Genomic DNA, 72,089 nt, shown 5'->3' on the forward strand with positions numbered 1-72,089 from the left:
CCAGTATAATAAAGCTTACCTGAACTCCCATCCAACCTCAATCCAGTGAAGTAACTGGGTTCAACGCGCCCCTGCGTCAGAAGCAGGATGGAGAGTTCGTCCTTTCAGACCCTAAGGTGAGACTTCACGGGGAATCGTGGAAGGGTATCGTGGAGGGTTGAAAGAGAGTGGGAGGCTTGAGCATAACTCAGTAGGTAATACTCCCTTTTCACGCACAGGGGTATATTCCTACGAGCCGGAGAAGCCAGAGTAGAGGGCCCTTCCTGTCCATCTTCTGAGTCCTGCACTTCACCACTGAAGAAGCATCAGCACTCAAAGCCAGACCTGCGCCTCCGTGGGAACCAGGTGAGCGTTACAGAACGCGAAGCCTACCCACAATTTCCCACCCGGGCGCTATGGAGACTTCCGAGACTGACCAGCTGGCTCAGCTTTTGGGGGAATTACGGGCAGAGGTGCACTCAGCCCGCCAGGAGACTAACGCTCTCAAAAGAGAACTGATCTTATCTAAGGAAAGAACTGATGACCTAGCCAAAAGGTTATTACAGGCCCAGGCAGGGCACACTCCTTTACCTAATTCTGGAGACATTTCCACATCAATGGGTTTGAGTAACCCGGTACAAATTAATCTACCTGGACACATGCCTTTGGCCCCGCCTGAACGTTTTGCGGGGGATCCCAAGAAATATGCCGTCTTTATGAACCAATGTCGTTTACACTTTCTATGCAGACCCGGAGCCTTCCCTAACGACCAGACCAAGGTAGCCTTTATACTATCTTACCTCAGTGGCAGTGCTGCCGATTGGTCTATTCCATTAGTAAATCAGGATGATCCCATTCTCCAGAATTTTCAGGGCTTCCAGGCCAGCATGGAAAGATTGTTTGCTCGACACTCTCAAAGACAGGCCCTTGATAACAAACTGCTATCCTTACGACAAGGTAATCAGGATCTTCTGTCCTACATAGCCACCTTTAACAGACTGGTTGTGGAAACTGGATGGCCAGAAAGCAAAAGGATCACATTGTTTCATCGAGGCCTGTGCGGAGAGCTTAAGGATGTTCTAGCTCAGATAGTAAACCCACCCCAGGTCTGCGCAGACTACATTGACTTGGTGGTTCAACTTGATCACAGACTTCAAAATAGAAAAGCAGATCGGTTCAAGTATGAAAACCGAGCACCGATCAAAACCCACGCTACCTTCAAGAGTACCGACGTATCTGAACCCATGCAAATCGGTGGTGTTAAAGGACCATTAACGCAGAAAGAACGAGAGAGAAGGCGGCAAATGCAACTTTGTCTGTATTGCGGGACTTCCGGTCACTTTCTTCGAAATTGTCCAGTTAAACCACTTAAGAAGGTGGTTGGAGCTACTGATAACGAATTAGTGACACCTGATTCGGGAAACGACCTAGCTCGGCAAGCGTAGGGGTCCGCTTGCCGAGCTTGAAAATGAACTCTTTGACCTCGCATTTCGTCATGCCAATGGTGCTCGTGGACCCAAAACAGCCTCAGCAGTTACATGCTATAAAAGCATACATCGACAGTGGAGCTATTGGAAATTACATAGACCGTGAATTGGCTTCCAGGATTAAGCTTCCTCTCCGCCCGAAAGTAACCCAAGATGTCATTGCTACAGTAGATGGAACCGAAATAGCCTCAGGGCCTGTAACGCATTCCACTGTTGAAGTGACACTGGTGGGTCAGGATGGACATTGGGAAGCAATTGTGTTTGATGTGATCAAGGCCCCACAATTTCAAGTAATTCTTGGAATTCCTTGATTAGAAACAAATAATCCCAGAATTGACAGGCGAGCAAAGAAGATAGGTTTTCCTGATTGTGAACCAACTTGTTATCCAAGAAATCCAGCTATGGGTCTAGCCACAGCAACTTCCACCCCTGTACAGCTACCGTCTGAATACCAAGAATTCCAAGACGTTTTTCAGAAAGAACAGGCTAACACTTTACCTCCCCATCGGTCTTATGATTGCCAGATCGATCTGGTACCCAATGCTCAACTACCTTGTAGTAGGATTTATGCTCTTACGGAACCTGAGAACCTGCATTTGCGTCAGTATTTAGATCAGTACCTAGCCAATGGTTTTATTCGCCCGTCCAAGTCTCCTGTCTCTTCAGCTCTGTTCTTTGTGCCAAAAAAAGAGGGCGACCTTAGAACGTGTATAGACTATCATGCCCTAAATCAAATAACGATTAAGAATCGTTATCCTCTGCTCTTGATCCCTGAACTTATCGACCAGGTGAAAGACGCTTGTGTGTACACCAAGTTAGATCTCCGAGGAGCTTATCACCTGGTGTGCATAAAAGAAGGCGACGAATGGAAGACTGCATTCCGCACCAAATTTGGGCTCTTCGAATATCAGGTGATGCCCTTCGGTTTGTGCAATGCACCTGCCGCCTTTCAGTACTTTATGAATGATGTTCTTCGGGAACTTATCGATGTCTGTGTCATTGTTTACATTGACAACATCCTCGTGTACTCTTCTTCAGAATCCGATCACAGAAAACATGTTAGGGCAGTTCTTGAGAAACTGCGCCAGCACAGACTATTTGCAAAACTCGAAAAATGCGTTTTTCATACCACAGAAGTTTAGTTTCTCGGATTCATCCTGACACCTCAAGGAGTCCGAATGGACTCGCGAAAGGTGGACGCCATCCTCAAATGGCAATCTCCAAGCTCGGTGAAGGGAGTTCAGAGCATGCTCGGCTTTGCCAATTTCTATCGAAGATTCATCCCGGAATTTTCCCGAACAGTCCAACCCATCACCGCTCTCCTAAAGAAAAACAAACGCTTCGAATGGACTCTTGAGGCCGAACAAGCCTTCCAGGACCTGAAAACCAAATTCACCTCTGCACCTGTATTGAAACACCCGCACCCAGATCTCCCGTACATAGTGGAAACCGATGCTTCCAGTTCGGCCATGGGAGCTGTCCTGTCACAAAGAGACCCAAAAACTAACCAACTACACCCAGTGGCCTTTTGGTCCAGAAAATGTTCTCCTCCTGAAATCAACTACGCAATTACCGATAAAGAGTTACTGGCCATCAAATCTGCTTTCAAGGCTTGGCGTCACTACCTTCTCGGGGCAAGACACACTATCACCGTAATTACGGACCACAGAAACTTACAGTATTTAAAGACGGCCAAAGCTCAATCTTCACGACAACTCCGATGGGTTTTATTCTTTGCGGAATTTGATTTTGTAATTACCTATCGCCCTGGCTGCAAGAATGGAAAAGCAGACGCCTTATCCCGGATTGGCATGGAAGAACCTAATTCGAGCTTAGAACCTGTGCCCATCATACCTGAGCAAAGAATCTTAGGCTTAACTTCATTGCAATCTATTGAGGATATCCAAACGCAAGTAAAACAACTTCTAGACTCTTCAACCTTATTGGAATGGAGTCAAAAGGGTCCTCATTACACCGTTAAGGATGACTTACCCTACTTCCAGGAGCGGTTGTTTCTGCCAAGTAAAGAATTGCAAGAACTTGTTATTGCCCATCATCATGAATCTTTAATGGAAGGACACCCTGGTATCGCTAAAACGGAGGAAAAAATCAAACGCTACTTCTGGTGGCCTTCTTGGCGAAAAGACATAGTCTTTTGTACTGTCTTGTGGAATTTGCGCCCAAAACAAGGCTCAAAAGAAAAGGCCAGCCGGCCTACTTCAACCCTTGGATATTCCACGGCACCATGGCACACCCTGTCAATGGACTTTATAACAGATCTGCCTCCTTGTGCTGGTTACAACACAATCCTTGTAATTGTGGACCTATTCTCCAAAATGGCCCACTTTATCCCTTTAAAGGGTTTGCCTTCAGCTTCCACCTTGGCCAAGGAACTCCTGGAGAATATAGTTTGCATACATGGTTTCCCTTCCATTTTAGTCTCGGATCGTGGAAGTCAATTTATCTCACATTTTTGGAAGAAGTGTTGCCAACTAGCACAAATAGATGTGCGGTTATCCACCAGCCACCACCCCCAGACCGACAGACAAACCGAGAGAACCAATCAGACTCTCGAGCAATATCTTCGGTGCATGTTACACCAATCCGAGTTAAATTGGAAAGACATCCTTTGGATCGCAGAATATGCATACAACAATTCAGTGCATTCTGGAACCGGACAAACCCCCTTTTATACTTTGTATGGTCACCATCCTCGGACCTCTGACCTAGATCCACCTCTGACCCTGGAAATGCCCGCAGTAAATCATCTGCATTCCACAATAACCCGAGCCTTCAAAGAAGCTGCAACTCATTTACAGCAAGCCAAGAAAAAGTATAAAGAAAACGCTGATTTGCACCGAAGTAAAACTCCTCCTTACCAAGTAGGAGACCAGGTATGGCTAGCAACTAAACATTTACCCCTCAAGGGCCCGCGAACCTTCAATCCCAGATTCATAGGACCTTATCCCATCAAAGCTATAATCAACCCAGTGGCCTTTAAACTGGATCTACCGTCCAACATGCGTATTCATCCAGTTTTTCATGCATCACTTTTGAAGCCAGTACAACCAGGAACCCGATTGTCCAAGCCTCCAGTTCAAATTGAAGGGGAATTAGAATTCGAAGTTAAAGACATTTTAGACTCCAAGGTGGTAAAGTCGAAACTCTTCTATCTTGTTGACTGGAAGGGATATGGACCTCAGGAGAGATCGTGGGAGCCTAGTAACCATGTCCACGCACCTCGATTAGTACCAAGGTTTCACCGGAGATTTCCGAACAAGCCCAAACCCCCGGAGGGAAGAACCTTGGGAGGGGCCTTGAGGGGGGGTACTGTCATGATGCCTACCTCCAAGGAGCCAGGTCCGACCCAGCAACCCCAGAAGCAGGCATCATTTCCCCCAGGGGAGTGCCAGCGGGCCCAAGCTGGGGCCCTTTGGACGCAGTCCTGGCGCCTTAGTCGCCAGGCTCATGTTGGACCTCTGTCCTGGCGCCTTAGGCACCAGGCTCATAAAGCTAGACATGTGTTCAAGTGTTTTAATGTGCACTTACCTGATGCAGACCATGCTGCCACATCCAGGCCCTCTTGAGGCCTGAATAGGAACTACTTTACCTGTGGGCCTACTTTCCACCCGGGTGTGGTCGGGGAAGGATACATACCTGATCGGAGGAAGGATACACACTTGGAACTTCTTCCAAAGCTATTTAAACCACACCCGATCAGCAACTCACGCTTCGCGTTGTTCTGCTCCTCGTTGTTCTGCTCCTCGCAGCTGGACGCTCACCGTGTCAGCTCCTGCATCTGGACTTCAGCCACGCCTGTCAGCATCCTGGGTCACCTGCAAAGGGAGACAAGAGACCCAACAGCTAATCTGAACCACAGAGACATCACCGACGATCCTGAAAGGGAAGACATCATTTTTAAAAGCATTTCGTTACGATCGCTGCAGCGCTGCATTTCACTCACCTTTCCTGGGTTCCTCTATCTTCAGCAGCGATCATCCGGATACACAGCCACTTCCCAGAGCCTAGAGAAAAAGACAAGAATAAGAGGTGAGAGAAGGAAGGGAATAGGAAAAGCTCAGTTTCCTTCTAAGACTTACCTGCTGGGTCATTCCCATTTCATTTCGGGTCTTGCTGCTTCCAAGCATTTTCTGGACCCCGGCCCCTATGGGGAAAAAAGACAAAGACATTAGATGAGCAAATGCAAAAACATTACCTGAGCGCTCATCTAGGACTTTCCAGATCTTTACTGGAACTGCACGTTTCACTTCGGGTCGGCGCCATATCTCCGGCATTCCGAACCCCGGCCCCTATGGGGAAAAGATATCAACATTAGCGCTTTGTTGCAAGAAGTCTCCAAAGGAATCTTCATTCATCACCTGAAAAAAGACAATGAACATTATTATTTAAAGCTTGAACTTTTGAACTTGCAACAGAACTTTTACAGCGCCTTACCAGTATAATCAAGCTTACCTGAACTCCCATCCAACCTCAATCCAGTGAAGTAACTGGGTTCAACGCGCCCCTGCATCAGAAGCAGGATGGAGAGTTCGTCCTTTCAGACCCTAAGGTGAGACTTCACGGGGAATCGTGGAAGGGTATCGTGGAGGGTTGGAAGAGAGTGGGAGGCTTGAGCATAACTCAGTCAGTAGGTAATACTCCCTTTTCACGCACAGGGGTATATTCCTACGAGCCGGAGAAGCCAGAGTAGAGGGCCCTTCCTGTCCATCTTCTGAGTCCTGCGCTTCACCATTGAAGAAGCATCAGCACTCTAAGCCAGACCTGCGCCTCCGTGGGAACCAGGTGAGCGTTACAGTTATATATATATCATTATATTATTCACAGGCCTCAACGTTTGCATTTGCCACTGGGCATTGGCAATTGATTATTGGCTTGGAACTATTATTAGACATATACTTAAGTTAGTGGGGAGTCCAACCTTCAATATGGGAAGTAGAACATAGTTTAATGCAGGGAAAACCCCTCTACTGTTCCACAAGTCTTCACTGTGGTCCTGATCAGGCAAACTTCCTCTGACCTCTCCCACTTGGAGTGGGAAGCCATGTAGTTTTACAACTGGGTGGCAGAGGAAGCTGGTTGCCCCTGGCAGAGAGAGCATGTCTGTGAAAGACACACTGCACTACGTTTTTGGCCACACCTCTCCCAGGTTCTACTCAATATATGTAATTGTGGGAAGCCAATGAGCAGAGGAGGCTGCTCAGCACTATTCCCTCGGCATTAGGTGCACATTTGGGCCGAGCTGGAAAGGTATAGATCTTTCACCCCATTGGCTGGCAAAGTAAGATGACTACTCCCTGATCGGCTACACATAATTCCAGGGCAAGTGCTAGGATGAGATCAGAGGCACCACTGGCACAGCAGGTGGCAGATACCATCTATCCTACAGGAGGGCCTGTAGAATAGTGCGTATCCTATTCCCAACTGAGTAGTCAATTGGGTTTCCCTCAGGGCAGAGTGGGAATCCTTTGCAATCTTTGGTGGGAGCCCAGAAGTGTATCACAGTACTTAAGGCTCCATGCGTTAACCTAGCCTGGGCCTCCATGTAGTTACCTCAGAGAGAGCATGGTAACAGAAGGTCTTGGGACAGAGAATCCCATACAACTGTGTCTTGTTGCATTGTGCTTGGTGAGGAGAGCTTGACCTAGTGAGTGAAGAGAGAAGCACGTGCTATGTTTGGAAGTCCTGTTTTGACACAAGTGGGTGCGCACAAACCAAGATGGCAGTGACTTGCTGAGCTCCACCTAGTAACAGGCTCGAATTGGCCTATAAGGCAATGCTGGAGGTTCCATCCTGTGGTTCTAGGATGGCCCAGTTTAATTGACAGAGTGGACCTCTTTTTTGCCCATAGTGGACCAGTTTCATAAGTTACTACAGTAGTTTTAACCAATGGCACTTATCCATGTTTTCAAATGCATTATTTGCAACATATTTTAACAACCCCTTAGGTAGTACTCAAACATTTGGTTCTTGTGAATTGGAAGGTGTGATTGTGCGCCACTTTTTCATTGCTGTCTGGACCAATTTTATACCCCAGCCCGACACTGCCTAGTGCCCAGCTGTTTAGGCCCTGTCTGATAGGAATCCTTTGCCCCGATGAAGCATCCTGTATAGTAGAGGCAGTGGTGACATGAAGGTCTGGTGAATATGAAGATCCACGCTCAGGGAGTGAGAGGTTTCGTAGCATGAGACTAGCGTGGCCTTGGTTCTGGCCGTAGATAGCCAGGGGTGGACTGGGAACCAAAAGAGGCCCTGGAAATGATTTTCAAAGTGGCCCATATTAAATATTTCCACAAAGGCCATCACCTTTAGATCACTGTACTTTTCACAAAGGAGGACTATCCATTTGCATATCAAACTTTGTCCCGCCCACAAGGGCAGTCCAGCACCGAAATGCCAGGCAACCCTCCTTTGAACAAGAGTACCAACAGCAATCCCATACACGTGTTTCAGCCTTGTTGGGACTCATCAGTGAGGTGGAGCTGTGCCTCTCTGAGCACAGTGAGCAAGGGGTCCACGTCTGGGTTCCCCCAGGTAATTTAGGGTGACCAAACCCAAGTTCCTTACAAAAATGCAAAAAAGGTAGCGGGCACCCCTCTCTCAATAGAACATAGTCCTCATAGACTCTGTACTCTTCCCTTTCTCTTCCCCTCCCATTAATGGTGGCACCCGCTGGAATTTACTCTGGTCATCCTCCCTTTCCTCCAGGATCCTCATTAATATCAGAATGGCACTGTCATGGCCCAGGGCTCACTGCCCAACCTCCTCCTTCTTGATAGCCATCTCCTGTCTCTCACCAACTCCCCCCCTCTCCTGTCTCTCCTCTTTCTGTCCTCCCTCTGACTCCTCTGCTATCTCCGACGGATGTACCACACTCCAGTACCCCTCCTCGAAAGACGTTAAAAATTGGCAACCTGCTTTGTTTAGCTACTCTCAACTATCATTCTGCCGTCAAAAATTCCTCTGGCATCTTCCACATCCTTGAGGACCGCAACCTAGATGTACTCGCTTTCACCAAGACTTGGTTCACGGACAGCTCTGTCACAAGTTTTGACACTCTCCTACCTCAGTTTTACAAGATACTCTCTAAACCCAGGCTTAACCGGCCTGGGGGGTAGAGTGGCCCTCGTTTTCCCTCAGTGGGTCCCTGCTACCATCATACCCACTAAGTCCTATTCGTTATTCCAATCCCTTGTCTGCAGGCTTGCTATCTCCCCTGGCCTCTCTGACAGTGACCACCATCTACAGGCCCCCTGGCCAGGTCTCTCTCTGAATGGGCTGACCTCACCTCTTCTCTCGTGTCCCCATCCTCCAAGCTTCTCCTCCTTGGAGATTTCAAATTTCACCTAGACCTTCTGCAACCTCTGTGACTCTCCCCCCCCCCCTCTCCATTCTTCCCTCTTGTCTGACGCATTCTGCTGGATACACCTAGGATGATATTATCTCTTCAGACTTCCCCATCTCCAACCCTCTTGTTACTCCCCTCTCCTGGTCCGAACATGCCCTCCTCTCCTCTCACCATGACCTCCTTGGTCCTCCTGCTAAGCCTTCACCCAAACTGCCAACCGCCTCCTCCTTCATTCGAACGATGAAGCAAGTGTCAGCTGCCGCTTTTGCCATCACCTTCATTCCACCTCCTACTCCCTCCATTGGCTCACTCTGACACAGCCCTCTCTAACCTTCAACTCTCTATCTCAAACACTCTGGATATCCTTGCCCCTGCCATGAGGAACCGCTTTAAGCCTACGTCCAAGTGTAACTCTTGGCATGATTCTGATCTAGCTGCTCTGAAACGCTAGTGCAGAGCTGCTGAGCGGAAGTGGCAGGCTTCGAGCACATCCTCTGACAAACTGGCTTGCTGCCTGCTCCAAAGGCAATACAGACTTGCCATCTGCTCTAAGAAAAGGGCCTAAATCCAAGACTGCATCTCTGCGGCCACTAACGACACGGCTGAACTTTTCATAATCTGCAAGGAACTCGCCAACCCTGCCGCAGCCTCCACTTCTCCTCTGCCCTGCCAGGCACTCTTCACTTCTCTAGCCTCTCACTTCATCTCCCAAACCCAGGACATCCTCTCCTCACTCACCTCTACTCCACATCCTTCTCCCTCCCTTTCTTCCAGGCCTCCCTTAGTCCCACTCTCCCCATCCCTTCAATTCCCCTCTTTTTCTCCCATAACACCTGATGAGGTTTCTAGACACATCTGCTTTATCCAACCAGGTGCTCCCCTGCTCCTCCAGAGCTACCAAGGACAACATTGTTTCCCTTGCTCCAGCCTTGGCTGATTTCTGCAATGACTCCTTTGCCACTGGATCCTTCCCCTCACCCCTCAAGCACTCCCTTGTGCACCCTCTCCTCAAAAACCCATCTGCTGATCCTTCCTATCCTGCACACTGCGGCCCTATTTCCACTACACCTTTTTTGGGGGCAAACACTCAGAGAAGCTGGCCATCGCCCAGCTTGTCCACCACACCGAATTGGTTGGTTTCCTCCACGACCACCAGTCTGGCTTTAAAGCTGCCAGAGGTATGGAAACTGCTCTCCTGAACACCTGTGAAAACTTGCTCACCAATCTCGATTCAAGCTCTCCTTCTGTTCTCATCCTTCTTGACCTCTCCTCTACCTTTGATATGGTCAACCATGCCAGCCTGATAAAATGGCTCAAACACCCTTGGCATCATGGACCTGGCTCTGACAGGTTGTCCTGCTTTCTCTCTGACCGACCCTCCTAGGTTCAACTTGGCCCTTTCTTCTCCTCCACCTAACTCTCCACCTATGGTGTCCCTGAGGACTCCATCCTCTTGCCCTGGCTCTTCAATATCTACCTGGCGCCCCCTAGCCCACCTGCTCTCCTCATTCTCAAACTAATTTCCAGTGTTATGCTGACGACACACAGCTTTCTTTCAAGCTACACTCCTCTACCTCATCTTCTTCCTCTCTCATTCCTGACTGCATATCTGCTATCCAGGCATAGTGCACTACTAACAATCTCTGCCTTCAGGCCAGTAAGACAGAGATCCTTCTCATTTGGACACATGCTCTTTCCTTCCCACACTCTGGCCACCCTTCTTGGATCCCCTCCCTTCACCCTTGTGTGAAGCAAAAAACCTTGGCGTCATCTTCGACTCCTCCCTCTCCTTCTCTCCTCACAACATAGTCCTGGCCAAGAAGACCCAGTTTCAGCTGCACCTGCTCAGAGGCATTCTCCCCTTCCTTACCTTCCCCCAGAATCACAATGTCTCCAGAGCTCTGATTCTCTCCAGGCTGGACTAATGCAACAGCCTTTTCCTCAATCTGCCCAACTCTTCCTTTCGCTCCCTCAACTAATTCAGAGTAGGACTGCAAGACTTCTCCTTGGCCTCAAGCCTAGGGACCAAATCTCACCAGCCCTTAAATATCTCCACTGTTTCCCGCAAGTATCAAATTCAAGAGAGACTCTGCATCATTGACAAAGCTTTCCAGGGCCTGAGACCACACTATATCCAACACTCTCTCCCTAAATGGATCCCCACTAGAGCCCTTTGCTCATCTACCTCTAACTCTGCAAATCAGATGCTTTTCCAAGCAGAAAGTGGTAGGTAGATCTTTCTTCCGCAGGTGCCTCCCTCTGGAATGACCTCCCTGCCCCCTCAGACTTGAACCAGATCTCTTTAAGTTATGGCAGCTCCTCAAGACCGTCCATTCATCTTCGTCCTTCCCCCTCCCACTCCCCTGCTAATGTCCCCTCTGCCCGAGACTGTGGCCTTGTTCCTTCAGAGTCTTACAGTGTACCAGGCCCTCCCCTGCCCAGTCTACCTCTGCGCCCCCCCAACCCTCATCCTGCACTTGCCCTCACAGGCCCCCCTACACTTAGCTGTTGCCTTCCAGCACCTTAATTTGCAATTAGTTGTGGACCCCCTTCACTATCTTATCCCCTTGGCCCTGCCCACCCGGCCTCCCTAGCACTTTTTTTCCCCATGGGCCTTTCCACCCAACTCCTGAACTTCCCTGCCTCCCTTCCCCCATGCACTTCTCGCTACTGCACTTGGACAATCTGAATGTCACAAGGCCTATAAGGATGGTTACTTTCCTCCTTCCTGGAAGTGGGTTTGGGGGGGGAGAGGGGGTGAAAGTAAGAGGGGGGAAGCGAGGAAGGGGGGAGAGGAGGTAGAGGGGAAGGGGGAACGGGGGGGTTGAAGGGGGAGGAGGGGGGAAATGAGGGGAAGGAAGGGAGGGGGACAGAGGACGGGGAGGAGAAAAATCAACACCTCTATTGAACCCATTGACCCCTTTACCTTCAAAACCAAGACACTTCACCTGAGATGGAGTTTGGCAAGACGGATCCGGCAGACCATACCAATGCTTCTTATATGCAGCTAATGAGCAGAGTAATAGAATTTGCGGAATGGAGCAGGCCTGCCCTGCTGTTTGAGCAAGACAACCTAACAGATCTACTGGATAAAGGTCCACAAAAGGGTCCCATACTTCCTTTCATATAGCTCTCAAGAAAAGGATCATGGCAAATTGAGCAGTTCCAGAAGTGAACCCTGCGGTGAACAAGAATCTCACCAGAAAATATAGGCCATATAGTAGCGACCCAACCTATTTGTGCACACATCCTACACCGGAAAGCCTAGTTGTGCATGCAGCAATGTCAACCCCAAAACAGACTGCGTACCCTACCATCCCACCAGATAGGGATGATATGCATTTCGATGCTTGGGCGAGAAATGTTTTTTTCGAAGGGATTGTGTCCTCCAACGTATTCCTTATCTATGATATTTGTATCTCCAGCTTGCTGGCCTCGGAAATTTCTTTTCCCAGTAGAGGGCGCTGTGCGTCGACGTCCGTCGAGTAGGTGCTCCTCGACGGCCACCGTATCGATGCCGACGTCATCAGGACTATAAATGGCCACACGCAGCGTCCGTTGTACAGTTCCGTTTTTCCGTGCTTCGTGTGCCTCGGAATACCATTGCTCACTTCGTCAGTCGATATATATTCATATTTCCTTGAGAAAACCGACTCGTACTCGATGGCTTCCTCCTCCGACCTGACGACTCCTCGGTCTGGTTTAAAAAATGCCGAGACTGTGGGAAGAAAATGTCGTTGACGGATCCTCACAGGATCTGTTTGTGGTGTCTGGGAATCGAACACCAGTGTTCGGAGTGTGAGGAATGCCTATCCATGACGGTGAAAGCCTTGAAGGAGCGTAAGGGGAAGCTCGAGAGAGGTAAGTCAGTTTTAACTTCCTCAAAAGTTTCCGCGGTAGAGTCGAGACATTCGTCTCCTCACCGTCGAAAGCATTCTCGGTCTAGGTCTCGAAGTGGCTCCCACCACTCGTCGAGGTCTAGACACTCGAAAAAATGAAGAAGATCCCCTTTATCGTCGTCTTCTACCTCCCCTGAAAGAGTAAATTGCCCCACAATACACAGCTCTCAAGCTGAGTGGGAGGAATTCAGAAAAAAGATGCTAAGCGTCTTCGAGAAAGCGGCCTCGTCCCCCTCGAAGTCAGCTGAGGGTGATACCCCGGGTGAAAAGCCCAAAAAATCTAAACACCGCGAGTCGAAGCACCCGGCGAAAGAGTCGACCCGAAAGCGCCATGAGCCATCGGGAAGTAAAGCATCTTCGACGCCATTGTCGAAAGCCCCTTCGAAGCATAGATCGGTGCCATCGACGCCGTTATCGAAGGGTTCTTTGACGCATCCGTCGATCGAGTCGAAGAAAAACCCACGGCTACTCCACAGCCAACAGTTACACCGAGAGCCTCCGACACGACGTCGAGAGCGTCGTCGACATCCTCGAGCAGGATTCCGATCCTCTCGAGTTCTTCGAGGCCTCTTCCAGTTTTCTCGACGCCTTTGTCGGCGCCTTCGAGGATTTTTACATCGGCGTCAACGACATCGACCTTTTCAAGACCACTGATGATGGCTCCCTCTGCCTTAGAGATGGGTTTTATACCATTTCACAGACCAGCGCACCCCCCCCCCTTAACTTCAATTTTTGAAGAAAGGGAAGATTCTGATCAAGAAGGGCCTTTTGGGCTGCAGAGAACCACATTACCTGAACCAGAGACTTTTGCCTCTGAGGAAAGAAGGTTGAAAGACCTTCAGGATGCATTACAGGAAGCAAGTGGCCTAGACACTTCCCCAGAAGTGGATTTTGTCAAACCAGACCAAGGGGAACATGCTGATACCCCTTATAGAACCCTAATGTCAAGAATTATGGAGTTCATGGGTTGGTCTGCGCCTTCACCTGTTTTTCAACAGGATGACCTCACAGATATTCTGGATAAAGGTCCACAGGAGGATCCTGTGGTTCCCTTTCATTCTGCTTTACAAAGAAAGATTTTAACTAACTGGGAAACTCCTGAAGTTGTCCCTGCGGTTAACAAGAAGTTGTCAGCGAAATATAGGGTATCTGCTGCTGACCCTGAATACCTATCTAAGCACCCTAATCCAGAGAGTCTTGTGGTCCAGGCTGCAACGTCATCAGGCAGTACTTCTGCATACCCCACTGCTCCTCAGGATAGGGATGATAAAAAATATGATGCCATGGCTAAATAAGTCTTCTCGGCCTGTAGCATGGCTTTAAAATCTATTAATGCAACTTGTACGCTCGCTAGGTTCAGCCACACTCTTTGGGAGTGTGCTTCATCGGCGGCTGACTGCATACCGGAAGGAGAAGAAAGGGACGCATTTTTAAATATCATCAGAGATGGTTAAGATGCAATGTGTGAGTCCCTTCAAACTGGCATTGATTCTGCTGACCGTATCGGCAGGGCCATGGCGGCAACTACCACAATCCGCAGGCATGCGTGGTTGAGAAAGACCGGCTTTGCTTCTGACGTACAGGCCAGACTTTTAACTATGCCCTTTGACGGCTCTTCCCTATTTGGTAAAAAAGCAGATGACAGTTTGGAAAAACTACAAACATCTAAAGCAGCAGCCAAGTCACTAGGAGCTGCAATCCGACAAACAAATTTTCGTCCCTCGGGATCCTCTTGGAGAGGAAGGTCCTTTCGCTGTTATTCCTCATATGGAAGAGGCAGAGGACGGCCGGCTCAAAGAGGCCAAGGAAAATGTACCCGTGGTGGACGGGGTAAAGGAAAGAAAGCCGCATCAGCAGCAGCAGGAGCCGCTTTACCTTCGGCAACTTCATCAGCCGCTCCCAAACCACTCTGAGGTCTCCCATCACAAGACACCTGTAGGGGGCAGGTTAACACACCATATGACGGAATGGCAGGCTATTACGTCAGATGCTTGGGCATTGGAGACAGTTGCCCAAGGTTACTGCCTGCCTTTTCTACGCATCCCTCAGAGCCATCCACCGGGGAACAGCTCTCTGAAAGTGCCGGATCCGCTCCTCTTGCAGGAAGTTGTAGACCTGCTAGAAAAAGGTGCCATAGAACCGGTACCTGTAGCGGACAGGAACAAGGGCTGGTACTCCCCCTACTTTCTCATACCAAAGAAAGACGGAGGACTGAGACCCATCCTGGACTTACGAGAATTGAACAAGTTCCTCAGGAAGGACAAGTTCAAGATGGGAACTCTCTCTCAGATCCTTCAGGCCCTCCAGCTTCAGGACTGGTTGGTATCTTTGGACCTTCAGGATGCTTATTTCCATGTGCCAATCCATCCCAAGCACAGGAAGTACCTGAGGTTTGCAATTGGCAACTCTCATTATCAATTTCGAGTTCTGCCATTTGGGCTGACATCCGCCCCGAGGGTCTTCACCAAGCTAATGTCGGTTGTGGCTGCAAGTCTAAGGAGGGAAGGGATTCACGTCTACCCCTACCTGGACGATTGGTTGATCAGAGCAGTTTCTTCGGAACAAGCTCGGCTCCAACTAGATTATGTCTGCCACTCCCTTCACAGGCTGGGCTTCTCCCTCAATTTAAAAAAGTCACAGATGATACCATCACAGAGACTCCAGTTCATTGGAGCAGTCCTGGACACGTCCCTGGGAAAAGCCTCGCACCAGAGGTGAGGGCTCAAGATATTCTGCAGATGGTCACCAGGTTTCAAAATGCCCAACGTCTCCCAGCCTACGACTTTTTGAGGTTGCTAGGCCTCATGGCATCCTGCATATCCCTTGTGCCAGAGACTTGCCTGAGAATGAGATCCCTTCAGTGGGCACTGAGGACTCAGTGGTCACAATTCTCAGGGAGGATGACAGATCTCCTCCGGATTCCGGACAAGGTAGCCCACGACCTTCAATGGTGGGCCTCTCCAGAGAACATCTTGAAAGGAAAACTGTTTTGGCAACCATGGCCAGAGATAACAGTAGTCACAGACGCCTCACTCACGGGGTGGGGAGCCCATGCCAACGACTTGACCATCAGCGGTCAATGATCTCCATCGGAGTCCAGACTACACATCAACCTGTTGGAGCTGAGAGCCATCAGACTGGCACTGAAGGCTTTTCTGCCGTCTGTACGGCGGAGAAACGTCCTGATAATGACGGACAATACAGTGGCCATGCACTACCTCAACAAAAGAGGAGGCGTGGGGTCACTGCCACTGTGCAGAGAGGCGATGCAGCTCTGGTTTTGGGCAATTCAGGAAGGAATCTCTCTATCGGCAATTCACCTAGCTGGAGAGAAGAACTTGACAGCGGACGCTCTGAGCAGGCAGAACAGTCTCCCACGAATGGGAGATAGCTCAGGAAGTCCTTCAAGAGATCTTCGCCCTTTGGGGAACCCCTCAAGTGGATCTGTTCGCCACCAGTATCAACAGGAAGTGCAACAGATTTTGCTCAAGGGAATTTCCCCCGAGAGGAGCTCTAGGAGACACGCTCGTAGTGGACTGGGAGTTCCCACTTCTGTACGTGTTTCCTCCGGTCCCTGTCATTCCTCAAATGATCAGGAGGTTGAGAAGGTTTCGGAAGACCATGATCCTAATTGCCCTGGATTGGGCCAGGAGAACGTGGTACCCGGACCTTCTGGACATGTCCATCTGTCCTCCAATTCGTCTACCATACAGAGAGGATATTCTCTCGCAGAAGGGAGGTGATTCTCCATCCAGCCATCAAGACCCTCAACCTTCATGCTTGGTATCTGAAAGGTTGAGGTACAAGGATTGGGACCTTCCAGATGACGTCATGGAGGTGTTGCTTTCGGCCAGAAGACCAGCAACTAAGACTCTATACCGCTGCCGTTGGAATACATTTTGCAGCTGGTGCAGAGAAAAGAATATCGAACCCTTTTCATGTGGTACACCTGCGGTGTTATCCTTCTTACTTTATTTGGCAAATTCAGGCCTTCAAGTTGGCACTATTAAGGGCTATCTCGCAGCGCTTTCGATCTTTAAGCGCACTGTGGAGGAGCCATTGTATTTCAAAATTCCATTGGTAATACAATACCTGAAAGGTCTAACTAATGTTTACCCTCCAAGACCATTCCAAGTTCCCTTATGGGACTTAAATCTAGTTTTAAACTTCCTAAAGGGTGCTCCCTTTGAACCACTCCACTCTTGTTCATTGAAGTTTCTCACCCTCAAAACTGTTTTATTGGTAGCATTAACATCTGCTAGAAGGGTTAGCGAGATACAAGCCCTATCTTGTAAACCTCCTCATACAACTTTTCACAAGGACAAAGTAGTTCTACAGGTGAAGCCTAACTTCCTCCCAAAGGTAGTTTCGGAATTTCACATTACTCAGAAGATTACTTTACCTTCATTCTATCCTCCTCTCCATCCGGGGAAAGAGGAAGAGAGACTACACAGGCTGGACCCTAAGCGAGCCTTGAGTTTTTATATCAGTAGACTTGCTAAAATTAGACAAGCAGACCAACTCTTTGTAGGTTACGCAGGACATACGATAGGATTACCAATAACCAAACAAACCATCTCCAGATGGATTATTTTAGCCATTCTGGAATGCTACAAACTGTCAGGGAAAGAGCCCCCTCAAAATCTAAGGGCTCATTCGACCAGGGGTATCGCAGCATCCTCAGCTCTTCAAAGAGGGGTACCAATTAGAGACATATGTGCGGCTGCCACATGGTCGTCCGCACATACCTTTACCAAATTTTATAGCCTGGATTCCTCCTCTAGTCAAGAGACTAGATTTGGCAAAGCTGTGTTACACTCTGTTCATTCTTAAAGGGTAATATGGCATCTCTTACTCCCGCCTCCAATCACATACCACTGCTATGGGAGTCTATCATAGATAAGGAATACGTCGGAGCACACAATCCCTTCGAAGAACAAGTTACTTCTTACCTTGTAACGTTCTTTCGATGGGATGTTCCTCTGACGTATTCCTTATCGCCCCTCCCATCCATCCCCTCAGTAACATTTCCCTTGTGGTTGCAGCGTATGCTCCTTCAAGGGTAGTAACCATTCATACAATAACTACTTTACTCTACAAAATGGAACTGAGCAACGGACGCTGCGCGTGGCCATTTATAGGCATGATGACGTTGGCGTAGATACGGTGGCCGTCGAGGAGCACCTACTCGACGGACGTTGACGCACAGCGCCCTCTACTGGGAAAACATTTTTCTGAGGCCAGCAAGCTGGAGATACAAATATCATAGATAAGGAATACGTCGGAGGAACATCCCATCGAAAGAAAGTTACAAGGTAAGAAGTAACTTGTTCTTCTGCTGGAAACTTGGCGCTCAAGTCCGCGAATTCCACTTGCTCTTTAGCAAAATTGACATGCACCCTGTGGGACTGTGTAGCTATGGTGGTTGACCATATTCCCGAAGGGGAAGAGAGAGGCGGCTTCCCGAGCATTTTAAGAGACGGCAAGGAGGCAATGTGCGAGTCTCCGAAATCAGAATTGGACTCAGCTGACAGCATGGCGGCAAGCACCGTGATAGGCAGATTTGAGTGGTTGAGGTGGTCAGGTTTTGCACTGGACATGCAGTCCAGGCTCCTCAACATGCCCTTTGACGTCATCCAGCTGTTTGGCAGCAAGGCTGATGAAAGTCTGGAGAAGCTGCAGACCTCAAAGGCAGCAGCCACGTCCCTTGGAGCCGCTATCAGACATCCTCAACCCTCTCATCCCAGTGGATCTGCTTGAAGGGGCAAGTCCTTTCGCTTCTACTTCTCAGTTGGAAGAGTGAGAGGATTTGCAAGTCAACGGGGCCAAAGAAGATTCCCTAATGGTGGACGAGGCAGAGTTGCAAAGCCCGCCCAAGCAATGGCTACCTTACCATCAGCCACGGCTTCAGCTGCCTGAAAGCCTCTGAGGCCAAGAATTTCAGGGCATTACTTCAGATGCGTGGGAATTGGAAACAATAGCCCAGGGTTACTGTCTCCCCTCAGGCCTCCGGACCATCCAACGGGGAGCCACTTTTTCAGGGTTACAGATCCGTTCCTTGTGCAAGAAATTTTGAGCCTGCTAGAGAAAGGTACTATAGAACCAGTACCTGTGACAGATAGGGACAAAAGTTGGTACTCTCCTTATTTTCTAATCTCCAAAAATAACAGAGGATCGAGACCCACCTTGGATGTGAGAAACTTGAACAAGTTCCTCAGGACGACAAGTTCAAGATGGTTACCCTTTCTCAGATCCATCGGGCTCTCCAGCTATGGGATTGGATGGTGTCATTAGATTTTCAGGATGCTTACTTTCATGTGCCAATCCAACACAAGCACAAAGTACATGAGGTTCACAGTTGGCGGTTCTCATTATCAATTTTTGAGTTCTGCCATTTGTGCTGACCTCTGCGCCAAGGGTATTCACCAAGTTGATGGCGGTGGTGGCAGCAAGTCTCAGGAGAGGGGGGGGGAAATCACGTCTACCCCGACCTGGACAATTGGGGGATCAGGGCACATTCTCCTGAAAATGTCCTGGAACATCTCAGCGTCACCTGCCACATTCACCACAGAATGGGCTTATCCCTCAATTACAAGAAGTCCTACATGATACCATCTCAAAGACTCCAGTTCATCGGAGCAGTCCTAGATACAACCTTAGGAAAAGCCTCACCTCCTGAGGTGAGGGCTCAACACATTCTGCAGATGGTCACCAAATCCCTGTAAGGAAGGCATAGTATCAAACAGTAAGACAGACACAAGTGATCACAGTTCAAGGGCGTTTATTGAACTTCAATCGGGTTTGAAAAACGCCTTTCTAATCCTAAATCTAAAGATGGGAGAAAGCTACGACCATCAAATAATAAAACATTCCTAGTCGAGTCTATCAAAATAAAAGGGCCTATACTAATAAACCTATTGCCAATCCTTACTTCTAAATATAAATAGTGTGTGAAAAAATGTTATGCCAAAGAAAAGTGTTCAAGAAATGATGTCAGGATATGCAAGCCATTGGCTTCCCTTCCCCACGTTTTCAGCACAGGACAAGGCGGCACACTCAATCTTAGCACTCTCTCTGGCTTCTCTAGCATGAGCATACAGTTCAAAACCTTAACATCGGGGCCTTTTGTACCAAAGTCTTATTTCAGAGGGCCTGATACAACATGACAAATATTCAAGTTCCTTTCTTCTCAGGATTTCACATGTACAACTTCTCGGATGATTTACTGTTCACGTGGGGTCCCCCGTCCGCCGGGCTCAGACCCACTTTAGCACAAAACCTTCAATTTGTCTCCCTCTGCCGGGATCGGACCAATTGTAACTACTTTTCCAAGCTTTCTCTACTTCATCAAAATCGAAGACTTTCGACTATGTGCTGGATTTAGTTCGACCCATCAAAGGACCACTTCGATTCACAAATACTTGTTCTCTTCTTGATATAACTTTTTCCTCACTTTCGCTTTTGCAACTTCTTAGCTGGATGCCTTGCAGAGACCTTTGATTGAGCACCCATGTGGGACCGGACCAGTCTGTCGAAGGTATTTTATCTTGCTTTTAAAGTTCAATCACTCAGCAGTTCAACTTTACTTGTCTCTTATCACATGCGTTTTAACAATGTTTGTTCCAGCGCTCGCCATACAATGTTGCTGCTTGCAACCTTGGGTTCAACACAGACTGGTCTTGTATGGGTCTCCCCAACTCACCGGCTGTGTTGATTCACCGACGCTGCTTTGTTCTTGGAGCCAAGGACAGTACCACGTCGGCTGATGCTTCTCCCCGCGTTGATAATTAACACGGGTATCTCTGACACGCAATGCATGATTCCTCAGCCTGGTTTCCTGCTCTTACGCTTTCTTTTCTCTAGGTTTCTGGAAAGTACTGGTTCCTGGTCAAAAAGGTCAAGGCAACATCCTTCATTGCGACCTCCTTCTGTTTCGACGTCTGTCTTTTCTCGTTCAACTGCCGTCTTGAAACTGCTGTTTCTTGTGTGCTTTGCCTCGCTCAGAGTGTGCTCTCGTGCTCCACCTTTTATCGGTATGGGCAAGCTTAATGGAGGTCAGGGGTGTGTGATGGTCAGTAATTGCCTGACCTCGCCTGACCATTGTATTGGGACATGTCAGGTATACTGCTCGGGTGTTAGTCTGTTTTCTCTCATAGCAGGCTGCACGTGAGAAAGTGTTTGTGTTGTAAACAGGGGTGGGGGTAGAGTTCCTAAATAGCCTACCTGGTAGAATGGGGTAAAGGTGTTACAGGGAAGGGGATACCGGGTCTCTACATCCGGTGTACCACTCCCCGAAGACCGTTCACCCAGGTGATCCTCCCGCACTGGTCCACCCTCAGGAACTGGATCCAAAAGCGATGGCTTTGTCCTGGCCACCTGGATGACACATCCTCTGGGACTAGTGGGTGAGCCACCTTCTGGTTTCTCACATCCCAAAGTGCCCAGCATCTTCCAGCCTTTGACCTTTTGAGGTTGCTCAGCCTTATGGCACCCTGCATTTTTCTGGTCCGAGAATGAAATCCCTTCAATGGGGTCTCAGGACACAGTGGTCTCAATTGTCGGGTAAGATGTTAGACCTACTTCAGTTCCAAACAGAGTCGCACATGATCTGCTGTGGTGGGCCTGCGAGGACAATATTCTGAAGGGAGAACCTTTTTGGCAACCATGGCCAGAGATAATTGTAGTGTTGGATGCCTCACTCACAGGGTGGGGAGCCCATGCCAACAATCTGACAATCATCAGTTGTTGGTCTCCATCAGAGTCCAAACTACATATCAATATTTCGCAGCTGAGGGCGATCAGACTTGTGCTGAAGACCTTTCTGCCCTCTGTACGGGGAAAGATCATGGCTGTGTACTACCTCAACAAGAGAGGAGGTGTAGGGTCACTACCACTGTTCAGGGAGGCAATGCAGCTCGGGTTCTGGGCAATACAAGAAGAAATCTATTGATTGGCAGTTCACCTAGCCGTAGAGAAGATCATGGTGATGGACGCTCTGAGCTGGCAGAGCACAGTCTCTCATGAGTGGGAACTAGCTCAGGAAGTCCTTCAAGTGATCTTCACTCTTTGGGAACCCCTCAAGTAGATCTGTTTGTGACCAGTGTTAACTGGAACTGCAAGCTGTTCTGCTCCATGGAATTTCCCCCAAGAGGAGCTCTAGCGGACAAATTCATAGTGCACTGGGAATTTCCACTGCTGTGCACGTTTCCTCCAGTCCCTGTCATTCCTCACATGATCAGGAGATTGAGAAAGTTTGGGAAATCCGTTATCCTAATTGCTCCAAATTGGGCCAGGAGGATGTGGTACCTGGACCTTCTGGACATGTCCATCTGCCCTCCAATGCATCTTCCACAGAGAGAGGACCTTTTCGAGCGAGGGGGGGGCGCAGTTTCTCCACCCAGAGGTCAAGATACTCAACCTTCACGCATGGTTTCTGAGGGGTTGAGATAATAGGATTGTGACTTCCCGGATGACGTAAAGGAGAGTTTGCTTTTGGCCAGAAGGCCAGCAACAAAATCCTTGTACTGCTGCAGTTGGGACAAATTCTGCAGCTGGTGCACGGACAGGGATGTGGACCCTTTTATGTGCAGTACACCTATGGCGTGGTCCTTTTGGTTGCATGTGGCTAATCTGGGGCTCCAAATTGGGACCATCAAGGGATATTTGGCAGCGCTTTCGATCTTCAAGCGCACCTCAGAAGAGGTATCTTATTTTAAAATGCCATTGGTAATACAGTATAAGGGACTCACTATTGTGTTCCCTCCTACACCTTTTCAAGTCCCAATGTGGGATCTTAATCTGGTATTAAAATGTTTGATGTGTGCTCAGTTTCAGCCACCTCACTCATATGCGTTAAGACTGCTTACATTTAAAACCATTTTATTAGTGGCGTTAACATCAGCCAGAAGGGTGAGTGATTTACAGGCCCTATCTAGTACGCCTCTATTTACCATTTCTTACAAGGATAAGGTTGTCCTTAAGGTTAAACCTTCTTTTTTTTTTACCAGAAATGTTGTCAGATTTCCATTTAGCCCAGACAAATTGTGCTTCCAACTTTCTATCTGCCATCTCGCCCCAGCAAGGAAGAGGAAAGGCTACATATACTAGATCCAAGAAGCCTTGAGCTTTTAGATTTCTCAGATTACTAAAATAGGTCACCATGACCAACTTTTCATTGGCCATACTGGGACTTCCAGTTACTAAACAAACTTTTTTCCATATGGATGATATTTGCCATTTCTGAATGCTACACATTGGCCAGGAAAGATCCCCCGGAAGGCTTAAGAGCCCACTCCACAAGGAGCATGGCAACATCTTCCGCTCTCCAAAGAGGGGTGCCTATAAATGACATTTGTGCGGCAGCCACTTGGTCTACCATCCACACTTTCACAAAGCATTACTGGCTGGCCTCTAGCCAGGAAGGAGGATTTGGGGAACCGGTCTTGTTCTCAATCCATGGCAAGCATTAAGACTGAACATTCTTACTCCCTTCTCCAAAATCCAACACTGCTTTGGGAGTCTATCATAAGATGAGGAATACATGGGAAGACACAATACATTAGAAGAACAAGTTACCTAGACCGGGTAACGTTCTTTCGACAATGTTCCTCCCACGTAATCCTCATCACACCACCCAGCCTACCCCGCTGTAGAATTTCCAGGTTTTACACTTTACGCTCTTTCAGAGCCTAGTACTGTCTAGGTTTGACTGATGCTGGTAATGCTGCATAAGGAAGGCATAAAAACAGAAGTGAAGCCAGCGGGCGCTGCGCATGCTATATGTACTGACGGTGATGTGGACTACAAGACTGAGGCCCTCGGCGGACATCGAGTCGACCGCATCGATGCACAGCGCCTTCTGCTGAAATCTTTTTCCGTAGCAGCTGAAGGATATCATATCATAAGATGACGAATACGTGGGAGGAACATCCAGTCGAAAGAACGTTACCAGGGGAGTAACTTGTTCTTTTCCACTGGTTTTGATCCTTTTTTTGTCGCCAGGAGCGTTTCTTTGAGTGTCATCAGTTGTCATAACCGTGATGTTTTCTGCTGCTATTAAATCATGCAACCTCAAGAATAGCCGTGTCTCTTCTGGGGTGTCGAAGAAAGACCATTGCTTTTGAAATTGCGAGCACAGCATGGCTGGGAATTTCAGGTACTTTCAGTGCCTCAAATATCTGAAAGAATTCTTTGTTCCCTAGAAACTGCTATATCGAAATGTCATTGAACATGCACGTGTTTGCCCCCTCTTTCTGGAGGACCTCCTTCAGGCGGAACACTTTAAAAGCCATTAGTTTGTGCTGGAAGTTCAGACAGCGTATTGTAGTTATTCTTGGTGTGTCCTCTTTGCTAGGTTTCAGAATAGGACCTCTATGTGCGCGTTCTATCACACACACACACACTCGTTCATTTGGGATCTGAAGGTCGTCTTGTAGTACCTTGTAGAGGAAGCTTTCCAAGGCTGTGCCTTCCATGTTTTCAAACACACAGACTAGGAGAATGGCTTTCCGTCAGGACCGATCCTCTTGGTCTTAAAGTCTAGTGTTTACTCTTTGGATTTATTTGAGTGCTGATTTCAGCTCCACCTACATTGTGTAAAAATTGTCCTCCACAGCATTTAACCGTTCATTTTCTGGGGGGCATTCGGCCTGAAGATTACTGCGGTTAAGTTCCTTGATTTCTTTCATCATGTTGTGTACTGCAGCATTAGTGCCTTGTTATGTTGATTGTCTTCATTTCTAGAAAAATTGCCTGAAAGAGTGCAGTCGTTTTGTTCAGCTTGCGTGTGTCAAAGATTTTAGGTTTGGTAGAATCAATGGTATAGAATGTGCCAGTGTATGGTGGGTTCTTCTTTATGCCCTTTGCAGATCGTGGGTATATCCTGATGTATCTTGTTACCCAGCTCTGATTAAGCACCACCTATAAGCACCACTTATAATTCTGTGCTGGCTCTTCTGTGGGGATTCCCTCTGTGGCATGCAAGATGGATCTTAATGGTTTTGCAGTTTATTTCTCACCCCGTGGTGGTCACCTTATTGTTGCCTTATCGCGCACATTGATTAGTCTTCCTGCTTATCAATGTTTGTTTTCCTTGGCTTCCCACACCAAAGCGTCTGCAGGTTATCATCTCGGCTCTGCCTTATCATTGTGCCGATTGCGCTGCTTACATATATGTTTCTAATAGTATTTGGGTTTAATCCTGTGCTCCTCATGAGGTTCTGGTGTAGTTGTAAGCACTCCTTCTGAATCATAGCAGTCTGCGATGCAACTCTAGTGTATATTTCATCATGTGCGTGTTTAGGGCCTTGTCTGTTTCTACCCGCTGCTCCTTTAGTTGCGTCTGGAGGCTCCAATCCGTGGTCGCAACTGCCATCTTCACCCCGCTAACATTGCAAGGCTTCAGCTGGTGATGTGCATGCCCCAGCCGGCCATTTCTGCTTTGATTTGCTAGGGAGAATTAATTGTAATGTGCGACATCGCCGCTGCGGCACCCACACCCTTCCCCACTCACCCACCTTCTCGTTGGTCGGGATGCATGGTCTGCTGGCTTCCAACCCTTGCAAGCGATGTTACTGGCTAGTTTGAATGCAGCTGCCCGTCCCTGCACCACCACGATCTTTCATCTCCTGGTTGGTAGCTCCTCTACAAGGACAAACGCCTTTTCCCCAGTAACCCCACTTTCTGTCTGGGAAATATCACCTCCTTTAATAGAATCTGCAAAGACATTGAGATTCATTTTGGATACCAGTTGTTCCCTGCAGCACATCACAAGAAAGCTAGAGTTCCACAATATCTGCTATCTTTGCCCCTCAGTTTAAGCAATTTCTTCCAGCTGAATCTTTTTGATGCGTCGTTCAGAGCTTAATTTTGTTATTTATATGATAGCAATGCTTTATTAGCAAGTGTATAAAAAATAGCCATGCAACCTCTAAAAATGCTTTTTCATTCAACAGCTAGGTGTGTCTATAAAATGTGGCTATTTGATTATTTTATAGAGCCCACAAACTGGCTGCCTTTTGTATCCCCCTTCTAGTTCAACTGGTTTGTATGGATGAAATAGCAGTGAATCTGGACCATCCTGACTATCTTGCCTCAAAACTGTCTCTTAGGAGGCAACTGAAACTCGCCTTGTGAAAAGTCTTGATCTTGAGAATCCTAGGGTCCAGAAAGCCCAGAACCAAAAAGAAGCTTTTTCCTGCACTGCATGGAGCTCAAATAAGTCTCTTTATTTAATTTCTTTCAGATCCCTTCTTGATGGTCTTTCAGAAGGAGCTTAAATCTTTTCTTTATCCAAAGTATGTTTTCATTTTGGATTTGTCGTTGATTATTTTTGGTATATGTTGGGAAGGGGAAGGTAGAGGAGAAAATTGTCCCTAATTTTTTCATCCTCAACTTGAGTCTGTGGATTGTGTCTTCTCTCTTTATTGTATGATTAGACTTTTTTAAATGCTTGAAAAGCGCTTCACCAATCATCTGTCATAAGGCGCGTGTACTCAATAAATGCTTTTAATTATAAGTCAGTGAGGTAAGACAGATCCCTGTAGTGGACACATCAGTCCCTCGAGCCATAGACCTAGCTGCCTGCGTCTGAATCAGTTTCAAGGTGGTGATGATAACCAATGTCTGGTTTAGATCATGGTTTTGCATATTCGACTTGGAAGCTAGACAGCGAAAAATACCTCTATCTGTTTTGGCGTGGCTCTTCCTGTAGATGGTTCTCCTTTTGCTGAAATGTTAGACTGTCTTCCTATGCGAAGCATGCAAGATATGGAGCTCCACTCTGCATTTTTTCCACAGTGCTCCACTAAAAGCCTGTGCTTCTACTGCGCTCTTTAACCCTACAGTGCTTTCATAGCTTCGATTATTATTCAAAAATATTACAATGTGGGGATGGGAGTTGTCTAATTTGCAAAAAATTAGTGTGCACTCTGCCAAATAAACTAGACTGGTCAGAGTGGGTTGGCATTATCAGCAGTGTATGTCACGACGCGCTGTTGGCATCTATAGTAAATGCAAAATGTATTGGCCTGCGTTGTGATGTTAATTTAAAATGAACTCTGTCATTTAACGATTCGGAGAGGATTCTTCGAACTGGTGCTTATGAGCTTCCTGGAGAACAGCCTTCTGTGTGTAACCCTCCCTTTTCTACTTCAGGAAGCAGCTCCTGCCTTGCCCTCAGGCAAACACAGGATATACCGTGATGGGGAATGCAGCATGTGCAGGAATACTGGGAATAATTGTTGACTGGCTGGGTTTACCCAGTCCACAATGAATGCAATCCTTTTCTGCATGGATGCACGTTTATAAACATCAGAAGTTCCACTAAGTATCGACGGCTGTACTTTGCTAATGATACAGGCTGGGACAAAGGCTATTTGGAATAATGATTGGCAAAGCCAATAGTTTAGGCATTTGTTTAGGTATGTGATAGACATTTACTACCTGGACATAAGATTGCAACAGCTGGGAAATGGTGTGGCTACCTGGCCATATCATAGCAGTGCTTGGAAATTGCCTTTCTATTGCCAATGCATAAGCCCAGGGTGCACATTTTGGACTAGCCATTGGCAGGTGATAATTGACTATTTGTGAGTAAGAAATTGTGTGCTGTGTGTATGCATAACATTGAGGTGGTGACTGGTGAGTGACTTTGTAATGGCTGGCTAGTAGCTTGCAACTTGAATTGTTGTCCCCCTGCATAAGCCCCAAATGCTGGCTTTGTTAATGCTGGGTTTTAATGGGACTTCAGTGCAAGGAACATATAAGAAGGTAGCTTGCGGCAAACTTGGTTAAGACATGTTTATTAGACCAGTAGCCATTCACAGCACGATTAAGCCATTAACTCTTGAGCTCAGAGATCCCACACAAATATCTTTTGGGTGAGGATGGGAAGTAATGGGCGGGAATGCCGATAGGGATTAGAATGACCAGTCAATAGGTGGGTAAATAACCAAACACTCACATGCTGGGCGTCCCTCCTCACATGTCATCTCCCTCCTACCAATACGCCAATGCAATTGTTTTGGGTTATAGGTGGTACTTGAGCATGACCTAATAGCTCAAACCTAAAATAAAAATGGATTCAGACATTTGATAACTGGAGGGCGTGTCCATTTTCTAAAAAACGTTCACAATTGACAAATATGTTCAGATAATCTGTAGCATCAAATATGTACATTAAGTACATAAGTCTTAAAAAAAAACATCACTTTATGGAACATTAAATGAGTCATCTGATTACAGAAGTCTAGCCTAGCAATAATTGTCATCAATCATGCACATGGGTTAGATGGGCGTTTTCCAGTTAGCTAAATACCTTGGTGTAAGCAGACTGAGATAGTGCTGTAGTACCACGTTTCCAGCGATTTATACACATCTGTGATGATGGGCAGAGAGATGTAATTGGTATACGGACAGAGATTAAGAGGTGTTCAGTTTTCTAAATTATGTATACAGCTGTTTTTAGGGGGAAAAGCATGCAAAATGCATGTATTCAACATCCGTGCAGCGTTCTTAATTGTGGTGTAATATGTCTGGAAGGCTTTCTAGTTGGTCTTCTCCAAGCAATCCTTTAACACGGTGAGCTCTGCTCTTCTCCTGTGATGCTGTCCGTGATACCAACTGTGACTGCTCCACAGGATTCACTTAGCCCTGATCATCACTAGAAGAAAGTGGGGATCTCCTTCCCTGGTAGCTTAGCAGTAATTCTTCTCATGAGTGATCGTGTAGCTAGAGCCCAACTCTGATTGTAGAGCTGAAGTGGGGCTCACAATGACAAAAGGTATTTCATTTCCAAATACCTAAATCTTAGTCTCACGATGTTTCAAGCTAACCATAACTAAACGACTGCGATTTTCTGGTAGCTTGTGATGATTTAATTTTGAGCTATCAACATGTGCAGCCCTTTACATATCATTTACGGTACCATAATGTACATATTTAAGTTTCACAATCGCATGGCCCACAGCAGCACACAGGTGGTTTGGGCCTGCCTCAATGCTCCAGAACAAAATGTATTTCATCTGCTGGAAATCGGCCTCTCCTTTTGCAAGTAGTATTTCCTATGCTTAACTCTATTACAGAAACGTCCATGCAGCAGGGGGGAAATTCTCGTGAAGGACCCTGAGTAGTGGGGTGGTGGAGGGACTACCCCGAGGTGTGGTAGCAACCTGGACAGCGGGATCAGAATAATGGATTTATCCCAGGCATCAGAAAGAATACGAGGAGCCACAGTGGAATAAAATGTCAGCAGGCTGGTGGAAAAGGAAGGCCAGAGCACAAAGGCAGTAGACTTGTGTTAAACCTAATTCCCACCACATGGAAAAGAGACGAAACTAGTAGGGAGGTTCTGAGTGTGGATCAGTGTCCCAGTGGTGGTATAACATCCCTTCCCAATATAAAGAGAGACCCTAAGCCATCGGTGCAGACCATGCTTAAAGTAAAAGCATGAGGTCATCAGAACGTTGGCCACTGTTGACTCCAGTCTGGTGGTGATGGATGCACAATTATTGGGAGTGAAACATAGGTTTAAAGAAGTGCAGGGCTTCTATGATAAAAGATTTGGGAGTGATGGTATAACAGCCTTCCCAATAGAAAAAAGACCCTACAGCATTGGTGCAGACACTGCTTAAAATAAATACATGAGGCCATCAGAACTTTGCCCGCTGTTGACTCCAGTCTGGTGGTGATGGGTGCACAATTATTGCGAGTGGAAAATAGGGTTAAAGAAGTGGAGGGCTTCTATCATCAGATTTGAGAGCTTGCAAGAGCCACTGCACAACACTTGAATTCCACTGCTGCAATGCGTCCTCAATGAAGTTGAACAAGTTTAAAATGCTGGAAGATGTGGGCAATATAAGGCTACTGTGTCTGATTTTAAAGATTCCGATTATCTTTATTCTGAAAGAGGAGAATGTGAACTGTGAGGTTTCTGCCGTTGTTATGCCTAACCTCAGAGAGGGGATATTGAAGGGTGCTCCTGTTCCCTGATCTATCCCAAGACTCTGAGCAAGAAGAGAGATGAAGGCTTTGAGAAATCACTTTCTGAAATTGGGGCTGCGGCAGACATATGGAATGATCAAATCTGGATCAGTTTCAGAATACGTTAATCTTGGCGGGATGTTTATGGGATAAATCTGTGTACGACCCAGGGTTTTCTTTACAACAAAAAGCAATGTTCTTCTATTTGATATGGTAGGTGTACCGGATTCTTTCTGATACTTTGTCTCATCTCAGGCATGTTCCTGGGCTATAGTCTCTGCACAGTTCATGAATGTCTTAGGGTTATAGTGCACAAAACCCATTTTGACGTCCACGCAGTCTCAAGGTTCTAGCACACTCCTTGTATCTCCCAGGGATATAGGGCACAGCTTGCAATGCTTGACTCTCTCAACAATTTAGCGCCAACCTTACCTCCAGGGATGTAATACCCAGCTCACTCCAAGAGTGTAGTGTCTTGCTCTCTCTGAACCAGCAAAAAAAAGAGGTGATGGCTGGAAGGTTTCGAATTAATCTTAAACAATTTCTCTGGGCAACCTTAGAGGCCATCGTTCTTGACCTGTTAAGCCATTACAGAAAGTGGAAAGAACATATGCAAATAAGGCTTGGTCGCACCTCCAAAGGGACAGGCCAGCCCGAACTGCTAGGTCACGTCCCTTCTGTACGAGATCACCAGCATCCCTAGACATGTTTCATTCATTCCCAGCGGGACGCAATGAGCAGCTTGCAACAGCATGGATATTTTACATTGGGAATGAACTTTTAAGACAGCATTGAAATCACTACCAAACAAGAAATGAATGCCAATATGTGAAACGTGCTACAGTGACCACAAAACATTACGGAGATGCATGGAACATCGAACTTTAAGGACCTAGGGAGAAATGCAAACGTATTTCTAAAGCATACACAACTAAGACTAAATAAGGAACACCATTAGTATAAGTAGAAACTAGCCTTGATAAAGCCCAGCGGGTGAAACTCAAGGCCATGCACTTGGCCTTCGTTTAGTGACCCACACAACAGTTTGTTCATTGGACTAGACCGATATAGCAAAAATGTGGTTTCTTATACGATTATGCACAATACCATTATGCACAAAAGTGTACCGACAGCATAGATCTGATACTGAGTGAAGATTTGGGGAATACTGGAATGTATTTGCATCCCAACAGTATATTGCTTCTCAATAAGGTTATTGACAACGTTGAAACTGCTTTTAAATATTTGAACCAATGATTGATACCTTGAGCAACAATTATGTAGTCTCATTAAAAAGTCTTAGTCTTTCCATGCTTATATAAACGTATCCAAGGAGCGCTTGCATAAGAGCCCATATCTGATTGTTACACATTTTCAATTCCACATAAGGTTGTGTGCTGAGGTTCCGACATATACTATATTACCGTACCGAAGAGTGGCGGAGTAACGTAAATCTGACATTTTTTTTTGTCTGGTGATTTAATAATTTTTTTCCATTTGTTTTGAGCAACTCTTTAGCATCTTCATGTGGTACTTTGCATCAGTGGCTTTATATTATTTCTCAGGCCATGTTCTATATCGTCTTCATTTTGCATCTCACTTGGGTCATTTCTGTAATCCATCTTTTAGAGCATTGAAGTGTGTAGCCTCCATGCTGTTTAGCAAATGCATTTAATGTAGAAAGAAATAGATTCCTCGGGACAGCTAATCCTTACATTTGGCGTGGTGCCTTGTAGTTAGCCAGGAGTAAGACAATATAGAGGCACTTGGCATTCTTTTCTGTTGAAAAAAAAAATAATGGTGTGAAAACATTCCACTGCTCAGCCACTAATCCACGTGAGAATGAAGCACGAAGCCCTGGTGGCCTTGTGCATATAGATTTTTCGATTGCAAGTTCATTGCATGTCCTGGCCTCAAGGAAAGCTGATATCCACAATGTGATGTTTCCCGCATCATCTGCTAGGAAAATCCCTTCTTGGCTTGCTTGGAAAATCCTTTCTGTTCGGTCACTAGATCCATGTCATCAGAATCGTCTTTACCAGGTTCTGGCTTTTTGTCTACATCACTCACTGTAGTGACACACTTTCTATTACTGCTAAAAACCAACAAATGCCACACCAAGATTGGATGGAGGCGATCTTCATGACATGGTGCAAGGAGCGAAACACTCATTTTTTTCAAAAATTGGCAGAAGTTTGTTTTTGGTCCTAATGGTTTTTGTTTGAGTGAAAGCCTGTTTGAAGTATTGCCTGGTGCTTGCCAGGTACTTGCTTTTATTTTGAGACACGTGTGCAAAAGTGTTTCAAGTCATTTGTTGGAGCAGAACAATTGAACAATACAATGTGGCGGACTGAATCCATGGTCCTAGTGTTGCAGTTTTCACAGAAGTACCACGTCTCAATCTACTTACTCTTACCACCTGCCACTTACGCAGGCAAGTTCTTAAAATGGCAGTCACACCACAAAAGAAGCAAAAGATTAAAGTTGTGCCGTAAATAGAATTATCATTAATCCATCTGGTTTTTCGTAGATTCCAGGCGACTTCTAAAACTAAACTGTAAAAGAATGCTTAACTTAACTTGTCAAGCACAAACAATGTGTCTGCTAGGCTTCCGGTTAGTATAGGCTTAAAAGTATTGGATAGTGTGGGTAAGCTTGTTTAATACACCTTTTCAGACTTCATAGTTCATGTTTGTGTAATTTATTTTGTCCTTATTATTGAAAAATACATAGGCGTGAATTAGAATGTGCTACGCATTGAGAGTTTCATATTGTTTAATGTAATAGGAAATAATTTGCAGTTAGTTTTCGTGATTAACTCGCCATTATTGGCATCCGAAGGGGTTGCAATTAGCAGATGAACAGGCAGATAGTTTTCAAAACTATCTGGAAAGGTAAGGCAAGCAAAATCCTGTGTTAAAATATCAACCTGCAGCATTGCTGGATGTTGAGATCAAACACAACTCTGTAAGCTCAGGCAGTACTTTTATTTTTTTTATTTTATTTAAAGCTGAGTGATTAAAGTACATCATGCAAAAGATCACAGAAATACCTTGTTTCCAATAAGATCTTTCAGCTCATTTGTATTTACGACTAACACTCTGGGAACTTGTAGTATTTGCTATTAAGTTCTATTTAGTTTAATAGTAGGTGTTTTAATTTAATATAGAGGGACCTGGCTCGAAGGAGTGGCAGCTTGCTTTACTGAAAACCTTTATTGAAACTGTAGCATCTCGAACACAAGATGCCCTAGAGGCCTGGGGTCGGGGAGCAGATCAAAATATTGTGATGGGGGGGTGGTAAGATAGAAAACATGTAATATGGACGATAATATCCAAATCACATTAGAATATGATTTTGACTTAAGTGCACAACATGCATTTACAACTAAAGATACCTGCAGGTAGTGTAAATGTTTAATTTATGGTGATATGCCAAAACTGTAACTACAACCCAATTCTAGGCCAGCAATTAAACTGGAAGAGCCTATATTTAAGTATCGGTTTCACTGACCTAATTATTCAGAGGCAGGCGGGAGCAATGAGTGGCTCAACCAGCTCGATGTGCAGGAACCCACTCCTTTAGGAGTCAGTCCCATTAACACATGCTAAAAGAACTTTAATGCAAAGAAAGAAAAGCGCCGGTTTAATAACTAACGTGTGAGCTGCAGCTTGAAAAATGACACGTGCAAAAAAATGTGCAATTTTAGCAGCTCATCTACAAAAAAAGTATATGTTCAACACTTTTTGACCCAACAAGCAATTGTGTAACAGAAATAATCCAGCAAACCTTTATTAAAATGGAGAAAAGTACAGCACGTCACAGGAATTGGGCGTTGCATTGTCCGTTTCCCTTTCACAGGACTGAAAATCAGCTTTGAATAAAAGAACACAGAGAAAGTTGGTGAATAATGCAAATTGGACCAAATGGTATGGCTTCCCCCAATCCACAACCCCCCCCGCACCACAAGAGCAGGGCTGTGGAGATGGCTTGCCTCGCATGGGAAAAAGCATGAGCTCTTGCCTTTGAAGCTGAACCATAAAAGTCGATGACTGCTTAGAGTTGTTTCCAAGAAAGCCAATGCCCAGGAGAGCCAGAAGGTGTTCATTTACAACTTTCATCTGACAGTGGTCCTGTGCTAAAGATCTTAAATATACAAGAAATAGCCCCCTCTGAAGCCAGGCCCCTCCTAAAGGAAACCCCACACCTGAGAAGACCTGGAGCCTTCCCCAAGAGGCAGATGCTGGAATCACTCGAGGAGGTGTGCCTGGGTGGACTGTACATTTGGCTGTACTAGCCAGGAACTGAAGATGTCATTTAATATTGCATGAAGTGGCAGAGAGAAAACCAATGCCTTTTAGAATGTTACTTTTGGATTCACTTTATCAATGTGACTTTCAAACCAAATGTCAGGGACATTTTTTTAAATGTTAATTTTGAAAGGCTGTATCGGATTGATGTAAAACCATTTTTGTATGCCAATTATGTAAATTAGGTGAATATGGATATGTTTCTGAAAAAACGTGTGTGCCAGTGATTGATATATCCTAGTGTTTGTTAGCCAGTTATTGAATTTGTGTGTAAAAATATTGGAGCGAAAAATACAAAAAATTTGTAGCAGACACATCCCATTTCGTGCCGCGATGAGACTAGCATCATTTAATGCGCCTGAGTGAGGTTAATCTGATTAACAGATTGGTAATATGATCACATTTGTGGAATATGCAGTTAGAAAGTTACGTGTGTTTAAGTTCCAAAATCTCTAAGATGACATCACATCAAATGGGAGGAAAATTGGGTGTAGATGTCTCTCCCATTATGCTGCCATTTTCATTGCTATGCTCACTATGTGCATGAAGAGAAATATACAGTCATTTAAGTATTTTCCTGGTTCCACCACCAGGCCAAGGTATGTTACTGGTGCTGGCCCTTTCAAGAAAAGGGGGAAAAGGTTATTATTATCTGCCATCTACTTTCCTGTCATTAAGTTGCCCACTAAAAAGGACAAATGTACATACTCGTGCATCCCGTTCCCTTTGTACTTGATGGGCAGCCCTCGCTAGGGACGGGAACACAAACATTTTCTTTTTACACAAAGTGCATTTCCCATTTATTTTATTCATGCAGTGGCGTGGCCATAGGCGCATATGCGCTCCGCATGCCCCCCCCCCTCCGGCTACTCGCCCCTGTCTACTTTGCCACTTCAACGGGAGCAGGCCTATACTCACGGTGCTAGTGGTAGAGTTGTTCTCGTAATTCCATGCGCCTTTGCTCTCCACAAACTTTTATTTAATTTTTCAATTACATTTTCAAGTAAATGTTTATATTGTATTGCAATAGAAACGCCACTGAAGGACATTTAGCAAACATATTTTTCCATTTTGTTAATGGTGCACATGCGGGAGTGGTATGTAGCTGGTCTTGCAATTGAGATTTCTTGAATGCCATTTGAGTTACTGACTAGTTCATTGATTGTGGGGGTGGAGGGGTGTTTAGTTGCAATGAATACGAAGTATAAAGATTTATATAGACTCGGATGTTCTGATTTAATTTGGTTTTCTATAAAATAGAAATTATATCCTGAGCCCTCATACACTGTATAACGTATGGTGGATGTGCGCTTAGGGTAATTCAAGTATACACATTGTGGCCTGTGTGCTTTAAAAGTTCACTTTCATAATACTGCCATTTTGATCATTGATGTTAGAATTTTATAGATGCATAATTTGTGTACATTTGAATTAATTGTTCTTATTTTATTAATAAATAGAGCTTCTGTGCAACCCTGTGTGTTTCTTGTCCCAAAAGGGGAATTATGCCATAGCAAAATCAATATTGTTAAATTGGGGGGGGTCTCAGGTTCATAAAAGGAAATTCGTTAAAGTAAAATTGTGTACGTCTGATTCGGGGTGGGTGGAAAATTCCACTGAATTAGAATTTGCCCCATTAAAACATCCTACAGTACCCATTTCTCCGTACAGGCAGATAAGAGGGTGTGGCTTTGATAGCTTATCTAGAGCATCCAGCAAACATCACAGCTGTTGTGTGCGAAAATGAAATGCAAGAAGAGACCACCCTCTGGGGAGAAAAGATCTACAATTCCAAGTAGTTTCCCCATTAATGTTAATTTTAAAGGTATTTGTACCGTGCACCGTCACCACCGGAGTGGTCCCCATGCGCTCTGACGGATCTGAAAAGGGAAGAGGGTAGGAAGGTTAGTAGGATTGAGTGGGAGAAAGGCAATAGAGCGATGATATGCTGTTGGCAGCCTCAGTTCGGCTTGCACCGTTCGCTTAGCTTAGGTGTGATTTTCAGTTGGGAGCCGTTGTGTGCTGTTGTGTGAGGCTATGTGTAGTATATTTTGTTGTTGCAGTGTGGTGAAGTGTGTGCATTGTGTTGTGCATTAGAGGCATGGTTGTGTTTAGTTAGAGTTTGAGATGCTTATGCAGAGGGGTGAGATTGTTTAGTGGGTTGGCTAGTGGCATCACTGTTTAGAAGTGACATATGTTAATCTTCACAACCCTGTCTAGATGTGGTGCAATGCTAATCATTACAGTTCTATCTAGATGTGATGCAAGCTGACCTCACCAATCTGTCTAGATGCAAAGCAAGATAATCTTCACAATTCTGTCTGGATGTGACGCCCGCTAGTATTACAGTTGTCTAGGTATGCTGCAATGCTAATGTTCACAATTCTGTCTAGATGTGACGGAGGCTAATCTTCACAATTCTGTTTGGATATGAATGTGAAGTGTATTTGTTGGTTGCGCCAAGCAAATAAATCAATAGTCCTTGTTAGGCTTATTTGTTTTTAATTGAAAGAGACTCCTGGAACAGTGAGGTCTCATCAGACAAATTGTAATTAAATTGTTGCGCCTATCTGGGTTTGACACGTGTTTTGGCGTCCAAAGCCTTTTTAAAAAACCGGGCTAAATAAAAATAATAAGTCTAGTTGACTCGCTTCCGAAGAAAATATCACACACTGAAACACAGATGCATATAACATGGAACATAAATATCCCATTATGTAATCAGACAAAGTAAGGAGTGGCATTAGGTCGGATTGTAGGGGAAAAGAGAAAACGGCATCAGCACAAATTAGTTACTTCTTCAACTCATGTGGACATGTACTTTGAACATTAAATCAGCTAATTGTATGGTTCAATTTTGAACGTTCAAAAAGTTTAAATATTTTTATTTACTAATTGCATCAACACATAGACTCAGTCAGATATTCTGACTTAAGTGGTCTCCCTTCGTGCTGTTTCGTAACTGGGTGCCCCTTGTAATATTTAGCCCTATCCAAATGACTCTTCATCTATAGACTTGTCATCTCTGAGGGTGATACCTTATATCTCTTAAGTGATTTGCATGCATAGCAGGGAGCATATCCATGGGTGATGGCAGTAACTCATTACTCACTATTGAGTTTATATTCTAGGCGTTAGATCCCTAGAGCCTGGAAAAGACAAATCATGTCGGTCTTCTCTTAAATATGTATCATGTACTCATTAATTTTTAAATTAAATATGGCGCTCAGTACCCTCCTACTTCAAAACAAAGCTGACAGTTGTTGTTTTAATAACCCCCACGGGGGCCTTTTACTCGAAGCATGGTTTCCCACATTGCATGGATTCGAATAAGCGCTATGCGTTGATAATGCTTATAGCGGTCGCCATTGATGGATGATTATATGAATTATGTTCTCATTGGGCAAATTTGCATGCTTTGCGCTTGACGTCATCCTGTTGGGTAACGATGACAACGCATACACTATGCGCGAGTTGACGTCATCCTGTTGGGTAACGATGACAACGCATACACTATGCGTGAGGCTCCCCTTACGTTCGCATCCATTTTTTCCAACCTATTATAATGTTCTCCTTGGTGTATAAGATCACACTGAGTTACGTGCGATTGTATCCCATTCAATTAAGCATACCTAAGCATCGGTAAGCAAGAATAGATGTACCAGTGACATTTGGATTCACATCGGTTTGCCTGATTGACCACAAATCAGTATTTGAATTTACATCAATTTATATTAGCTATTATGTCTCGATATTTATACGTTTATAGATTTGTTGCAACACTTGGACTGGAAGAATACATATCTAATACGTTGGCACGTGACCTCATTAGAGTTGTGAACGTTTCATGAATCGTACAACTCACTGTATTGGCTATGAACTGCTATTTGGGTACGCCTGTGAATTAAGGCTAACTATGGATACTGACTAGAATTTATAATTTGTAGTTTTGTTTATTTTTTATTTCTTTATTGATCGATTCGCATCTCATCAACATCTGCCAAACGTAATTACTGTGCCTTACAAAATTAGGTAACATGTATTTGCAATCTGAAACAGTTAAAACATAAAATAAATCGTAAGGAGGAACCATTGCACATTATAAATACATGTTACGCATGGCGGGGAAATTACAGTACCTCGGAAGGCCTAAAGTTCTCTAGGAAGTCTCCTGAACACTTTGGGGTGATACCACACATTGATGGGCTCGAATATTCAGCTCTGGGGAAGGGATAATTCCTGGGTGTTCCCACTGGTTAGCAGGTATGCTGTTAGGGGGTTCCAAATATTTGTAGGTCGGTTGTGCAGCCCACAGAGGTTTGCATACTCTGTCAGTGTCACTCAACCCAATTAGATCTTTCAGCCATACTTTCACCCCCAGAGGAGTAGCGTTTGTCCATTTCATCAAGATTCACCTCCTAGCGGCTATCATGCAGGTCGAGGGCAACCTTCGGTACTGTTTCGGCAACCCAGGGAGCCAACCAAACATGTAGTACAGTAGAACACAAGGCACATTCTGCCCCAACATCTCAGAAATAATACCCGTCACTCCCTCTCGGAAAGAGCACAGTTTAACACAGGTTCACAGCATGTGTAGCAAGCCAGCCGGGTCCGCGTTACATCTTGGGCAATTGGTATTTTTTGTATTAACATATTGGTGTGTGCGTGCAGGGGCGATGTATGCTCTGTGCAGAGTCTTCAGCTGAATTTGCTGTAACCTGGAGTTAAAGGCACCCTTTTGTGTAGTGCCGCAAATCACTGCCCACTGCTTGTCTGTAAGGAGTACCCCAAAGTCGTCTTCCCATTTACTTTTACACTTCAGCGGTTCTTGGGGCGAGTCTGTTTGGATTAGTTTGTATATTGTAGAGACCACCCCCTGCACCCAGGGGAGCTCCTAATATATTGCAGAAACGGGGTTGTGCATGGGATTTCTGGAAACACTGGAGACAACTCTGTGAAGGTTGCCTTCATTCTAAAGTATTGCAGTGTACGCTGAAAACCACTTCCCATTTGTTCTACAAACAGTTCCCGAGTAACAAACACCCCGTTCAGATACATGTCCAAACGAGCAATGCCTGCACCCCCCCCCCCAGTCCTGCACGATAGCCTCATCGCATGTCGGTGCCAGGGCCTCTATATTCCAGAGAGATATGCCCAGGTCAAAGGGCAGACTACCCCAAGCCTTTTCAGAGCCCTCTTCCACGCATGCACTGTGCATACGACCAGATCAAATCTGCATTTGTCTGTTTTGCCGGCAATCAGCACTCCCTATTCGAGGACAGATACACCGATTGACATTCTATGTGCACGTAGGGAGTCAAGTGGGCTCCCGGCATCCAAAACTTTGCAAAAAACAGTTATGCCGCTAAAATGTACAGTTCAACATCTGAGGCACCGACTCCCCCGCTCTCCCATGGCCGAGTTAGCCCCGCCCAACTAATACACAGGCATTTCGGGTGCCAGGATAACTTAATCAGTAGGGTACGTACTTCTCTGAAATATCCCATCCGCGGCCACACCAGTATATTCTGAAAAATGAAGAGAAGTTTGGGGATCACTATCATTTTGGCAACCGTGATTCTACCCATAAGCATGAGGGGAAGCCTGCACCATCTATCCACGCTGGCCTTCAAGGTTTGTAAATACTTGTTATGGTTATTTTCTAGTAAGGTCTGTTTATTCTGAGTTGGGAGGCCTCTCCAAAAACTCGCGACCTCCTGCGTTAGCGGAGCCAAGTTACATGCAGGGTTCTTTATACATACATTTGCGTTGTCCGCGTATAATGTTAGTTCCCTAGCCCCACCCCCACAGCCAGGCCCCTATGACCATGAAATCCATGCAGCCGGGCTGCCAGCACTTTGATTGCCATGGCAAAAAGTGGCGAGATCGGGCAACCTTGTTGGGTTCCCCGCCCCAGCTTGAAGAGCCCAGATCGTATGCCACCAATGCCTATCTGGGAAATCCAGCCTGCGTATAAAAGCTGCACCACTGATGGGAAATACACTGGGACCCCTAGTTGGAGTAGTACTTCAAATAAGTTTTTCCATGTCCAGCAGTGCGGCCACTGCTTGTGTTTTAGGATCAATCTGGGACAATATTGTGAACAATCGCCCGAGGTTCAAGGAGATCGACCTCCCTGGGATGAACCCTGATTGTTCCATATGAATATGTGTGACGTGTGGGAGCAGTCGGTCCACCAACACCTTGGTAAATATTTTCTTATCGAGATTCAACAGAGCTATTGGGCGATACGAGGAGCATTTGAGGGGGTCTTTTCCAGGCTTAAGGATTAGTGTTATCACCGCCTCACGCATTGTGGGTGAGAGGTGGCCCACTGTTGGCCCTTCCTCCCACACCCCCAGCATATGCTGAGCTACCTCAGAGCCCCACGCCTTGTAGAAATCAGCAGTAATCCCATATGTGCCGAGCGCTTTGGAGGATGGGAGAGCACGTATCGCGCATAGGATCTCTTCAGCCGTGACGGGTATTGCTAGGGCTTCTATTGCTTTGCAGCTAAGTTTTGGTAAAGCAGCTGCTTTAATGTACTCCTCGAGCTCTGCCTTCGGCAGAGTGCCCCGAGAGGCATACAGGATCTCATAGTAGTGTCGGAAGACTTCTGTAATTGCACTCGGCTTCACTACCACCTCCCCATCTACTGTTTCAGAGCCGTGATCTCCCTATATCCTCTTTCATGCCTCAGCATTGCCACTACATGTCTGCTCGGTCTACCCCGTACCTGCGGGCCATTGCCAGTTGGGCAAGATATTGCCGGTTGGGCAAGATATTTCATCACGCGTTCAGCCAGTGTGTTGAAGCAGTAAAGTTCTTTCCTAAGTTTAGCTAGTGTACCCAGTGCGTCCCTCTTGTCTGCCTCCCTTTCTCACCTTTTGACTTCAAGCTCGGTGTCATTCAACTGCCTCTGTATCAGTTTCAGCATTCCCAGTTCTAGGGACATACACCCTCTGTGAAGCACCATCTTAGAATCCTCCCACATGATACCCAGCCCTGATACCATGCCCAGGTTCTCACGAAAATAGTTCTTGACCAGGCTGTGGACCTCGCTCCTGAACACTACGTCTGACATTGCTGCAGGCTTGAAACTCCAATATAGGCGAGGCGCCGCCAGATCCAGATGTAAGGACCACAACACCAGGGAGTGGTCGGAGAGTGTTCTCGGGAGCAGTACACAGTCCTCTGTCCGGTGTAGAAAGTAGGGGCAGGCAAGGACGTAATCTAGACTGGATGACCTATTGTGGGCTGTTGAGTGGTGTGAACATTCCTCCCCTTCCAGTCTTAACAGCCTCCAGACATCCTCCAACTCTAGCACACTCATGCCGTTCAGAACCGCTTCTGCTGCCCAGGAGCGATGTCTTCCCCCCCACACCTCTCCAGTTCTATCTTTCCTTGGGTCTAGTATCACGTTAGGATCTTGCGCCCACACAATGTTAATTTGTAAATATTTTTAACAATGCCTTACTATAGTGTTGAAAAACTCAGGGTCGTCCACGTTTGGACCATATATATTAACAAATTTAAGCACTATAGTTTCCAGGCACCCCGAGACAATATATCTCCCTTGTGGCTCAATTACAGTGTCAGTTGTGCGGCACCCCAGTGACTTATGCACCGATTTCATCACCCCCGCTGAGTATGCTGAGTATGTGGTATAGTATTTGCAGTTTCCCCAACTTCTGGCAACTTCCTAATTTCCTTTTCCTATGAGGTGGGTTTCCTGGAGCATAACTATTCTGGCCCCATGCCGCTCACAATATTGCACCACTTTACAAGCCTTGCGCGGTTGCGAACTCCCCGTATATTCCAACTAATTACTTTATTCACCATTACTGGGATGAGGGCTGAAGATCAAGGTACGCCCCCTCCCATTCCTCGCCTGCTCAAGCAAACGGAGATCTGGCTTTTGGGCAGTTTTGTGAGATGCAAATAATTTTGGACGAACTTAAACCAACAACCCCAGAAACTACCCAACTCCCCAACTGACCCCATCCCTACAACCCCTCACCCACACTGGCCCTCCCCCAACCTGCAGTGACTGGAACCCCTCCTTCCTGAAATCCCTCAACAACCAATTTACCATAGGCTACGGCCCAGGGGCACTGGACATCACTGGCCAAGTGACCTCCACCTCTTCGGACCACGAGGGGAGGACCTGAAGCATAACATTTCTTACAAACTCAGTCGGACCGATTCATCAATACCCATCAGGGATTCCCCGCTTATAGCATCTGTTTGACCAGCCACCAGTCTGAATAAGGGTCGTAAGGTCTCGGGAGCGATGCCCCACCATCGTCGTATTCTAAATGCGCACTTTATGTGGTCCAGCAGGTCAATTCGGCAAGGCGTCGATGAAATCGGGTACGGCCCGAGGTCAGTGAACAAGTGAGCTTGCCCATTTGGCTGAACCCTTACTTTGGCGGGGTATTGTATCGAATATTGTATCGCTTGATCTCGGAGCGCTCTTTTCGCTGTCCAGGAAGGACACCCAGGTCTTTTGGACCGCCGGGGTGAAGTCTGGGTAGAAGGACACCTTGGCATTCTCATAAGTAAGGTCCCCAAGTTCTCTTGCTCTTCGTAGTATGGTATCTCAGGCTCGATAAATTCAAAACTTGCGCGATCATTGGGCGAGGATTTTGTTCCGTCTCGAAGCGATCTGCGACACCCGATGAGCCCTCTCCACCAGGAATTGGGAGGTCAATGATGGCCACTGCTGGACCTCTTTAATAAAGTTCTCCATGAACACCTCCTTGTTTTGTTGCAGGATTGACTCTGGTATCCCCACTACTCTGATGACATTCCTTCTTGGCCTCGCCTCGAGATCTTCATTCTTGTCTCTGATGTTCTTCACATCCCTGCACAGTTCTCTGATTGCTTGTGGTGTTTCATTCCTAGTGTCTTCAAGCACACTGTTCCCGACCTCAGAGGTTCTGCTACTTTCCTTATCTATGTGTTTTTGCAGTCTGTCAGCCTTGTATGCCATACTGTCCAATTTTGTGTTGATGTCGGTGAAGCCTAAGTGCATTTCATTCAGCAACTGACCTCGCTCAAATTCCGGAGTGCTCCCGCTCGATCCAGCAGTCATCACCGCCTGGGGCTCAATGGACAGCATTGCAGGAGCTTGCAGAGGGGCCATCAGTGTGTTACTTTCTTTGTGCAGGCCTTCCTTTTGGGTAAATGGTAAGCGGGACTGCCACTTGTTTCCGTTTGCCATATAGCTTTTCTGAGGTTTGTTTCACTTGTCCCCGGGCACGGTTGTCATGCTTCAGGGAAATGCTGCCTGAGCCATTGCCAGTTCTGTGGCAGCCCTTTCAATGTAGCCACTGTGAAGCTCTGGTTCCTCGTTAGGCTAGTTCTCAGGTTATGGCCGCGCACCCAGCTGGATCCAGGGCTGCAGCGCTGCTTGCAGGGTTTTCACGCGGCCCATGGGTGGCAGGGGCCTCCTCGCAGCGTGTTCTCCAAGGGGCAGGGAAGCTATTTGTTTCTGTCATATGGATGCTGTGGGCCCCAGCCTTTGTGCTGTTGTCATGTTGCCCTTCTATATCCACGTCGCTGGGCAGTTGGGAGCTGCTGTGGACTGCCGAACCCCAATGCGCCTCCCATGGCTGGCAACTGCTTCCCAAATATTCGCTCGGGTCGTTGGTCATTGTAGTAGCTTTTGTCAGTGGTTGTATAGGTTATACAGACCCCAGTCTCACCCCACGGGCAGCGCTAGTCTCCCACTGCCCCCGGGGGGGGAAATCGGCGGTGCTGTCCCTGATGAGCAATAATTGCCTGGTGGCGGCCCGCAGTAACTTACTATTTATTTTCCCCAGAGCGGTCTGCTTCCCTGCCCTCGAGGGAGAACCAAGCTGGTGCTGTCCACAGGCTCTGCACAGTGCCGCCGTCCTTCCCAGGCTGGCGGTGTTTGCTAGGGATGGGCTGTCACTTCTCCTGCTCAGGTCTTACACACCAGCTATCCTGGCACCCGGTCCCTCCGCCGTCACCGGAGGGTAAGGACCCACCTCACGTACTCTGTTGGAGGGGCACAGGATCCAACCGTCCTTCCTCTGTACGCAGGGGCTCTTTTCCTTCGCTTGATGGTCCAATTTTCAGGGCCACCGCGGGTTGCCCCTGCTGAGTAGGAGAGGCCACCTCACCCCCAGTGGGGGTATGCCTTGCTGTTCACACCCGATCGCTCTCCCAGAGCTCCGCATCTGATGCATATTCTGCTCAGCCAGTGGTTCCCGGGCCACGCATAGGCACTCGCGTGCAGGCTGCACTGAGCCACGCCCCTAGGCCTCCGCATCTGTGCAGTCTGCACTCAAAACTTCCACTTCTAGGGCGTCTCTATCCACCACACTCGGGCCATCATCTGCTGGGCAACTCAGCAGGACTTCAACCACTTTTATGTTCACTCGGTCCCCAAAGGGTCGTGGATCTGCCTCCCCTCATACAGGTCCTGGCTGTAGCACACAGCAACGCGTCCATCTTGGCTGTGGGCTCTCTAGCACCCTCTATATTTTGTACTCAATCGGACTACGCAGCGGCTCCCAACACTTATCTATGCTTAAGTACATAGATATGTTCAAAATACTGAACCAGGTTAGGGTTTTGAATTCTATAAGGTTAAGAGTGACATAATGGGGTAACAGTTATGGTATATTATTAAGTGTGAAGTATGCCAATTAATCACCAATTGTGTCCAACACATTTGTCATTGACTAGTTCTTATGCACTTTTTATATGCATCCCCAACATAGTAATATGTACAGGAACATATGTAAATCCATTATAGAATTTAGCTCATCGAATTATTCTGTCCAGACCAAATTCTGTTGCTCATAATTTGCATATCATTTTTGCTTCCATTCGTCGCAATGTTAGTTTAGGATCTTGGCTTCGAATGGTCGAAAAATACTCCCTCTTATCCTTAATTCACGGATTGTGCTTTGTCTATAGCATTTTCCACAGACTCATATTATGGTGCATACTACAAACTTTGATTTGCAGTTAATATTTTCTTGAATCCGTAATCTGATTCTTCTCAAGTCAATACATTCCTCAGTATTCGTGTGTGCAAATTTGCGCATAGGACATATGCCACACTTGCGAAATCCTTCTATTGCTGGTTGTAGCCAGGTTAATTTCGCTTCTGTACTTCGGCTGGCACCACTCCGGACATTCCACTCGCGCTGAAGAACACTGCAACCTACAAGGAAGAAAAACACAGGTTAGCAAAGGCAGGCATAGCGCTTACTTACTGCATCATAGCGCTCTTAATGCGCCATCATTTACCAGTGGGGCTCAACCAAGCCAGTTCGCTGCGCTGAAGCTCCTCATACCTAAGGGAAAAAAGAGACATTTTAAACACAAAGGCATGCAGGATAGCAACAAAACTAAAGAACAGCAATAAGACCTACCTGAACAATATCAAACGGGCCGGTGTCAGTGAAGTAACTGGACCGCACTCGCCCATGGAAGACAACGCGCCTCTGCAAAGAAGGCAGGACGGAGAGCATGCTTAACTCTACCAAAAGGTGAGGAGAAGGCGCCAGAGGGACTGAAATCATACGGGGGTGGAGGGAGGATATTTACCCCAGTCTGTCAGTCTTGAACACAGTCCTCCTGTATTTTCAGGCAGAACCTTCCCCGCAGACCACATCAGGGCAAAGATGAGAAGCATACCAGCGAGTAACCCAGCTGGGTGGCGTCCCTGTGGATACCAGGTGAGTGTAACACATATAATCACATCTGTTCATGATCTCAATACTACTCCCTTTATCGCTTCTTTAATTACTATTGATCTGTCTTTGGCCAAGGTTTCAAGTGCCTTAAATTACTGACCGGATGCATTCTTATTTTGTTTGAATTTCCTTTGCTTGCATGTTTCATTTATTCTGTTGATGTCTTGAGCTACTGCTCTTTGAAAAGTGTTGATTACATGGTCTGTTGGCATTGGAGGAATGAACCTTGATTTTGGTCTAAGTTCGTCTATATATAGGTTCTGTGCTCTTATATGTAGTTCCCGAAAGAGGTCTTATATCGAATTCATCACTTTCTTCTAAGGACCTTAGAAGAAACGTGCTTTCAATATCACAGATCGTAAGGTGACTCAGTGCTGTTTAGATATGACGCAAGCTAATCTTCACAATTCTGTCTAGAATGGCGCAAGCTAGTATTACAGTTCTGTCTAGATATGACGTAATGCTAATCTTTACAATCCTGCCTAGGTGTGATGCAAGCTGACATACACAATTCTATCTAGATGTGACACAAGCTAATCTTCACAATTCTCTATTGATGTGACGCAAGCTAGTATGACAGTTCTGTCTGGATGTGACACAAGCTAATTTTCACACTTCTGGCTAGCTATGACACAATCTAGTATTAAAGTTTTATCTAGATATGACGTAATGCTAATCTTTAGAGTTCTGTCCAGAATTGCTGCAAACTAATCTTCACAATTTTGTCAAGATATAACGCAAGCTAGTATCACAATTCTGTCTAGATATGACGTAAGGCTAATCTTCACAATTCTGTTTAATTGTGACACTGGCTCATATGTGCAATTTTGTCTGGTCTAACTAGCCCAGAGTATAGTCTACGTAGTCGTGACATATTGCTCACTAATAGTTATCTTGTTGTGAGAGATGGCTGGGCAACACAGTTCACAACTCAGTGAGTCTATGTGGGGCAACAGTTGCAGAATGGAAGTGGCACATGCACATAGATAGGAGGGGAGGTGTGACAGTTTTGTGGTTGCAGAGATAGCTGTGCCTGTTATGTTAAGTTATGTAATGTTAATTCATACCGCTCACCAAAACCCCCAAGGGCAGTCTCCAGGCACCCACATGACTTTGCAAAAAAGAGGCGACAGTTGCTTAGTGAGGGAAGAATAACAGGAGAAACTGGCATCTGTGTGTGCGAGCTTGCATATGGTAGGTTGTGTGCACTGGCTTGTTGTATCCATACGGGTAAGGCTCAATGCCTTGAACGTTTTCTGTGTGGCTGTTTGTCATGTTGGGGTGTGTATGTGTGTGTTATGGGTAGATTGGCAGGTGTCTAAGGTGGTTTGCACTGGCTTGCTGTGTCCGTATGGGTAAGTTCCAGTGTTCGAGTTAGTTTTTTGTAAGTGTGTGTTGCTTGTGTTGGTTTTGTGTTAGGGTATATGTTTGCTAGACCAGTGGACGTGTATAGTGTTTGGGTGGTGTGTTTGAGGATGTAGAAGTGGGTGGTTAGTGCTTTTGCTGTTTGCTAAGTTCTTCTATGTGGCTAATGTAGACAGTCTTATTTGATGTGGCAAATGACTAATCTCCATAATTCTTTTATCTGAGTGTGATGCATGGCTAAACTTTACCTGGATAGTGTCAACTCCTAAACTGGAAGCACAACAAGTGCAAGACCCCTAGATTTGAGTTATCTAGATAGCGGGAGAACACCTAAGTATGGGACACACCACTGAATGGTTGGTACCCAGCATTGATGTGGGTACTCTTTACTAGCTGACTAATTTTGGTCGGCTATGCTGTCTAGGTAAAATGATAGGCAGGGCTTTTTGGTGTACAGTGATTGCTGTACTCCCCACCCAGGCCACACTTATCTTGTCAGTCGTTGCTGGTTGACTGCTAGCTTCTGGCTTCTCAGGCAAATCGGGTCTGGAGCTGCATTTAGCTGAAGGGGTTGCACGGGCAGTGGGCTGCCCTAGGGGGAGTGGTTAAGAGCCTACCTCCTGGAGGGAAACAGCCAATCACAGACACAGGCAGGGCAGGGGTAGGGCGGCAGGGAGGGGAGAGGGGAGAGGTCACGCACGTGCGGCAGAAAAATTGAAAAACATCCAGAAGGCACAGGGAAATGGCTGCCGGGAACAGAGGCGAAGACACCCTTGACGGTTCCTGCCAATTGCAAGGGGGAGGGTGGGGACAGAAAGAAAGCCAGAAACAAACAAAAGACTACACCCCAGGGACTGCAAACTCTAGATGCAGGCCAGCTCATAAAACAGGGTGGGAAGCCACAAAAAAACAAGATAAACCCACCATAGTAGCACAAACAAGACCAAAAAACAATTGAAAGAAAACACACAAACCGCTCCACAGGAGCACATAAAACAGGCCAAAAACCGGATTACGATCGATGTACAACTACTCACTGGGCATCAACCTTGAATTACATTTGTATCAAAGTAAAAATGACAAAGTGAAAAAACATTGAAGAGACTTGGAATACATTTAAGGGAAATGAGGAAGCATAAAATGATATAAAAAGAGCAATTTGAAATAAAACAGCTAATTTGCATTCTACATTGCAGTTGCATACTAGATTGTAGTTCCATGCTCGTCTTCGTTCAGGTCATACATTAGGAAAGCTGGTATTTTATTATGTTTTAGTTATTTAGTTTGAAGTTTTAGAACATGCCATGTTGCAGTACAGCCTGCTCGGCAGCATGCATGAGGTGGTAATGGATAAGGTATGTTCATATCACATCACAGTTTAAAAAATATTTCGGGATGGAAATATGGGAGAGCAGAGGTAACAAGAGTTGAACAGAGGAAGCACAAGTATGGTAATAGTGGTGTGGGGGATCTTGAGCATGACTTGAGGTGAATAGGTGCAGGATCAAATGCTCACTGTAAAGTCCAGTGCAGGAAGCCTTACTCCAAAGACTCCAAGTTAGCGACTTCTGTGCCAGTTTGTTCTGAATTTTGGAGTAAGGCAGATTCATAGCCGGGATCAACCTCCTGATGCTATGAGCATTGGGAGCAGGCTTCCAGATGACCATCTTACCAGGCCTTTTTACGCATTAAAATACTGTTAATACAACATCTTTATTGTTTTCCTGCGAAATAATACACACCAGTTTAGAGCAGAGGGCAGTGTAAAGGTCTGGTTCCTTGACAGAAACCAGAACACTTCTTTTGATGCTTATCTACATACATGTAATTGCAGGCCATGGAGAAAAGCCTCCAAAACAGACCATATATTTTCTCTGAAGCCTTTCAGAAAGAAACCTCTAACAGTGATATAAGGAATGGTTTCTTTCTGTTCAGTTTCTCCTGTGTTTTTGTCTAGATGCTGATGGAGCAAACAGAAGCATTGTGCATATTTGTTCCTAGCATTATAAAATCCTTTAATACAATGGAAAAATAAGTTACAACTAAGAATTATCTTTTGTAACAAATTATGCTTTTTTTCAGAGAAAGCAAACCAGTTTTCCACACATGTATTTTTCAGAGTTCTAGTGCTGTGTTCATTTATCAGCAAGATGCATCTTTGCTGAACAACTGTTTTTGTTTCTAATGGGTCCTATAAATGTTGTCATGTTTTGTTGCCTCTTAACTACTTTTATCACTGCTGCAGAGGCAAATATTTACTCTTAGAATTTAATTTTCACTCTATAAAAACTGTGTAAAATGAGCATGCACGGTCTAGTTTACATTTATTCAACCTTACCTTGCTGTCAATGGGGGGTACATTATTATAAATGGTCAGTGGCAGCATATTCCTTCCTCAAGGATGACCAATTGTTATTACACCAATCATATGAGTCACTGCCTCTGTCAAATATTCAAGAATCCAACTAAAAAATGGGCTCTCCATGAAGTGCATGAAACAGTTACATTTGTAATTGAAATATAAGCTCAGCAAAAGAAGTCCTTGTCATGATAATCCAGATATGTATTACCTTTATGTAGCGCTTAATGTATAGTTTGTCTAACTTCTGGGCACTGTGATTATTATTCCTCAGTCAATAGTCAGTATTCCAACCTCTGTAGGATGCCTGCTGGTAAGTGCTCAGTCATTTGAGTGCTTGCTGCTTCAATCTGTGTGGAATATGCAGGTCTCTCAGCAAGGTCAACTCAGCCTTAGTCTTCCGTGGTCAATAAATGATTACCAACTTCGGTTGGGGATAATTGTATGTAAATATGTTCTAGATACAGCGCATTAGAAAAAGCTGCATATAAATAAAAAATCATTAACTCTGTCCAGTCACAAATTGACCATGAGATTAAATATAGAATTTAGCATTGAGTTCTTCTCTGCACTGTTGTATGATAACATTGGCATACTATTAGGTAGTACTAGTTCCAGGAAATGACTTTTATTAAGCATCAAAAGACAATTCTGCTATCGAACCTCAAAACACCCAATAGAATTCATGTTTGCTTTACTGTGCAATTGGCTAGGTTTTTGTGTCTTAAAAAAATAAAATATATCATCATCATTGTTATAAATATAATGTGGTTTTCTGAGGCTGACTTCCTTCTAATTAGGGTTTACTAAATTCCTACTGCAACTGAAAAGCTTTTCCGTTTTGAGTTACTGTGCGCATTTTGAGTAGTCGGTATCAATGTTATGTTAGTTCTAGCTTTGAGGATCTTGCACTGTCGTAGCAATGAACTGTTCCTGTTCTATGTGGATGGTTCTCCCGCTGCTGTATCGGTGAGGCACATGCTGGGCATATTCTTTGTGGCAGAAATGTGGACTGCTGAGTCCCGTGGTGTTCCAGTTATGTGAGTGTAGCTTGTACTGCTGTGGTGAAGCCCTTAATTTACCTCTTCAGTGTTGGGGTGCTTGCATTTCTCCATCTTTCTCTATGTAAGTGGAACTTCTATTGTTGTGACCCACAATGTACCTGTTCCAAGTGTGGTAATCTTGTATTGTTGAGACTCACAACATTCCTGTTCTATTTGAGGAAAGCCTGATCTACTGAGATCTATGGTATACCTTTTCTATATTAGGAGTGGAGGATGCGCTACCAACAGATATGTGTGAGGGGTCAGAAATGTGAAGCGGATAACTTCATAAAGGGTTTTCACAAGATGCCATTTTATTAATTTAGAAGGGTTTGACAAATGCTTCACTACCCCTAAACTAAAAATGATTTCCCTGCCTGTCAAAATAACTAAAGGAAACACTCTAACAAAAATATTCTAAAATATATTTCTACTATTTATTTGGACTCCGATTGTCCCAGATCATGGTCCAACATCTTCCATCCTAGCCCAGATTCCTCACGGCACCTAGCCAAGCATGATACTCACTTTTCCTACTCTGTAATGGTCTCCTATGCAGGTCTTTTATAACAAATTGGGCTAATCTACTTCCCTCTTGTGATTTTTGGACATTAAGCAAAACATTTTTAAACTGTACAATCTGCTGCTTAATACAGTCCATTAAAATGACCCCCATTACATCATGGTTACTATAAATCATTCTCACTCTGGAGCTCACTGAATACCATGCTGTACTACATATTTATAATGCATCTGCTACAATACATGTTCTCTATAAAGGGCTTTATTACATACATAAAAATAAACGAATTACTATCCCATATCGCAGTATGTTACTGTTTATTACTCTTCTGCAATAAATATTTCTGTACATTAAGACGTGGGGCAAGGATAGCCAGTAAAGCAATTTTAGCTTCCTGTTTAGTGGACGTTTATTGCAGTGCACACGTGTCAATTTAATACGGCAAAAGTTAACAAAACATAATCCATTAAAGGTTTATAATAACGATAGCTTGATTAGTTTTGGATATAAGGTGACACTAAGACAAAATTAATGCATTAAAGTACATCTAGAGAAAGATGGCATGTGAGGAGGGAAACAGTGTTTTTAGGTGGTGGTTGGTTATTTACCCGCCCATGGCCATGCTAATCCCTATGGCCATTCACACCCACTTCCTGCCCCTCCCTAGCTGGCCAAGACACACCCTCCTGGGATCTCTGTGAGCTACCATTATCAAGCCTTCAAATCAAACTTGGTACTGATGTGCCTGTTATGGCTTTTCAGATCAGTCTTCTGACAGCTAATGGTTTAATTGGTGGTGTAAACCTTCTACTTGTGTAATACAAATGTCTAAACCAGGTCTGCCTTTAGCCACTTGATTTATAAGCATTCTGTGTGTCCTTCACTAAAGTCCTGTCAAAAAGAGCATTAGCAATGTCAACAGTTTCACCTTGTGTATAGATGTTAGATAGGCATCTGTCATGCACTGCTATCGTATTCCCAGGTACTACACCATTTTCAAGCTACTACCTGTGAGACAGGCATGGTATCAAGAGAGACACAGAATCAAAAGTGTTTGTTTCAAAACCTTTATTTACTAAGGTTCCTTGGTTGGTGTAATGCCCAACTGTCCTAACTCTAAAGGGATGGTTACCTTAACTGATGTTTCCAAAGGCCGTCAATGTCTAATAGTCCCAAATAAAAGTTTGCTGTGTCTAAACCTATGCTTGCTGTCACTCTTTACAAAAATGTGATTGGAAGTATTTAAAAAGGAAAACAGTTGTTCAACAGAAAATAGGAAACCAAGGTTGGTTTCAGGTGGTCTTTCCACCAGGTGTAGTAGTCAGTGTCACAAAAATGAGTTTAATCAAAAAGTGCCAATTGCAAGACCTCCTCCACAGAAACCCTGCAATATTTTCAAATCCCTTCAGTGTCTTTGGATTCCTTGGGGTTCCCTTCACAAAGCTTCAACCTTTTCAAGTTCCTAACACCACAAAAGAAAGATAAAACAGTTCCTTTTTGAAGCTCCTCGGGGTTCCCTTCCCCAAGCTTCAATCCTTTCAACTCTACAAAACAGTAAGTCTCCAACTTGGTTTGGCCTCTCAGGGTTCCCTTCCCCAAGTTCAGGCTTTTTTCAGTTTCCAACACAAATTCAGTTTTGTCAGGACGTACTTTGCTTTCTTCATTAGGCCTCTCAAGGTTGCCTTCCACAAGCTTAGGCCCCTTTTTGGTTTCAAATACAAGTGTCAGAATTTGCCTTTCTTTTTAAACACAGTTCTTTCACACACACTTCATTTGTGGGGCACAATCATTGCCTTTTGAAATTGCCTGGTTATTTGCTCACTTGTCATGGGTACAGGCCTGATTAGCACATCCAAGTAACTTCCATTCTTAATTCATGATGGCAGACGAGGAAAACGGGCAGGAGCAATGTGGGTGAGAGGCTGGCGAGCCAGAAATAGGTTATCATCCATTTCACCCATAGGAAATTCCCATGCCCTTAGGGTAACATGAGACTTCCTGTTTCCACCCAAAATGGATCCTTATGTGCCAGTTCAGAACTATGTTGCACGCTCTAGTCTCCGGGCGTGGCTGTCTATAAAAGCCACGCCCAAAGAACAAACCATGCTTTGTGTGCATTCTGTAAGCTTCAGGCACACGCTTACCTGTTCCTGACTCCAGAGTTTTCTACAGCATTTTCGCGGCGCTTGCGGGCCGGCAAGTCACTCCTCTGCTTTGCAAACTCTTTGCGCCTGAAAAGAAGAAGGAAAGACGTTAGTTCTGCTGCTAAAACTCAGCTGTTTGTACTTACCTCTCCAGCTGCCGCTCGCGGAACTAGACCCTCGGAGGCTCCTGCTCTTCTCACTTTGACTCGCGGCACAGCAAGTCTCTCCCACTTCGCCTTCGCTTCAGCCGCCTTCAGGCATCTGTCTCCACTTCAACTCCCGGAGACCAGCAGAAGGGAAAAGCAGAGCAAATAGGTTAGAACTTGGGCCGCATCGTTAACTGCAACACCGTAGAACTTTTATTTTCTTTACCTGAAATATTTACGTGCCAAAACCCAGTGAGGCAACTGGGGACCACAGTGACACCACACTTACCTGTATCCGGATTTAGTGATCCAATTGTATTTACCCGACTATCCTGCAGCTCAGAGGATCCAGTGAGGTAACTGGCTCCTGGGGACAGTCATCAGGAGAGCCACAAAACGAGGCACATTCTCTCTACAGCGGCCACTTCGCCGCAACCAAACAGCAGTGCTTTACACCACAGTGCAGCCGCGACAGAGCCAGAGAGCCGACCATCTTGAACTAAAAGGTGAGCCACTCAACCACAGCATTCCATGACAGAGGGAACAAGGGGAAGAGGGCTCCCACGGTTTTATTAGCACCACTCGCTAACCCGTTATTCTCCTTACAGGCAGACTTCCCATTACCCCGGGTGGAGAAGAAAAGCAGGGCTGAGATCGGCAGACTCCATCACTCCTGCGGAGATTCAGGTGAGCGTGACACCACTCTGATCTGTAACCCATCTTTCTTCTTTGCTCTTCTTTTGAAACCTTTCGCCTTCAAGTCCTTCCTGCACCCTTTCTTGTTTTCTTTGGCTTCTTGCTTATGCATACTTGCACCTTCCCTTTGTTGTTCCTTTTTGTTACACTGTGCACTCTAGCACGTGTCCGTTTCTTTCTCGTCCTTCCTGCACGCTTAACACACTGTCCTCTTTTTACCCTGCACGCTTACTTCTCTTCATCCTACACGCTTTGCACTCTTTCAACTCTTCACATGCCTTTTTCTTTTGCATTTTCTTTTCTTCTGCACCGCTAGTGGCCCATTTTTCCTTCTTTTTCTCTGTTTATTTCGTATACTTTCTGTCCTTCACACACTTTCAAACCTTTCTGCTATGTGCCGCTTTAAAACTGTGTCTTTCCCCTGCCCTGCTTCAAATGCACACTCCTGTGTCTCTCTTACCGGATAGCGTCGCATTGACAAGCGGTTCCCCTGGATGCAAAGGGATGAGGTCAGGGTCTCCTCACCTGCCCCTCGGACACCATCCGGACTGGCACACGTCCCAATGCATTTTCCCAAAGGCCACCAGCAGGATACAGGCTGCTTTACTCCGGCTCCTTGGAGGCCCGGCTACCTAGCCATGCTGCAGCCCTTCACGAACACCGGGCGAGCTTCTCAGCATGCCGTTCTCCTCCGGGCCTTTACTCCTGCTGCTCTCAGCTCATTGGCTTCTCAGGTCCTGACAGCATCCCCAGCTTGCTCTCTTCCTTGTGAAAATCCACACCTTTTATAGTTGAAAAAACAGTTTAGAGTCAGTTGTGAGTGATCATTATCAGAAGGCCTGACCCTGCCAGACTCTGTTAGTGGGACAACTTGTGTTCTTTCTACAATAGGTTGCCCTTACTTTCCACATGTTGTTTCTATGGGTAATCGTTACTGATCTTAGTTGCCACCTCCTCGTCTCAGTATTTGTTGGAAATGGAGGGAGATGGGGTGAAATTGAAAAAATTACCCATGAGGGAGAGTGGGTTGGGGTATTACTGGGACTGGGGGAATACCATATCTCGCCTTTGGGTACCCTCCCCCCAATCCCTTGTGACCCTCCACTCAGATGATCCTCCCTCGCTTGTGTAAAGACTGGGGGGGGGGGTGTCTGTACTCCTGCTCTCTATATGGCAGAGGAGAGGCACAGAGGACCCCAGCCAAGATTCTCTATTCGGTAGCTATGGTCAAGCAATCAACGCCTAGCTTCTCAGGCAGTGAAGCGAGCTGGTTCTTAAGTACAGTGTAGTCCCCCAAGCACCCACAAAGGAATGTCTGCATACTGTATTAGTGAAAACACAGACTTTATATAATGAAGGTTCAAGCTATATACACAATCACAATAACTCACTTTGTGCTCAGTTAATCGACAATGGCAAATATATACAGTTCTAAGTGGTACCACAGTTATCAGATTTAATTAAAGTGCATCAACTGTACTCTGGTCAAATGTCACACAAATCAATTGATAAAGTTAACCAACAATAGACCTAGGAGGAAAGCAGTTGGTTAGAACAATTGGAAGAATACTGGCCCCTACCACTAGACACAGTTCTGTGCAGAGATTCCCCCTAGCCCCCACCTGGGCAACCTGTGAAATAAAGATATACTACAAGCCCAGTCCAGATAGTGTTCAATTAGTCTTATTTCCTTCTAAAGTGTTTCTACCACCCTAATGTACCTGGAACAGCAGAGTTCCTCGAGGAGGCGTCGATGCATCCTTCTTGAGTGACTCCCTTTAAAGCAGGAGCCACGGATCATCGATGGGCCTCGAAGATGGTGAACTTGGCATTGATGATCCTCGATGAAAAGTTCGATAGCGTCGAGGCAGTAACTTCAGTCCTGGCGGTGCTCGTCCACGACCCGTCGAAGACGTCCTGCAAGGATGAGGTGTGCGGGGCACCTCTACATCGACAGTTCAGGACCGCAAAGAGTTTGTGTAGAACTTTGGCCCAGCAAGGGCCTCGAGTCGTCCAGCGTCTCTACGGTCTTTGGGTGGCGGGAAACCCACCAGCGGATGCACCTCAGCATGTCAACAGCCTGGCCTTCTCCGGCAGGATAAGGCGGTCGGCGGTGCGGATGAGCGTGTCCAGGAATCAACTGTCTTAGGCAAAGGAGCGTTGCGGCTCCAGTCGTCGACGGCACAGCGTCAAGCAGTCTCCGCTTCTGGGCAACTAACTTCGACGGGCCTCCAGCGGTAGCAAACCTGCGAACCCTGGTCGACGATGGCAGACGGCTGTCTGGTGCTTCTCTTCGTTTCTTGCCGGCGGTCCCCGTCTCCGGCTGACAGTCTTTCGTAGGCTGACTTCCAGGGCGCTTCGGCGAAGGTTAGCAGTGCACGATGGTCCTTCGTAGCTCGGGAAGAGGGCACCTAACCAGGTCCTCTCTAGATCAGTTCTTGAAGGCACAGCAGCTTTCAAATTGACGAAGTAGAGCAACAGCAATACATCTCTTCCAGCAGGGCTTCAAGGTTAAGCTTCAGTTTCAATGTCAGTTTCATCTCCAGCTTCTGAACGATTTCTAGCAGTGAGAGGCCCCCAGATATACTGTTGATCTCCCATTCCTTCTGCTGGGTCACACCCAGGCAACCAATCACTCAGAAGGGCATTCAGGCAGTCAGCCAATCAGGTGCTCAGTGCATTCAGGCCCTTCTTCTCCATCCAGACACCCGCAACACAGAATGTGGATTCGGCCAAGTACCACGCCATTCAACACTACACACTGCATTCATACCAGTTTCGGGCAGGGCTGTCTCAGTCATTGTGTCAAACACCAGATACTAGACATCCACAACACAGAATGTGTATTCTTCACACACTCCATTCACCCAGGTCCCAACCACAGGCCTACCCACAACATACAGTCTTTAGGAAGTCTCCAGCTGTCAGGTCGGCACTTCCCCACACTACCATATATGGAACCTCCACCCAACAGCCAGTCAGGGGGAAGGGACAGAGTCAAGCTTCCCGGGACTTCGAGAAGGTAACAAGTAATGGAAGGCAAGAGGCCACAGGGGCCATCTTGTTTTCATCTGGAATCTACTGATTTCAATGACAGGTCCTGGGCATCCCAAAATGGAGGATACTCAGAGCACCTGTCAAATTCAGCATGGAGCTGCCACCAGCCCATACCCTGCTCTGTGGACCACACACAGGTGCCCAAAAACATACACTAGGGGCACAGGGTTGTACCCCCACCCATGGGTGCCTTAAGGGTATCCAGAAAACACAACGGAACACACAATAAAAAACAGTAAAGGACAAGGATACGGAGGCCCTGCCCCTCCGATGCATTTCCAGCATCACAGCTTGTCCACCCACAAGATCAGAATCCAAAAGCATGGACCTTCCCTGGCCACCTGAATGGAAGATCTCAAGGGAGTAGGTAGGAGAATAGTCGGGTTTCTCACACACCATTAATGACTAGTTCATGCCATTGCAGCAATGCTTGGTAAATACCTTTCCCATGTCTACCCCATATCTACACAAAAGCCAAAACTGTTGACATTGCCAATGGTTGTTTTTATATAGCACTTGTTACTGCGGACATTGCAGTTTCATAGTACTAGAACTAATCCGTAACATCTGTTAGCTATGCTAGGGTTCGAACCTGTGACCTGCAGCTTCAAAACAGATTATACTATTGTTGAATGCTCTGTATCTGACCTGGTTGCTTGTGTATTCTTAAACTATAAGATCAATTTTTTTCGAATTCTTGGAACCAGTTGCTAACCTCTTCACAAGAAGGAGCTAATTCACAGCATATTTGGTGTTTGACTGTTTCGCTGTTGTTAGGCTGCCACACACCAAACTTTACGCTCAGAAGAATGTAATTAAACAACAATTTCTAACTTTTTGTATCTACTTAACCAAGGGCAATGTTACGATTGCAGGGGTGTGTGGTCAATGCTTGGATTAGCTATGGGCGGCTGAAAGAGTTGTTAATTTCACGTACATGTATTGTATCACTACAATATTACCAGTAGCTAACAAGGATGCTCCAGCGCCAGAGAGAGAAGAGCGTGCCTCAGGCAGAGTGACGTCCTTGACGCTGGTTCATAGTCGGTGCTTAGTTCACAGATGAACACCCCGCCTGTCGGGCCTTCATTGTTTGGCTTAATGCTCCTTTTAGCCAAGCGAGATCAGTCACCTCTGCACACGGCGCACAGAGGTTTAACAAACATGCCGTAAATGTGTTTACAGTGCAGGCATTAATCAACCTGCAGATCCCTCGGCAAACAAAATGTGGACACACATTAGCTGCCGCTTCTGACTTATTGCGAATGCATAAAGTCCGAGCTGAGCACGGAGCTTGCTTCTGCAGGAATGTGTGCATGCCGAAGGCCCCGAAGCCTGGGAAGTCTCCGAGGGATGGCCTGTGCCTGTTACAATGAGAGGTCTCAAGCCAGCGTGTATTTCCTTTCCTGGAAGGATAGATGTATATGATGATACAGTTTGATCGTGTCTGTGTAAGGCAAACGGCATGGCGCGTCTCGAGCTGCATGTCCATCAGCTCATTGTTGTATTGAAACCTCCTCTTTCCAGGGGTCCACGCGAGAGCCTCTACTTTTGACAGTTAGGGTAGAGTTATTCTTTTAACCGGCATTTCCACAGCTCTGGAACTGTTCCTTTTGAAGTTAAAGCATGCCTTTTCATGTGACTTAATGTATAAACTTGACAAATTGTATCAACGCTGTACACAGATTTCAAACATAAAATGCAATTTCTCAAACATCAATAAAACAATTATGATAAAATATTTCATGCACTAAAAATGCAATTAATCACACTCACTTAATGAAATAAACATATACCCTTATAAAATGTACAAGCCTAAAATGAAGCTACATTTGTCCTTCAAATCAATAAAAAGCTTTTTTCCACAGGCATGCTTCTGCTACTTAACTTTACTAAATTTTAAGGAGTCCGTTGTTCTTAATTTGTTTGGAAGTTCATTCCAATACCTTGCGGTTACTCCCGCGAATGATTGATTCAGAGTACTTTCCCTTTTTGAATTTGGGTACTTCTAATCTTAAAACCTTTCAACTACACGTGCTCTATGCGTAATGCTATGAAATGTAAATATCCCCTGTTCTATAGGAAACCAATGTACGTTTTCAAAATTGACGTTACATGTTCATATCTTCTTGCCCCCACAATCATCCGGGCGGTCTGAGAAACCTGAGGGGATTCTCCCAAGTAGACCTTTCAAATCCCTTATTCAGGTGGCCAGGGAAGGGCTGCTGCTCTCAAATCCCAAACCTGGAGGTGGACGAGCGAGCGAGGGAGGATCACCGGGGTAGGGAAGCCCAGGGTTGTCTTTGGGGAAATACCCCAGGTGAGACGCGGTACTATACCGGGGAAGGAGAGGAGGAAGACATCCCTGAGACCTTTGTAGGCTGTACCACATCTAACTCCCTTCCTCCCAATGAATCTCTCTTGCCCGGATCCAACAACCCCTCTCAATATGACAAATCCCCTAGGAACCCAAACCCCGAACATTCCCAGTCGTTCTCCATGTCCCTCTGATTATTTTTTCCCAGACTCCCAATCTGCTCTGACAAAACACCACTGTCTCCCCTATTCATTTCACAAACCTTACCAAACTCACTCTTCTGAATTCACTTCCCCCCCTAGGACGAAGAATATATTTCCTCATGACACCATTTCCCCATCCTGTCCAGTAGGATACTTGGAGACTTTACCCCTGTCCCCCTTTTCAACACATCACGAAAGACGGATTAAAGCAGACTGCACAACGAGACAGCTATCCCAGGGCAGCAGTTCAAGAGGAGGAGAAAAGCGGCAAGAACCGAAGGTCCGACAAGGAGAGTGACATTTCCCTTTCCGAACCAGAACCGCAAAGGCACCCAGAAAGGAGTCATAAGATCACGAACAATAGCCAGCATGTGTTGCAGCAGATGCCAATGGTACACAGAGCAGGCCTACACTGATAACCAGGCCCGGGAGACGTTTGCTGCCGTGACAGAGACAAGAACAGCCAATTGGTTCATCACAGCCGGTGAGTCGAGGGGAGAACCGATAAAAAAACGAACTGTGTTGCATGGAAGTTGCAAATGGAAAGCTAAGGGAAGTTCAAAGAACTGTTAACTCTTAAGGGAAAGCCAGCTGCAGAGGCGTCCAGCACCACGTGGGTGCTCATTCGAGAGACTCTGGTTGTTCCCACGTTTGTTGAAACTACTGATACCAGAAGGCCCTAGGAGAGCCGCAAGGAAAAGGTCGAAGTGGTCATACAGGGGTCTAGCAAAATCCCCTGTACAGTTGAAAGTCTGTGACCTGCATGTAATTGGAAAGCTAAGGGGAATGAATAGTGAGAAAAGAGAAAAAACTGTGAGACTGGCAAGAGTGAACCCGACGGAGGGATGCTGATAGAACAGGGTCTGAAGTCCCAATGAACAGTGCGTCGACAAGAGTGTACCTGACAGAGGGATATCCACAGGGAACTGTTTAAAAAGACATTAAGACTTGTGAATGTTAAAGGTGAAATTGTTCTGGACACCAAGCCATAGTGAAACCGACAGAGGGAGGCTAACATTCAGGGAGGGCCTGAGCTCGGAAGAGGGCATCCAATGGTGAAAAGCCATCACCCAAAGATTTGTGAATGCAAAAGAAGAAAGTGTGTAAAGAGCCGTAGTGAACCCAACGGAGGGAGGCTGCTATTCGAGAAGGGTCTGAGCCTGGAAGAGGGGGACCCAGGGGTGAAGAATCATCACCCCAAGTGCAATCAGAAAGGTATTTTTTGTTTGTTATTTTGAGCATACCAGGCCCTCCACAGCAAGATACTTAACCACTGAAGGTCCTGATATCGCTAGGAACTTTTTGTGGATCTGAGCCCGTAAGAGGGGGATCTAGGGCTGAAAAAACATCACCCAACATGCATACGGAAAGGAACTTTTTGTTTGTTATTCTGAACACTGGTCCTCTGAGGCAAGAGGCTTTTTGTAGAAAAGAGGCTTAACCACCGGTGGTCCCGATACCTGAGACTGGAACTATAGTCTTGTGCTGGGAAAGCTTGAGCTTGTGCTGTGCTCTGGAGTCCCGCCGTGTCCTTTGCTTAAAACGTCAGGAAGGGAGACCCTTGACTACCACATCCTGACTTACCATTTGTGGCCACTTATTTCTTTCTTGTGAACCCCATCCCACACTCTTTTTGTATTTAGTTGTAAGGAATGATAATATTTTCTTTTTGTATTGCCCCTTTTATTTGACAAGACACCACTAGGGCTGCCTTATTATTATTTGATGGTCGTAGCTTGCTCCCATCTTAGATTTAGGTTTCGATTAGGCTTTTTCCAACCCACCTATACAGTTTAATAAACACCCTTGAACTGTGATCACTTGTCTGTCTTTACTGTTGCCGCCATGAGTTACTTACAGCTGCTACATAAAAAAATACTCTGGGACTAAACCTAATAAGTTAAAGCTATTGTGTTCACTTTTGCACATTGTAAAAACAACTATGCCTGGATTACTGGTTTTATCCACACCTCCAACAGCATCTACAGATACTGGTCAAAGGAACAGGGGCACATGTAGCAAAACAATTGTACTAGGGCGTTCAATCCTCGTTTGAATTTTAGTCTTGGGCTTATTTTTTATTTGTATTTATTGTATTTGATAGTGGCCAGACCCGGAGGTATCACAGCACTAATTGTTACAATGTTAGGAGTCGAAGGTTACAGAGTGGTGAATATATACAACATAGGTGAGTCATACAGGATGTGGAAGTTGTGTTACATCATAAGTAGCGAGTCAGTTTAGAAGGTATGACAATCCAACTTATTTACAGATATTTGTTAAACAGTGCCGTTTTTACTTTCTTAGCGAAGAGTGCCTACGCAGGTTGGTCTTGGATCTGCTGAGGCATGGCGTTCCAGAGTGTGGGAGCGATGGTGGTGAAGCAAGATCCCCCATCTCTTTCTTGTGAATCTCAGTATGTTCAGGGCTGATGTGGTGGAAGAGCGGAGGTTATGCATGTGTGTTTTCTGGTGATACGGTCGGTGAGGTAAGGGGGGGGTTAGTGTTGTGAAGACAGCGTTAAGTGTTGGCAAGGAGTTTGAAGTCGATGCAGGCTTTGAGGGGAAGCCCCAGGGTGCCCCCCGGCTGATGTGAGAGATGTGGTCGGAGCGCTTCAGGCCCCAAACAGCTCTGAGGGTGTTATTTTGGTTATAGAAGTTGAAGTTTATTGATGTTTTTGGAGGAGGTCCCTGCTAGTATAGCATTGCAGTACTCAAGTTTGCTACCTATGATGGCTCTCGCTAGGGTGAGACAATTGTTTGAGGTGAGAAATTTCCTTGAAAGGTTTATGTTTGGTGGAGTAGGCTGCAGAGGATGTGATAGCTTTGACATGTTTATGCATGTTAAGTTCAGAGCCCAGGTAGACGCCTAGTGTTGTTACATAAGCAGAGACGGGGTGGTGTTGCCATCTATGCAAAAGGACGAGAAGGCGGGCTGAGGAGTTGGAGACGGTGTGGGGAGCCCACGATAAGGAGCTCAGTTTTTACATCATTCAGACAGAGATGGTGGGTAGCTATCCAGGCCTGACTGATGCTGAGGACGTGGTTAATGTTGGTGGAGTCTACGTCATGGTTGCCAGTTATTTTAAGGAGGACTTGTGTGTCATCAGTGAAGTTGATATATGGGATGTTGAGGCGGTCAAGGTGATCGAAGAGGGATTTGGTATACATATTATAGAGGGTCGGGGAGAGGCAGGAGCCCTGAGGTACATCGTAGGAGACAGCTATGGGGTCAGCAGATTTGTGGCCTGCAAAGATCCTAGTAGATCGGCCAGATAGAAAGGATTGGATCCATAGGGTGGCTTCAAGGGCGCCATGGAAGGTGGTGGTGAGGTGTTTACAAAGGATTTTGTGGTCTACAAGGTCGAAGGCTGCAGAGAGGTCAAGAAGTAAGATAGCGAGCTTACCATTGTCCCTAGTGAGGTCCAGCTAGATCTTGAGGTCAAAGAGGGCAGAATCATTGCTATATCTAGCTCTAAAGCCTGATTGGTGGGTACCTAGGAGATTGTGGCTTTCCAAATGTAATTGCAGTTGCGAGAAGGCAGTGCGGTCCAGGATTTTGAGGTGGTATGGAATGGTGGTATTGGGGCGGTAGTTGTTAGGGATAGTAGAGTCTAGAGTGGGTTTCTTCAGGAGAGGCGTGCCCCATGCTTCTTTGATGGCAGTGGAAATTGAGTTCGACTTGAAAGAAGCATTGATAAAGCTAGCTATGGTGGGTGCCAGGGGTTCTGCGTACATTTTGACAATGTGGGCTGGGCAGATGCCATCAGCACAAATGGAAGCTTTCAAGTGCTGGATGATGGTGAGGACTTTTGGGGGGGAAGAGACTGCAGAGAATTGAAATTGGGGAGGAGGGCTGGTGGTTGTGAAATTGCAGACTGGAGGAGGGTAGTAGGGGTGGGAGGAGAGACTTGTTTAGGATAGCCTTATCCGTTAGCATCCGTGTCTTAGTGTCCAGGGAGGATTGGATGCGGGTGCACCAGGCTTTATCTTTTGGGAAGCTGTCAGTAGGTGATACAGGGGATTTGAGCTTTCTAAGGATTTTGAAGAGTTCTTTGGTGTTAGAGCTAGCATTAGAGAGTCGGGGTGTTCAAAATGTTAGCTTTAGATTCAGTGATAGCTTGTTTGTATATGTCGGCTGAGTGCTGGAAGGTTGCTTTGTTAGCAGGACTAGGGTTTTTCCTCCAGAGATGTTCAAGGGCACGTTTCCTTTTCCAGAGGGAAGCTAGGTCCTCAGTGAACCAATGTTGGGTTTTGTTTTTTTGCAGGAAAGGTGTTTTGAAGGGTGCATGTTCGTCCAGAACAGAGAGCAGAGCGGAATGTAGGAGGATAAGATGAATTCGGGGGAGAGTTGTTTGGGAATGGTTTGATGGAGTCTAGGCTGGAGGCAGTCAGCAGCTTGACTGTGAGTTTATGGGTGTGTCTGCTGGTGATGCGAAGGCGTTCACTAGTGGTGGAGGTGTTTTTAGTGGGGGTAGTGAGGGTGAAAAGGATCAATGAGGGATCAGACCAGGGAATTGGGACAAAGGGGGATACTTGGAGGGGAGAGTTGCAATGGAGAATCCAGTCGAGTGTTCTTCCTTTTTCGTGGGTTGGAGCGTGGACTAGTTGAGTGAAATTCATCTCCTCAAGGGTGGAAGCGAGAGCAGTAGACTTGTGGTTTGAGGGGTCGTTATGGCCTAGATTAATATCTCCTAGGAGAATAAATGTGGTTTTCGGCTTGACGAGAGGGCAAATGAGGGAAGTCAGTTTCAGGAGTGCCAGAGTGGGAGGGTTAGCGATAGAGGAGAAGTAGATTAATGGTGGATTGGTGGAAGGATTAGAATTTGGGCCAAAGGATTTCATATTCTGGCTCTGATGGGGATGGCAGTTTTGTGAATAAATGCTACACCACCCCCTAGGCCAACTGGACGGTCAACTCGCAAGATGGAATATCATGTGGGTAAGGCGAGAGAGAGGAGGGGGCCGGCAGCATCGTGTATCAGGTTTCTGTCAGGGCTAAGAGGTCTATGTTAGTTTCTAGTAGCAGGTCATGGCTGTCAGGGGCATGAGCGCAGATGGGTCGCACATTGATCAGAGCGCAGGACGGTGGAAGGGCGTAGCTCAGTGGAGGCGGAGGGCAGATGGGGTTGTAGGGGGTGTTATAGGATGGTGCTAGTTAGGAATAGGAGGTTGATTTTGGGGGAGGGGGGGTTGTGGGTTCTGGAGCGGAGTCTGTGAAGGTGGGCAGAGCCAATACATGAAGTAGGTGGTTCTGGTGTTGTGAAGGGTGCGGCTGGGCATTTGTAATCAGGTGGGGGAAGGCTTAGCGTGAAAGAGGGATTGTCTAGCTTGGGTTTAGTGTTACTGGCAACACTACAGGGGGAGTTAGCCGTGTGGGCGAGTGTAGAAGGGCTGGTGCATTGTCCAAGTCTGGCATTTCTGACCTTGAGAGTATTAGGTAGGGCTAGAAATATGGAGGTTCCTGTATGAGAATGGACATTGGTGATTTGGGGTGTGGGAGAGTGGGATGAGTGAAGGTGGAGACGGCGAGACGGCGAGGATGAGAGTGTGTGTTTACCTTATTCTTGTGGATGTGCTGTGAGCTGTGATTGTGTGGCGGCGTGAGGCGGTCTAGGGGCGAGCTAGAAGAAGACAGTGCTATCAAAGCTGGCTGAGGGACGTGAGCCATGACGACACGTTCTGGGCAGACTGTAGTGATTGTGTTTTTGTGTGGCCGCTTATGTGAAGGCACGTGTGGAGAGGCACTTGGGAATTGTAGTGCCCCATAATACGGTGGAATGTGTCTGGTGGCTGCAAGGGGAGGAGTGGTCAGGGTTGGCTGCGGGTAGGGCAGTTCAGGGTGGGTGAGAATGATGCAGCGGGCCTGGGGGCTTCTCACAGGATTGCTGGTAGGGAGAGGCAGTGGAATGCAGGCTGCGCTGCGCTGAGGGTTGTGCTCCTAGAGGTAACAATACCACTACTTTTCTTTAGACATGAACTTTTATGCATTGAAAGTGTGTAACTGAAATCATGTGATGGTTAACAATGAGGGAAGGTTTTTTCTAGAAATTATTGAATATCCAAGAGATGAACCTCCCTTATGAAAGTTGAATCTAAGCTGAAATAGTTTTTGATAGAGAACAACATGAAAACCGATCCATTAGGACCCCTTTGTTTTGCCAATCCCACCACTTGTCCATCTACTGCCCACTTTCCTAAACCCTTAAAACATGGGTTGCTCCATGCTGGCATCCCTCCTCCGACCACTAACCCGTGTTGAGGCATATTTCAACCACTTTTTAGTTCTGGCACAAATGAGCTTTGCTCGCTGCCAGAGAGAGTTAATGAAGATGCATAAAACAAAGGGGCTTTGGATTCAGTCAGCTGCTCATTTATTAACCAGTGCGTCCTGATTAAAGCTTTGTTTCAGCAGTGGCCATTTTGGAGGGACAATTGCAGCTGTTAAAGCTGGTGGAGATTTTGTAAATGTTGTTTTGAAGGGCTTATGTTTTGTCTTCTTGAAGCCTAGCACAGCGATGTTTTTCACTTTTGTACAGCTAGTGGAAATCTCTCCATTGTCGAAAGATTTCGATTTGTTGGTTGATGCTTTTAAGTGCATGTTAAGTTTCCATGATGCTTTTACACTTTACTATGGTGGTTTATGGTGGTTCATTCTAACCTCTACTGGGAATTTTCCCTTCCCCTTTCTCTCCTAATCCCTATTCATGTGGTTATTTTTTTAAACATTTTTATTAAAGTGTTTCTAGTTAAGAAAACACAACTTAAACACCACATACAATACAAATACATATTACACTAAGAAATATATTTCATAAATAATTGATTATATTACCCTACAAATATCTCAGTAAGAGACATTTTTAAAACAAATTAATCGATTTCATAGTTAAATAATTATAAAATGTGATCTTTTTAAAATAAAAATTCATATACGAATATCTTACTTAATTCACTTTGGTTCATTCATCTTAATCAGGAGCTGCCATATATAGTAGACATTAGAACTTAATAGGACATTTTCTCCAGAATATATGTATTCCCAAATGTGGTCTCCTTGCACATTTTTGATACCCTTGAAGCCTCCATAGCCTTTGCTATAGATTTCACTAAGTTTAGGGCAACCAGTTAGGAGGTGGTCGTCCCTTTGTTCCACTCTCCCCTGACCAGCGTTTCATGTATTCCCTTAAGTAGATCCCATTGTTGCTAATTACTAATTCTCTTTTCGTGATTGTCTAATATGCTGTGCCGAAACAGCCGAAGGTTTAAAATGTTGTGCTTCCCTTTGAAGTTCGGTGGAAGCACTGACAGGTATTGGGCTTCACAGCTAGAGCCAATCTCCCTGTTGTGTATGGGTTGGCTGAGGACTGTTTCTGCAGCATGAACGTTTCCGTTGCACCATTGCCCATCAGGAGTCGAGGACTTGACTGCCTCTGCAGCCTTTGAGTTTATCTCATGCCGGTAACTGAGCCATAGTGGAGGACTGTTTATGTAGCATACAAGTAAGTGTCTCTTTCATTGGTAGCTTTGCAGAAAAGCGTATGCAGCTTTCAGGATAGCAAGCACAATCTTTCTTCTCCCCCAACCTTGTACTGTAATTTCCCTTTCTACAGCAACTCTCTTTTGAGGCACATTAGTTGCTTGCTGGAATTTGGGTCATGCCCTTATGAAGTCCAGAAATAGGTGGTCTTTGGCTGCTATATCTGTAAGGGCACCTCTATGGCAACCTGTGGGAAATGCTGATTACTTTCCTACCCCTGGCTATTCTCTATAGATTGCACACCATTAACCCCTGCATTCAGGATACCTGATAACTCTGAACATAAGGAGTGGCTCTGGGAAGTCCCGTGTATACCTTTTCCAGGTAGCAGTTCACACTGTAGCTGGGCATGGTTTCCCAGAGCCTCCTGATCCGCACTTGATATCCCCCGAGTGTGAGGAATTGAACCATCAGCATGCTATTTGTGCGCTCGCCTGGGCTTTTTTTGAAATTTGAAATTAAATTGAATCATGGTAGATCTGCCTCTGCAAATTTGTGGGGCTAATCCACACACATTTACTTATGTTCAACGCATGACATACACATAGACCTGTGTACTCTGGGAGACAGAGCATACAGGAGCAATCCCTTCTGTCATATTTTGTTGGGATATGACAGCCAGGAGTACACCATGTCATCTCAGAAGGGGGAGGGCAAAATCTTCCTCCTGACAAGACCAGCCTATTTAACTAACAAAGGCTCCATGGATCTGCACTGTCCTTTTGTTTAGCTCTGTAGATGGTGGCAACATTCACATACTAATCAGTTTCATTCAAACTGGCCAACGTAGGGCCTGGCTGCAGAAGCTAACAAAAGACTGGAAACCCCAACACCCTCTATATGCATGGCATCAACCTGAAGCCAGCTCCTCCCCTTAGTATTGATTGACAGTGAAATGTCATGTTTGGGAGTGCGTGTATTATATTAGGTTCCATGTGTTAATATCCCTGCAAAAATATCACAATATGAAAATATTGCCATATTTTTGCAGCGATATTGAGGCATGAACCCTGTGGGGGACACCCCTGCAACCCCCGCTCCCACAAATTATCCCCCCCAAAAATATTGCCTATGGCGTTCCAGATGACCATATATACAATGATATTTTTGGTGGGGATAATATGTAGGGATACCTTATATTAGTCATCCCCGCAGGGGGACCTCATTCAGAAGGTACAAGTATGTGGACTGACAGTGCCAGAAAGTCTGGTCTCACCGCAGCTTCAAGGGAGACCTTGAATCGGCAACCACAGAGAGCTCCACTGACCAGAGAGAACCTTTGATCCACAACAGACAGGAAGATGGGTGGGATTTAGTATTACATGTGTTCACCCTTTACCTTTTCTGTTGCAAAGCACTCTGGTTATGACCTCTTGCATACAGGCGATTGTTGGTGGGACCCAAGATTGGTTAATTACGGTAGGCTTAGCCTACACCAATCCTTACAGTCCATTTAGCTTTAAAAGAGTGTCAAGCTCCTGTTTTGGGCAGATCATCTGAAGACTTTGCAAGGAGTAACAAGAAGAACTCAGCATTGGACCCTGGCTGAAGGTGCAGTCCGCCTTACATCTTCCGTCAGTGAAGGAAGGCCAGGATTTCCAAAGAGAGAAGCAAGATCCCTCTGGTAAAAATCTCACAGGGAGCCAGCACACAGCGTGCCCTGGTAGGTTCTGCAGCAAGCTTCCTAGGTTTGAAGTGCTAGAGACAGGGCAGCTGCCTGCAACACTCTCCTCAGCAAAGGGCCGTCCACCTTAAAAGACAGCACACGCCAGTGAAGAAGCTAGGAGAAGTGCATGGACAAGCATCCACCTTAAGGGACGTGTTTGAGCCAGTTGAGCCCCTCGAGCTGCAACTGACTGCACTGCTTACTGTTACGCTGCAGTTGCTAAACCCATCTGAGACGTCTCGACCAGTACTTCAGAACCGCCGACCAGCACTGAAACAATGATCTCTGGCCCTGAGCCTCCGTATAGGCCAGCCTGCAGCTGTTCGTCCAGCCTCACTCGCCGAACTGCCTGCTGCCTGATGGCTACAGCTGTCTCCCGTCTTTAACTCTGTCGCAGAAGCTGCAAAGTGCGCTGAAACTGACTCTACACTGTCGAGCACCAAGAACTTTTTCAAGCACATGGTACATTGTGGTTCTGTCCCTTTGCGTTGAAACCAAGTATCCTTGAACTATTGCAATTAATTACTATACCGACTTCACTACTGTCAGTATCCAGAGTGCATCCCTTTTCCTTCTATGAAACTGTCTGTCCTCTGCATCCCTTTACATGGTGGGTTGTTTTTCTTGGTGTGATAGAACCCTCAGTTGTGATAATAAAGTAGATATTTGTATACAACCTTAACTGGACAGTCCCTTTTTATCACTGGGTAATAATTGTATTTTCGCTGTGTTACAACTAACCAACGAGTCACAATCTTGCGGAGATGAGCCTGCTGTTCCTCCACGTTTCCAAAATTGGACAAGTAGGTTTATAATTTATTTGCATTTTTAAAGCGCTCACACAGACCGGGGGCATGGAGGCGCTGTTACAGATTTTTGTTGTTGTCTTAGTTGCTTATTTTTAACACGCTTAAATACCCAGAGGTTTCTAAGCGCAGACCCGGGGATCGAACCTTTGTTGCTTCATGTCGTCTTGCTTCCAAGGCGAGCACGTTGCCACTGAGCTAGCCTCCCGCATGACTTGTGTTTCCAATCTGCTCGGATCCCTTCTGGTGTACTAAAGGTGTGGGGCTGATTGATGGTTTAGAAACCGATATTCATCGCTTGGCCAATGGTGCTCCAGAAGTTGATTTGTCATACTGAGTCCTAAAAGAAAGTTTAACAATGTTACTTCATCACAGAAGTCTTTGTATGGGTTTTTTGATAACACAGTGGTTCCACCGCTACCATTACTCCAAGGTAATAAAATTCCTGGGGGCCTTTTTAAGTCCATGTGTTTTCTTCCTGGCACTGAACCCGTCCATCACTAGCTTTGTTCCTGTTCCTTGTAGCTGGCTGGAATCCACAATATCTTAGGGTCTGCGCTGCTCCCACTGTTTTCTGGTTCACGGGTAAACTCTACGGTAAGGTGCTTAGGTTTGTGGGCTGGTGCCTGTGCTGCACTACTGTCTCACACCAGAGCTTCATCCTTCAACCTGGCTTCAATGGGGGTCGGATGGATGCAACATTGCAATGAGCGCTCAGTGCGGTTATGTCTTTAATTCCACTTCTTGCCTCTCTCACATAGCCCCAATCTTCAGTCCCCAGGGTTTTGAATAGTAGCTCTACGCCAGATGCAGAGTTAATTGTGATGGTCAAAGTCTGTAGGTCTGTTTTTATGCTTCACCCTTGTAGGAACTTGCATAAAGACCTGAACATAGTGCCCAGGTAACGGGCCTAAACTGTCTTGTTGGGATGGACCCGGCATGGATCTACAGTGGAGGGCGGTCGCTTCCACTGCATCTGTGCTCATACACAACCTAGAGAAGGTTTGCAGCTCAAACTGTGTAGCCCAGATAGGCTGGCTACCTTGAGCTGCAGAGACCTCTTTTGGTTTGGTGATATAGGGAGTGAGCAGACTTTACATGGTGTAGATTATCCTCTGCAGCTCATTTTCCTTATTTTCTGGTGCCCCGAATCCTTTCTGCTTTTTGTTTTCACCAACATCTTCTTTTTTTCATGCGTATATCCACAAAAGCTTCAGCATTTGCTGATCACCTGATAGGCACACTGCCTCTTTCCTTTGATCACCTGATAGGCACACTGCCTCTTTCCTTTGATCACCTGATAGGCACACTGCCTCTTTCCTTTGATCACCTGATAGGCACACTGCCTCTTTCCTTTGATCACCTGATAGGCACACTGCCTCTTTCCTTTGATCACATTCTTGCACATAGAATACCAGTATTGTTTCTATTTTTCAGGAATTTTGGTATCTCCTCTGTCGTGCTTCCTCTCCCCCTTTCCATTGTGTTGCCGATTTAATCAAGTTTCTTTTACCTTGCCTGGTGGGGCTAAAGGGAACCTGGGTTTAGCATAAGGTTCTTCCCTGAGGCATACACATGCGCGCGAGCACTCACGCGCAAACTCACTTGCATGCTCTGAAACGCACATATGCTCACACGTATACATGCTTTCTCACACAGATAATATATCATACTTTTTGTTGTAGAATACTGTGTGAGCAATACATGCATGTTTAAATGTAACTTGTTTTTCCACAGTCAGACAGTGAAGACTGGAGACCATGAAGTTTCCATTAAAATGCATGTAGCTGGATTTTGTAGGTTTTTTGTTTGTACGGCACCAATTGCACTTAACTAAATGTTTTTTGTGGGAAGCCCCAGATAGGGGCTGCTGGCATAGTCTGACCCCGGGGTCTCCATGTCTCTTCACTAGAGTCCCAACCACATATGTTTTCAGGGTAATCACTGTCCCTTCAAACTCCCATTTGTATTCACTTTGTTACCCTAATGGGGACTACTAAAGAGAATTAGGCCAATGACCATCCCAACAGGAAGTGGCACATTTGCTTTAAAATTTCTCGATGGTAAGTAATATCCTGCCTGAACCACGTGATTAATTGGAAGTTGGAGATGGGTGTGTTTCTTCGATAAATGTGTTTAGAAAATGAGCGCCAATATCCTTCATCCTATATGGATCAGCACATCCAATCTCAAAACTGGTAAAAAAAAGTAATACATGGGGTTCTGGGGAAGGTTGAAAGGGGGGCTCTGGTCTGAGGGTGGTCTATTTATAGGACTGCAGCAGGGAGAAACGCATACATGCAAGGGGAGGTGAAGCTACAGTAAATTGCACAATCGAAATTAAAAAAGTAAAATAAATTCTGACTCAAAGTAACATCGGTCCAAAGAGAGAGCTGAGAATTGACACCTCGTTTCTGGAAAGTCCCTCATGGAATTGGACATGTGACAAGAAATGCTGACCATATG

The sequence above is a fragment of the Ambystoma mexicanum genome, chromosome 4q (assembly GCF_040938575.1).
Source record: "Ambystoma mexicanum isolate Mex_15411 chromosome 4q, UKY_AmexF1_1, whole genome shotgun sequence".
In the NCBI taxonomy this organism is placed as follows: domain Eukaryota; kingdom Metazoa; phylum Chordata; class Amphibia; order Caudata; family Ambystomatidae; genus Ambystoma; species Ambystoma mexicanum.